Below are 72,089 nucleotides of genomic sequence, written 5' to 3' on the forward strand. Positions count from 1 at the left end.
CTCCTGCCTCAGCCTCCCAAGCCGCCAGGATTATAGGTGTGTGTCACTGCACCCGGCAGGTTCCAAACTCTTTATGACAGAGTATCTAGTACAGCAACACTCCTCAAACCCTAATATGCATAGGAATCACCTGGGATCTTTTAAAATAATTGAGGCAAAACATACATAACATAAAATTAACTATTTTAAAATGAATAGTGGCATTTAATACCTTCACAAATGTTGTACAAAATTCTTTTAGGTGTAGATGGACATAATATCTTTATTTTATTTATTTAATTTTATGTAGTACTGAGGATCAAACCCAGTGCCTCACATGTTCTAGGCAAGTGCTCTACCACTGAGCCACAACCCCAGCCCTGCAACCACCATTTTTGAGTTCCAAAAACATTTTCATCCTCTAAAGATCCTATACCTATTAAGCAGTTTCTACCCATCCTCCCTCCACTACCAGCCTCTGACTATCACTAATTAACATTCTGTTTCTATAAATTTTTCTATTCTGGACATTTCATACAAATAGATTCATGCAATATGCAACATTCTGTCTTACTGCTTTCACTTACCATAATGTTTTAAAGGAGCATCCATACTGTAGCATGTATGTTCCCCAAAGAGCCTTGGTTCCCAAGGTAATGGTATTGAGAGGTGAAAACTTTACATAGTGGGGCCCAGTGAGAGGTAATTAGGTCATTGGGGAACTATCCTCAGATCGAATTAATGCCTTTCAGGAGGGAGTATGTTGGATCTCATAGGACTGAATTAGTACTTGTGAGACTGGTTTGTTATAAGTGAGTCTGGCACTTACCCTGAATTCCTTCTTCCACATGTACACATGCTCCTTCTTTGTGAAGCCATCTGCAGTGTAATATTAGAGTCTGAGGCTTTCAACAGATGTGCCTGCCTGATCTTGGACTTCTCAGCCTCCAAAAACTAAAATATGCCTCTTCTTTATAAAGAACTCAGCCTCACGTATTTTGTTATAGCAACACAAAGTAGGCTAAGATATACCCTACTCTATATTACAATTTGTTTATTCATTTATCCATTGGTAGGCTTTTGGGCTGTTTCAATTTTTTGACTATTGAAATACTACTGCTAGTTCAAGTGTTTGAACACCCATTTTCAATTCTATTAGGTACTTAACTAGGAATGGATTTGCAGGATCATATATAGAGCAATTCTATCTTTAACATTTTGATGAGCTGTCACATTCTTTTATTCCATTAAATGTTCCCACCAGCAATGTACATCAGTTCCAATCACTCTACAACTTCAACATTTGTTTTCTAGTTTTATTTATTATATCCATACAAATGGGTATGGAGTGGTAACTCATTAAGATTACCATTTGCATTTTCCTAGTGACTAAGGATGTACCTGTTGGCCATTTGCATATCATATGATCATGATCATTTTCCAAAGATCCAGTGGGATCTTATGAGGCAGATTTTCATCAGTAGGTCTGGAGTAGGGTCTCAGATCTTACCTTTCTACCAAGTTCCCAAGCTGATGCTAATGATGCTAAGGCTCACATTACACTTTGAGCTGCAAGGGGTTATAGTGCAAGGACTAGACACTTTGTATGGAAAATTCTGGGAGCCCTGCCCATTTCTGCTTAAAAAAAAAAAAAAAAAAGCACCCTGAAGAATCCAAACTTAAATGTGCATGGAACCCTCTGCTACTCCCACTATACTGGTAGGTTAGTCTGGAGCAAACTAGTCCTAACACAGTAATGGCATGAGGGTCATAGATAATGGGGAACTATGAAATATCCTTTCCTCCAATAAACCTCTGAAACATTAGGTTTCCAATGCCTGCTTCCCAGCAACAAGTATGCCTTTGCCTGAAACTAAACCTAGTGGTATCATCCATACACAGCTCGCTCACTTCTAGTCCTGAGTTGACTTCATATCCTGGGTACCTCTTACAGTCTGGGCATCTGTGAGGCTTCCTTACCCTAGTGCTGGCCCTTTCTCCAGGATCTCCTCTAGCTCTTTAGCACCTACCGTTCCATCTGCTTCTGGTGCTTCTCCTCCCGGGCCTGTGCCTTCATCTGCTGCACTTCAATGGTGTCAGGCTTACGGCGGCGCATGTATAACTCATGGTTCCCCATGCACAGGGCCAAGATTCGCTTGTTAATCCGCAGCCGTGGAGCATAGAAGACAAAGTCCTGGTGGGAAAACAGCAATGAAAATGTTTGGAGGAACAAATGAAAATGAGTTTCTACCTTCTGAAATGCTAAATCCACAAGCACTGGAAAGACTGCTTTACATTACAGATGGGAAGACTAATTATCAGAATGGTGAAGTGATTTGCCCAGGGTCAGATGGCAGGACAAGGGTAGACCCGAGACTAGAACCCAGGTTTCTTGACTCTGAAACCAGTGCTCTTTCCACCAAACCACAATTTCTTCCAACATACATTTATAAGAGGATCCCTAAAATACATTCATCCTAATATACCCAGTTAAAGAATCAGAACTGCCTTTATCTGCTAATTAGAGATCCTACTAAGTCTCAGGAGGCCTCTTTTAGAAGCCAAACAATCCTTGCACCCAGTGGGTGCAGTATGGGTGGCTAGACTGTTCCTGTAATTTCCAGAAAGCATATCTTAGACCCAGCCTTTAAATCCTTTTTGCAACAAGATAGGCTGTAAATACATACATAGATACATAAATCTCCTAAACATTGATTGTCCTGGTTGCTGTTTGTTAAATAAGCCCTTGAGCTCAGCTGGCTTTGTTACTTACCTTTTTCTGATGAAAGTTGAGCACAGCAGCAATAAAAAAGAACACACAAGAAAATCCAGTGAGTTTAAGTTTGTTGCTACAAATACCACTGGACCAAGGTCACTCTCTGATGGGCTAACAACCACCTCCTCTGCCACTGAAACCAAACTGCTATCATCTCATAGTTTGGGGTACAGTGGAAGGAGCACAGGCTTTCAAAGTCAAATGACCTAGGTACAAATCCAAGTGCTACCATTTTCAGTTGTGTGATCCTGGGCAAATCATTTCATCTTTCTGAACCTCAATTTCATGAACTTAACTGGAATGCTACTACCTACCTGATGACATAGTTAAGGCTTTAAAGAGACAACATATTATGGAAAAGTTCAGATATCTTAGGATTGGAGAATAAGGCTGAGCTCTCATGAAATGGGTCAGGCTCAGCAAGGTCACTGGCCTTGCTGGATACAAGGTATACCAGAAGAGTAGACACTCATCTCAGTTTTCTATCCTACTCTCAATCACCAGCTTTACAGTCCTGTTAGATGCAGGAAACTGAGTGGGTGAGAAATATAATGAATGTGTAAAAGGAAGGACTGGACTCAGAATTTTCTTCTCTGGAGAGAAGTCTGAGAGGGCAAAGATAAAGTTAGTTATACCAAAAGAGCAAATTTGGAAGGTCATTTTTAGATTTGGACTTCTGCTGGCTCTTCCCTTTTTCCACAATTAAGATAAATCAAGTATATATCTACTTTCTGGGGCCCAAGGGCTTAAAAAGATGAGATACACTCTGTTTTCACCACAGATACTCAGAGCAGCAAGACAATAACTAAGAAGCAGCACTTAGGACTGCCTGTGGCTCTCCCTCACCCACAGAGTGAGACAGGTATCAGGGTGGCACCTGAAATGTGGGTAGCAGAATGACAGTAGGCACAGGGTGTCTCCTGGTCATTTCTTAGCATTGACATCCTTTGTATCTCAATCATCACTTGTGCCTCCTGTTCATGTGTGCATGTACACATGCACACATGTACATGTACACGCAACACACACACATACCTATACACACAGAGACATGCACAACAAACCAGAAAAGGAGAGATGAATATAATGATATGATTGCTTCTAGCATTATCCAGGCCTTGGTGAGTACCTGTCATGGTCAGAGGGAGGGGTTACTTACTGGGGCTTTTTTGTCAATAGGCTTGATGACAAATTTCTTATCATTGAAAGAGATATTCCTGATTTCACTCCAGGGGAAGCCAATCTTAGGAGTCAGTCTGTAGAAATGGAGATCAACAACATTAGGACAAGGGCAAGACAAGAAGTACATAGAGGCTTGTGCCTTGCCCTCACCACCCCCCAAACCTCTCCCTTTAGGAGGTAGACCCACTACAGTGCAGACAATGTCATCACATGCCAGCAGGTTAATTGCTAGCACTCAGGCTGCACAAAAGACTCAAAACCACAACCAACATATTATTCCTTGTTCCAATCTCTGAGATTTAGTTTGTTTTGATTTTTGTTGAGGCATGGACCTTGTAACAATCCTTTAACAGCATCCCTAGTTCTATTAAATAGAGACTCTTCTATCCAAGGTTATGAAAGTTGAGGAGGAGGTAAATAATGAGTTCTGAGATTCAGAAGTTATATGGAACAATAATCTATTGATCTCAATCCTCACCAAGAACAGACCAAAAGGGAAAAATATAAGCAAGTGAGATAAGGTCAAAGAATGAGTATTATAGGCCAAAGCCACTTATTATCACATGGGGCTTATATCTAATTACAAATCCTGACAAGGTAGGTTCTAAAGCAGCACTGTCCAAAAATTTATAATGATAACACATATCTACTTTTAAGTTTTCTAGTAGCCACATGAAAATGAGTAAAAAATAAATAAATGGAATTAAAATAGTCAAATTAATCCAACATACAACAAATACTACTATTATTTCAACACGCAAATCAATATTTAAGAAAATATCAAAGATATACTGCAAATTCTGTTTTTCACATTAATCATTCAAAGTCTGGTGTATAATTTATGCTTCTAGCATGTCTCAATTCAAAGTAGCCACATTTCAAGTGTTCATTGGCCACCTATGGCTAGTTGACTACCATCATAGGCAGAACAAGTCTAGTCAATACAGGATTTCAACGTCTGAGAGAGGTGGTACAACCATCTGGACTGGATTAAATCAGGTAGAAGAAGAACTTTGGTGGGACTCAAGAGGTAAGCTAGGTGTCAGAATGACCCAAATAAACTAGGAGAAGTCTAAAGTATACCTGTCATTCTGTTCATAGATGTTGAGACCCAGAGCATCTACACCCAGCCACAGCTCTGATCCTTTTTTGTTCTTAATGCTGAAGTAGTTCACACCGTACATCTCCAGATCTTGGGCAATCTTCAGATATTCCAGGACAGCATCCTCTCTGGGCGGGGTTGGGGGGGTCACAGAGGGAAGCATTTGAATCAGACCCAGTGGGACAGAAAAGCCTACTTGCTCTGTATTTCTGATAAGGATCTTTTAATCAGTAGAAGGACATGGGGTGCAAGGTAAACAAATAATGGAGAACAGAGCACATGTAACTTTTACCAAGCAAAATAAACCAACTGGAACCTAGGCCCTGACATGTTAGTTGCCATAGAATCTATTTTCTTCCTCCCATTCAATGTGACAGTCTCTTATACAAGAACATTCTTAGCAAAACTTAGATAGGGTAGTAGTGATGGCAAAATGATGAGATCTGTTCTTCAAATAGACAACCCTCCAATTCTTTGCAATATTCAGAGAGCTCATTTCCTAGTTCCTTTTTGCATAGGAGCCCGCTGTTGACCCAGAAGCTACGTGGATATCCTATGGTCCTCTCAATTACTCAGTGCTCAGAAGTATTTGGCCTTTCGACTTCTACTATTCATGAAAGCACACAAACAAAAAATGGGTTTATGATGGTTCTGGTTTTGCCTTCTATCTTTAAGTGCTAGTATCATCCCTGCTTCTTTTTCTATAGTATCTCCCTTCAAGGACCAGTGGGGCCCACAATTGCTAGGTGAGGTTTACCTAAGCATGCCTCGGTGTTCCTCATGCCACACCTGGATCCGCTCCTCCCACTGGTCCTTGTTGAGTTTGTGCTGCTCCAGGACTCTGAAATTATAATTGGTAGTGAGTAGTTTAAAGTGCAAAGTCAATGTACAGGAGAGAAGGGAAGCCCACTTAGTTCTCCAAGACATGGAGTCAGCTCATGGAGATAACACTTGAAGCAGATTCAGATTACAGTGGAAGGTATTAAATTAGACATAAGTAACTGCTTAAGAGGTAGGAGAACTTACAAGAATGGATGGACAAGAAAGACAATGAGATCACCTTCCTATGTACCTTTAACAACAAAATCCAATAACGTGCTGTGTTCTCTAAGCACAACAGGAATGTATCAGGAGTCAGTGCTGACTTGAGGGGATAAGAGTAGAGATGAGCCACAGACCCAGGCACACTCTCTCCTAGATCCTCTTGGGGTCAACAGGTTGTGTTTTAAAGAATATTTCTCAGGAATGAGAGGACAGACAGCTTTTGGCTACAGAACAGAGAACTAAGCCCAAACAGCTTTGGGAAAAAAATAAAAGGCCAAACCTCTCAGATCTACTAGATTATAAATAAGGCTTGCTTTAAACATGCCATCTCAGCTATTGGGGCAATGAGTCAGGAAATGTTTGAGGGTACAACTTCTATCCCTAATACCTTCTGATGGATTGTGCACATGCCACAGCCCCAGTGGCACTAGGGATCCCAGAATGAGGCTTAATTTTGTTTTGTTTTCTAATATATAAGCCTATGGAAATGGCCACTGGATGCAATAGAAAAATATCAGGGTTAAAAAAAAATCAAGAAATTAGAGTTTCTGGTCTGGCTCTGCCTCAAATGAGCTATGGGAGATGGGGCAAGTCAGTACAAGTATCTCTACACCTCTATTTCCTGAGCCAGGAAATAAGGATAATGCCTGCCTTATTCATTTTCTGTGTTGTCGTGATGTTAAAACAAAAATAATGAGTGTTTGAGAGCTCTCAACTTTGAAGTTTACAAAAGCAGAAAGCCCTGTACAGTGGTTATCAATATTAAAAGACTGTTTGAGCTCCCCATGTCCCTTGCTTGCGTATTTCTCTCTCTCCCCTGTGAACTTCTGAAATAAAAGGTCTAAATCAGTGAAAGGGATTGAGAAAATGAAACGGGGGAGGAAGGAAAAAAATCAATCCATCTCTGGTTCAGTTATAAGCACCTGTCTCCAGGGTAATGAAGTTCTGTAATCAGACAGAGAGGAGAAAAAAAGCTTTTTATTTTGAGAGTCAGAGAAACAACAGGGCATGACGCTATATGCAAATATCTCTCTGAGCAGCATAACATGGTCTTCAGACAGACCCTAGTGGAGAGGAATAGATCTGGCAGCCTCTTTGGAGCAGAGATTAGCTAACTGTGGGCTGCAGCCCCCTTTGGCTAGGGCAAAGGAGGCCAGGGTACCACCTCACCTCTGGGGCAGCAACTTGTCTCCAGCCAGGTAGCCAGATTTGTGAACCTCCTTATTGAAGTCACCATACTTGGACTGGACAGCATAGGAGGCCAGTAACACAGCAGTTTCAGGTGGGCAGTAAATGTCATCATTGAGAATGCCCTCCTTCACTTGCAGGAAGAACAGGCGCTGGGTGATGTCCTGGATCAATTCCTCAGATACATCCTCAGGGTAGAACTTGGCCCGGAACTTGAAGAGCAGGGGGCTTTCCTTCCGGACATCCTGTGCTGTCACCTGGGAGAAGCAAGGGGTTATAGACTCTCAAAAAGAAGGTTTTAGTGGTGGAGGGGATGGCTACAGGGTAAAGAGGAGACATTGAAAGGTCACCAGTTTGGGTAATCCAAGAGAACTAGGGGACAACCATTCTAATAATACATACTAAAAATACTTTACTTTCTTTAGAGATCCCATCCCATGTCAATTATTACTTTCTGTTGGGAATTATTTTCCTGAAATTTCTTAATACCCACTGATGTTCAGAAGTTGTCAAGCCACTGTTATCTGTCCATATATACAACTGGCCTCATATTCTAAGGGCAGATTTAAGAAAATTCTTTTAAGGTTCTTCTAATTCAGTAAACTAGCACAGTAAAGACTGGGGAACTATGATTGAGGTCTCGAAATTGGCTGGGCAAGAGCAGAAACTAGATTAACTTTTAGGGGCTGGGGATGTAACTCAGTGGAAGAACACTTGACTAGCATGTGTGAGGCTCCAGGTTTGAATCCCAAGACTGAAAATAAAAAAATGCAAGATCACCTTTAAAAGCCTGAAATTGGCTCCTAGTGGCTTTATATTTGTCCAGTAAATGTCTCAACTCTTTGGGAAAACAAGACTCAACCAGCAGAAAGTGAAGCATCCACTAGACAAAAATCAAGAAAACGAGTCATAGCACAGTATGGAGACCTCTAAGGATAAAATTGGCCAGTTTGAGGATACTGAGACGGAGGACTACTATGTTCCTGCTGAGATGACACTTAGAGCAGAAAGCATGAATGGATGAAATCATCCCACATGGAGTCCAGTTGAGGTGGAAGATCAACAATGAGGGGAGCATTATAATAGGGTCAGGCATCATTTAGCCAGTGAGAAAAAGGAAGCATGATAATACTGAGATGGTTAAGATTTTTTTTTTTTGTGGCTCTTTTTTATAATAAATCTCCTACAATCCCTGAGTTTGAAAAGAAGAAAGGAATACAAATCCCCTCCTAAAGAGCCTCTAATGGATTTGGTCCCAAATAAATCAAAATTAGAGACATAACTTCTAATGGGAAGGGAAGGACCTTCCTTGTACATGGCCATTCTTCTCACTATCAGAATTCAAAGTAGGAAAAAAATGAATTCAAAGTGGAGACAGACAAGAGCTTTGTCTTGTCCAACTCTGCCCTTATCTAATTCAGATGGTCAACAGACCACCCAGTGTCAAACATAGCCCTAGGTATCCCAGTTTTGCTAGCTAGCACATGCTATCTCCCTGAGCAAGTTCTGGTGGAGGAAGAAATTCTAAACTCTGACATAATAGTAAGTAGTTACCTTCTTATTGAGTTTCAGCCAAGTGGAGAAACCCTTAGTGTCCTGGTACTGCAGACCAAAGAACCAAACTTCCCGCAGACCAATAGTTTTCACCACCTAAAAGAGAAAACACAAAACAACCATTGGTTGAATACCTATCACTATGCCAGGCAGAGGACACAAAGGTAAAGCCAAACTGTTCTTTGCCCTCAAAGGTTTTTAAGTGCTAAAGGTCCAGAAAGAAAATATACTTGGGTAGCAGTCAAGAACTGATGTCACCATCTTTCTGCTTCTGAGCACTATCATATACCAAGAGCCTCACATCTATTACCTTCTTAAATTTTTACAATAGCCCTTTGATAAAATTACAACTAGACCCATTTTATAGGCAGTAAAATTAAAGTTCAGAGAAGTGAAATGATTTGCCCAAGGTTCAGGGAGTGAGTGCAGTCAGGATTGAAATGAGCTCTGTTTGACTTGAAAACCATTCAGATCCAGTGCTTTCTATCACCCCCCCCCTTCCCTCTACAAGGCCCTGTAGCTATCTGCTGTCAGAATGAATTAAGGGCTGAGGACAAAGACTGTTGGGCTAATTCCTGCATCTTATTCTTGGAGGTTACTCTGATATATTGTCTATCTTTTTAAAAATGTTTACCTATTTATTATAAAGGTATTACAAAAGATACAGATAAATAATCAGATGGAAGACATGCAAAAGATGAGTTATGGGAGGAATACAGAGCTTCTATGTACTCAAGCACTGCTTTCTCCAGGAACCTCCACATGTTCACCTCTCTAGGAACTTCCCAAACCCAGTCCTTTGAGTTTTTATGAAGGATTTATTATGTGGGCATAATTGATTACATCACCAACCATTGGTATCAACTCAACCCTCAGCCTCTCTCTATTGTCCTTTATCTTTAGAAACTGGGAGTAATGCCCACACCCTTAAGACTGAATCCCATTAACAATACCCAAGAAAGAATGTTTGAAAAGACAAAGCAGGGCTGTGGTATCTATACATCCCAAAGCTATGCTATCCCTGGGTACTGAGATGCTTTTTTCCAGCCCTAGTCAGAGCCCAGTCAAGATTCTCCTTACTACTTACACAGGTTGAGGGCAATAATGGGGGTGGATACCTTAGCATAGTAGCTGAGGATGCCCCCTGGTGCCCTGGGCCTCCTGGCTGAGCAGTGGGCAGGGAAGGGAAGCCTGCCAGGAAAAGACAGATGGGGTCTGTTCTCTAGTCCCTGACATTAGCATGTTAATGGTCTGGCTGTCTGCTCAATCCCAGCATGCCTACCACTGGGGATTGTGGCAATGAAGCTGAGTCACATCCTAATGAGATCAGGATGATACCAAGCAGTCTTCTTTACCATTTGGGGGGGGTGGAGATGGGGGTTGAGGGTGGGGTGAATAGGAAACCTAAGAGATATAACTAGAAATATAAGCAAAGAACAAGAAGCCAGAGTTGCTGATGTCCTCCCCCTTGAACAAATTAATATTTTTCCTCCTAATACATACACTTCCACTGTAGTCACAAAGTTTCCACTATGCATTCAAAGTCAGGTCCCACAGTCACACCCAGAGCTTACAGTCTAGACATTCAGAGGCTCTAAAGAAAAAGTGTAAGTAATTACATGCCAGGCACTGAACACAAAATGATTCTGTGAACTAGCTATTACCCCATTTTATAGATGAAAAATTAAGGCAAGGAGAAACCTGTCTAATATCATAAAGGCATAGAACACTAATATGTCTGACTCCAAAGCCTGTACCTTTTTTCTCTAGTATGCTATCTTCTAAAGCCAAGAGCTTATAGGAGCTTAGGACTCCTGGGGTTCTCACATGATTGTGTTATTTCTATTTTGGCTCAAACATCCCATCCAGATCATGATCTTTGATTACCTTTGCATCTAGATATGCTTTCTGGATTTCCCAGTAGGCCCAGTCAACAACCACATTGAGAAGAAGTCATGTCCCCAAGTCATCAACCTTTGTTGCTCATCAGGTTACACTTTCCTTTCATACTTAATGTCAGATATCAGGAAACAAGAACAAAAGTCTCATTTCTATCTCCAGTTTGCCATATGATCTTTTTTTTTTTTTTTTAAAGAGAGAGTGAGAGAGGGAGAGAGAGAGAGAGAAAGAATTTTAATATTTTTATTTTTTTAGTTATCGGCGGACACAACATCTTTGTTTGTATGTGGTGCTGAGGATCGAACCCGGGCCGCACGCACGCCAGGCGAGCGCGCTACCGCTTGAGCCACATCCCAGCCCCTGCCATATGATCTTAAAGCAGGATGTTTCCCTCGCTGAGCCTTAGCTTCCCTTCTATCCAATTTAAAGGTGTGTCTTACATCACATTTTGCTCAAGTTCTATCATTCTACTAATTAGGTTACAACATTATTTTGCAAAAACTGCTAAAAAATTAATCCCTTTTTCCACCTACTTCTTGCTGACTTGGGTAATTAGGAACATGTTTAAAAAAATTAATGGGGCCATGTGTAGTAGTGCATGCCTGTAATCCTAGCTACTCAGAAGGATCACAGGTTCAAAGCCAGTCTGGGAAACTTAGTGAAACCCTATCTCAAAATAAAATGGGCTAGTGGTATGCTTGCCTATCATGTATATGGTTCTTGGTTCAATGGTTCAATCCCCAGTACCACAAGAAAAAGAAACAAAGAAGGAAAGAGAAAGGGAGAAAAAGAGAGAGAATGAGAGAAAGACTGAAAAAATACATGAGGTGAGGGGAGGAAAGATCAAAAGGTTTCCAGGACTCGAGGGCTAGTTGAGTCCCTTACTCTAAGTCAATAGACAACAAAATGTCAGCAAGTTCTAGATGGAGAAATATGAATGCTTATGTTGAAATGTGAACTGGCTTTTTAAATTTTCTTTTTAGTTATAGATGGACATAATATCTTTCTTTCTCTCTTTCTCTCTCTGAGGATTGAACCCAGTACCTCACACAGCTACTGAGCTACAACCCCAGCTCTGAACTGGCTTTTTTTTTTTGCAAAAGATGGAGAAGATGGTTATGAACAAGGAAAAAAAGTTGGGAGGAGGTGTTACTGGAGATTGAACCCGAGGGCACTTTAACACTAAGGTACATTCCCAGTCCTTATTGATTACTTTTGTTTTGTTTTGTTTTTTGAGACGAGGCTTCACTAAATTGCTGAGGCTGTCCTCAAATGTGGGATCTTCTTGTCTCAGCCTCCTGAGTTACTGGGATTATAGGTCTGCACACCATGCCTGGCAGGAAAGAATTTTTAAAGCGTGTCTTATCCTAAATCTAACATAAGGTCCAATTAACAGTTCTACTAATTTTCCACAGGATTGTAGATAAACAGTGTGTCTGATTACAAGTGTGCATGGGGTGGGGGAGAAGCAAGTTCCAAGAAACAATCCAGTCCCAAGAGAAAGAAAGACACACTGATAATGCTAAACATAGGATGGCGCATTAAAGCTAGGATGCTAGGTCATGAAGGAATGGAGCAAACTGGCAAAAGAACTAGTAGAGCAGCTGGGGGCGAGGTGCATGTCTGTAATCCCAGCGTCTTGGGAGGCTGAGGCAGGAGGATTGAGAGTTCAAAGTCAGCCTCAGCAATGGTGAGGCGTTAAGCAACTCAGTAAGACCCTGTCTCTAAATAAAATACAAAATAGGGTTGGAAATGTGGCTCAGTGGTCGAGTGCTCCTGAGTTCAATCACTGGTTCAAAAAAAAAGAAAGAAAGAAAAGAAAAGAAAAGAAAAAGAACTAGTAGAGCAGTAACTGGCCTTTGCCAATTACCAATAGGCCAGCTGCAGAGGCTCGGAGAACCCAGGACTAAAGGTAAATAAGACAGGAACAGACTATATAGACAGTCTTGGAGGTCCTGGGAGTGAGTTCCTTACCCATTTTTGCACTACATTGTCTGTTTCACTAGTGGGATGGGTAGAGATGAGAAGAAGAGGATCATGATGACCCAAGTAGTTCTGGGATAAGGAGTAGTTACGAAAAGTTAGACAAATTGCTAAAGCAATGCCTAGAGAAATATTTCAGGATCACTGGGGGCATTTTTATCTGAGCACTGTCTGTTTCTTCATGAACATAGAAAAATCAGAAATATCAATTTTCCATTTCCTCAGGCTCTAGGGGTTGGAAATATGATTAATCTCTCTCAGTCAGTACTGAAGTTCCAAAGGAAGTGAGGATGGGGGTGGGGCGGAGGAAACATGGTCTGAAGTTAGAATTAATACTGAAAAAGAACAAAGGACAAAACAGATGACCCCAACCACAGGCCATAAGGCAATCTCCAATTAAGGTCCATGCAGTTCGGGCATTTGGTCAGGCAACTCTTGTCCCCATTTCCAATTCCCAGGACATGGAGGTAGGGCTAAGCTTTGCTCACTTCCAGCTTTGCTTCCAGCTGAGACCTCCACTCCAAAAGGGAGGGGGGACCTCATTTTCATGTGAAAGGGAAGTATCTACTCCTGGTTCCAGGAATAATCTCTGTGGATCCAGTTACTAGAGTCTTTATTATACTACTCTGAGAAATAACTCCATCCCAAGAGGGCAAAAATCTTTCTTGGTTCCCTTTTGACTCCAGAAAGACAGTTCATCTGACCTGAACCAGTATATCTTAAACCTGCCATGGGAGAAATCTTTAAGCAGCAGAAAATAAGCAAATGCACACACCCAGGGTCAGGAGTGGGGGTGATTCATAGGGTGAGAAGATAGGAGACGGGAGATGGTTGCAAGCCATCCAAAATTTCTTTGAAGCTTCAGGTTAGTCTTTGCATTTGTGCAAATTTTACATTCTACTTCTTAAATAATGATTTTTAAATTATTATAAGTAAAATGAATGCTCCCAGATATGTACTAAATCACATTTATCCCATAGCTTTATGCCCCTCCTCAAATCTGCCACTTACTCCTAGAGGGATTAGGACATCAGTTTGTAAGACACTGGCTTAAGAAACTGGAGGCTATCTAAAGAGAGAAATAGAAGAAGATCTTAGAAGATGGAAAAATANCACTAGTATGGCAATATGTAAATCAGTGGATGTGTATTTGATGTGATTCTGCAATCTGTATATGGGCTAAAAATGGGAGTTCATAACCCACTTGAAGCAAAGTGTGAAATATGATATATCAAGAACTATGTAATGTTTTGAACAACCAACAATAAAAAAAAAACTGAAAAAAAAAAAGAAACTGGAGGCTATGGATTCTATTCAGCCCCACAACACAAATCCCTAAAACAGGCTGTGGAGACTGATAGGGTTCAAGCAGCATAAACTGGAAAACTGAAGTCCAGGAAGTAGAAGAGATCTGCCTTTGAGAAAATCCTTACTAATTACCAGGAGCTTCTGGAAGTAAGAAAAGAACACCCCCTCCCCACTACCCTTAAATCTCTTGTGCATGTGGAGGCTGCATACATCTGAGGTCTGTGGGGGGACATATCAGGTCAGTTCCGGAGCCCAGTGCCTCCTTCTTTGTACCCGCCATGCATCTGAATAAACAAACCAGTGATGACGTCTCAGCCACTTCAGAAGCCCAGTGCAGGATCAGGAAGCAAGGCTAGAGCCTCAAGAGAAAAACTGTGAGAAATTATGTGCAAAACTGCGTCAATGCCCAAACACCTGAGGCCCACTGAGATCCCATTATAGACTAGGCAACAGCTGCGTCAGCCACCCACCTGAAAGCAAATCAATGCACAACTGGAAAGCTCCAAGAGAGGCTACCACAACTGCTGTTTCTGCTACTTCACACTGCCTGTGCTCTAGTGAGCTCCTGCTCTATAGCAGAGAACACACTTGGCTATGGTTTTAAGTTTTAGGAGCAGATGGTGGTGGGGTGATGGGGGGAATCACAGAGGACATAGCTGACAAAAGATACCGGGAAAAGTGGAAACGATATCTGCCCTGGTTCAAGTCTTAGCTATACCACTTCCTATAGCTATGAGACCTTAAATAAATATTTTCCCCTCTCAAAGTCTTAGTCCTCCATCTGTAAGATGAGGACATTAGTACCATATAACAGATGTTAGTGATTTGATAAATTTAAAAAAAAAAATAGAAGAAAAGAGCTGCTGTTCTCAATGCAAAGTCATCAAGTGTGGCTTTCCAGAGCCAGAAAATCTCCATGATCTCATGGCTCCCTCATCTGAACTTCTAGCAAAATTCCCAACCACTTATTTAGCTTTTAATAAGAACAACACATCTTAGAATGCCTGCTATGCACCAAGCCCTTTACTTAATTCAGGATTAAGTCATAAAAATTCTGAGATTTTAATATGATTACTATTTTACTGAGGAAAGTTAAACAAATCATCCAAGGTCACACACCTAAGCAGCAGGACGGAATCTGAACCCAGGACTGACTCCAAATGCTGTGCTGTATATATCGCCTCATGTAACCTGAGCCTCACAGATGTTTCATTTTTTTTTTTTTGTACCAGGGATTGAACACAGAGGTAGTCAACCACTGAGCCACATCCCCAGCTCTATTTTGTAGCTTATTTAGAGACAGGGTCTCACTAAGTTGCTTAGGACCTCGCTTTTGCTGAGGCTGGTTTTGAACTCACAATTGTACTGTCTCAGTGTGCCACCACGCCCAGCAGGTGTTTCATTCTTTGTGGAAAGACAAATGTATGTGCTTATCTATGCCTCCATAAGTAAATAACTCCAAGCCCTTAAGAGCACAGATGGTGTTAACTAGGTTTAGGGATTCTCCTTGAGACACAGTAAACCTTCAGTCAATATTGGATAGGTTAATGAATAGATGAATGGATGCTCTGAGATTTCACCTCTCTCTTAGAGCTCAAACACCATGAAAGAAGAGGGCAAGTAGTGACAGATTATATCTAGAGCTGGAGACTCTGGCTGGAGACTAAACAAGCAGAAAGGGTCTCAAAAATGGAACTCACAGTGGTGGCACTGCCCCCTAGTGGCATTTAGATAACCCAAGATCAAGTCCTTTGAAGAATCTTAGCCATCAGAGGTTGAGGCAAGTAAGAGAATCACTATATTGTGTATTCTTTCTCTTCCCTGGCAGTGAGCACATTCACAAGAAGAAACAGAGGTAAATGGGAGGAACTGGGCCCCACTTCCTTTTCCCACCAGGCCCTGAGCCTCCTTAAGCTATGGCTTCCCATTGTTGCCTGTTATTTATCACTGGTGCCAAGGAGGGTGCTTCCTCTCCAGTCTGCTTCCTCTCTGGTCATCAGCCAGATGACTTCTGGGTTCCAGGATGGCCCCAGAGCTTTTGTCAATTCCTCTCAAGGAATAAAGCTACTTCCTCCCAGGTCCTGGCTCTGCCACAGGGACCTCCTGAATGATGGGTCTTAAGAGTCAGGCAAAATGGACTTCCTCCCTTATACCTTAAGTTACAGGGAAGAGCTCTGGTCCTCCAACTGCCTATGAATACAGACCTCAGTGTTCCTGTTCTGGCGTCCTTTGGCCTCAAGAGGGCCAGATATTCAATTCTTGTCTGGAGTTTAAATTTTTTTCTTTATACCTTTTATTTATTTATTTATTCTTTTATATGGTACTGAGGATTGAACGTAGTATCCTGCACATGCTAGTTGAGCAGCTCTTACCACTGAGCCACAACCCCAACCTCTGGAGTTTGAATATTTTCCCCCATGTTTTTCACCTATGTGGTCCTAGATCTGCCCCTTCTGACCTCACAGAAAGTGACTGCCCCCTCCTTCCTACAACGGCCCTTCAGAGACCTGAGGACAAACAATACATCTTTTCTCTTTTTCAAGCTAAAACAGTCTCATTCACCCCAAGCTGAATAGTGCATTGGTGGGAAAGTATAGTTGTTCAGTCAGAGCTGTCTGTATTGGAAATTCCATATCACAACTTACTGACCTCATGTTATTTCACCTCTCAAAGGCAGGATCATTATGAAGAGTAGTGCATCAAGCCATGTACATTAACTAAAATACTTATTTTATATGGTGAGAACACTTCAAATCTACTCTTAGCAATTTTCAACGATAAAACATATTGTTATTAACTACAGTCACTATTTTGTACAAAAGATTATTTAAACTTATTCCTCTTATCTGACTGAAATTTTATATTCTTTGACCAACATCACCCTGACCTCTGTCTCCTAATTGTCCCAAGCCCTTGTAACCACGTCTAGTTCTATGAGATCAACTTTTTAAGATTCCATATGAGTGAGATTATGTAGTATTTATCTTTCCCTGTCTGGCCTATTCACTTAACATAATGTCCTCAAGGTTTATGCATGTTGTTGTAAATGGCAGGATTTCCTTCTTTTTATGGCTGAATAGTATTCCATTGTGTGTATATATATATATATACCCTGATAATTTCCTTATCCATTCATCAGTTGATGGACATTTAGGTTGACTCCATATCTTAGCTATTGTGCATAAGGCTGAAGTAAACATGGGAATGCAGATATCTATTTGACACAATGATTTCATTTCCTTTGGTCACATACTCAGCTCAAATTTGCCATTCCACAATGTGTACATATTTCAAAACATCAGATTATATACAAAAAAAAATACATACCATTTTTATTTGCCAATTAAAATTAATTAATTTAGAACACCTGGCCAGAGATATTCAATAAATGATACCTCACAAGACAAACACTGGTCTTCTGGATGAGAAGTCATGAACTTCCTGGTTTCCTCTCTCTTCTTTTCTCAACCATTATGAAAAACTTTCAAGGGCTCTATTTGGGAAGGAGTAGCCTTCAAAACCAGTATACCAATCTAACCAGGGCTCCCTACCATCTGAGCTTCCTTCAGAACCACACCCACAGTACCAAACCAAACCAACACTCACAAAGAATTACCATGCCTTGTGGCTTTTAGAAGTTAATAAACCTCTTTGTTCAAGAATTTTTCTGCCCAAGGCTCTAAATCATGATTTCCTCACCCTCCGCAGCCATCCCCCTCCAATGCAAACGGACAAAGCCCCCAGTGTTGAGGGCAGGGGATGGCGTCATTTGGCTTGGGAGGGGGACTGAGTAGAATCAGCGCTCTGAGAAGAAGTCTAGGTAGAGGCTGAAGGAGCCTCTGGCTCTCAGCTGGACCACAAAATGCACCCTGAATGATACCCTCCCCCCTATAGCTGTTGCACATAATGATATTGCTGTCTGAAACATAGGGCCCAACAGCCTGTGTAGTCTCTGGGCACCTAATCCCTTCAGTCTTAGAGACAGAGACCTGCCCAAGAAGAGATGTCCCCCTGCCAGCTGCCTTCCCTCAACCCCTGCATATGCCAATAGCTAATCATACTTAAATGAGGCATTTCCCTTCCTTTTACAGAAAAGGGCTGCCTGAAATCCAAATAGTGGATATTAAAATAGGAGAAAAAGAGATATAGAATACATAAATGCCAGAGATAAATTTGGGGGAGATAATCAGATTTGAGAGATCCATTACACAATGTAGAGATGGGGAAACTGAGGCCCAAAGAGGGGAAAGATTTATATAAAGTATCACAGGGAGTTATTGTGAGAGCAGCCATAGAGCTTAAAGGCTCACTTTCCATTCAGTGCCCTTTTGACTTCACCAAGCTATCCCTTTAAAAGCTCTCCAATGTAAAACCTGCATGCAAAGGGAGAATGCAAAACCTTAATATAATCAAAATGCATTCAGTCATTCCAGACTAGCACTGTAATCACTTGTGAGCTATGTGAATGTCAGCACATTACTTTAATTGTAGTAAATGCATGTGTTTAAAAATTTGTCAAACTAATTTGTATTTTTATAAATTAAATAAATGATTACCCTGTACGATTCAAAACAAAAACATAAAACAAACTCTAGAGAAGAAGCAAGTACCAGCTAAATCCAAAGTTAGATATTCTGAAGATCATCAAGCCTATCTTTCAACTGTATCTCATGAATGAGACAAGAAGCATCATAGCATTGGGAAGGGAGCTATCATTTATTACATCTTTACTACATACTGGATGCTTTACATAACACTTTCTTTTCCTATTTGTATTTTCTTATTGTCATTCTCTTCTAATTTTTCTTTTTTTTCTTTTTAGTTATAGATGGACACAATATCTTTGTTTTATTTATTTATTTTTAAATGGTGCTGAGGATTGAACCCAGTGCCTCATGCATACAAAGCAAGTGCTCATCCGCTGAGCTACAACCCCAGCCCTCTAATTTTTCTTTTTTGATCTTATGTAACTATAACTTGTTTAGGGAGTAGCAGGAGAGGTATAAATAATAATATACTATTTTGCACCTTCACAAAAATCTAGTTAAGGTAGATAAGACTTTTTTTTTTTTTTACAAAATGAGGATAACAATCCAGAGATATTTAAGAATTTTCTGAAGGTCTAACTAAGTAAATGAGAATTTTATTTCCTCATCCATAAAATAATATCAGTATTAATTCCTGCACTCAGATTGCTTTGTGATAGTCAAATGCTTGTCATAATACCTAATATACATAACCCCTGGGCAAATGTTAATTCTCATCTGTATTAGCTACAGACAACAATTTTTCCACTTGCCATGATATCAGGGACTCAGAAGACATGCCCAAAGCTGTCCTCATAATTCTAGTCATCTCTTCCTTCCTTCTTCTTATATAGTGACCTGCATGGAAAAAAGCCACCCCCCATCTCCATTCTCCCATTGTCTTTCCTTGTACCAGAAGGTTTATTCACAAGAACAGAATTAGCCCATTTGAAAATGACCCCCTTCTTTCTTACTTCCCCTAACTGACCATGGGGAATTTCTCATAGAGTAGAAGGACCCAGAGAACAAGGGGGAAAAGGAAGCAAGAAATCATAGAGAATCCACCAAGGCGATGAATAGTCCCGATTTCCTGGACAATAAGTCAAACCTCATCCCATCACAGGCCATTGGAAAATGAGATAATGGTCCATCTAATGGGGCCCCAGTCTCTGGAAATGGTAGTCCAACTTTTGCTCCTGGAAGTTTGGTCATAGATGGCACATTCCCTTGGCTCCTACAGAGTCTTCAAATACCACCAAATTCTGTAGCCCTTACCTGGTGTTATGGTTGGACATGAGGTGTCCCCCCAAAGCTCCTGAATTTCTGAAGGAATATTTAGAAATAAAATGATTGAACTGTGAGAGTTGCAATATAATTAGTCTATCTTAGTTTAAACTGACTGGGTGCTAACTCTAGGCAGGTGGGCTATGGCTAGAAGAGGTGGGTCCCTAGGGGTATGCCCTGGAAGGGTGCATCTTCCCTGCAGCCCCTGCCCCCTTGTCTCTCTCTCTGACCACACCATCAGCCAAGAAGCTTTCTTCTGCTGGGTACTTCACCCGTGATGTGCTGCCTTATTTGACCAAGAGCAATGAAGTTGGTCATCTATGGACTGATACCTCTGAAAATATGAGACCCAAATAAACTTTCCATTCCCTAAGTTTTTCTTTCTTTTTTTTTTTAAAGAAATGCTTTTTTAAATTCTTTTTTTAAACTTTATTTTATTTATTTATTTATTCATTTTTATGTAGTGCTGAGGATTGAACCCAGGGCCTTGCATGTGCGAGGCGAGCGCTCTACCACTGAGCCATAACCCCAGCCCCCCTAAGTTTTTCTTGCTATGTATTTTGATCACAGCAGTGACAAGCTAAAACATTCAGCACACCTGTCTGACAAAGGTGATTCATAGTGAAGGCACATCCCCTGAGTTAAAAATGGAAATAAATGCTTCACCAATGGAGAGTAAACAATTATCTCCATAGCATGGCCAAAAGAGATAAACTACCTTCCTACTGTATCCATCACCTCCAGTGTTTCCTATGTCACAACATTTCTTTAAAAGAAATATTGCCTAGAGTAGTGGCACATCCTGTAATCTCAGAGATTCAGGAGGCTGAGGCAGGAGGATTGTAGGTTCAAAGCCAGCCTCAGCAACTTACTGAGGACCTAAACAACTCAGCGAGACCCTATCTCTAAATAAAATATAAAAAAGGGCTGGGGATGTGGTTCAGTGGTTAAGCACCCCTGGGATTGATCCTCAGTGCAAAACAAAAACAAACAAAAAACAACACAGAAGAAATGTACATAGAATTCAATACCTCAGGGAGAATAAGCTGGTTTCCTTCTACTAAAAATAATAAAAAAAGAAGTGACAGAGACTGTGTGTTGCAGTGGCAAGAATGAGGGCTTCAAATCCCCACAAGAATGTGTTATTCAGCCAGGCATGGTGGTAAACGCTTGTAATCTTAGCAGCTTAGGAGGCTGAAGTAGGAGTATTGCAGGTTTGAGGCCAACTTTATCAACTTAGTGAGGCTGTAATCAACCTACTGAGACCTTGTCTCAAAACAAAAAATAAAAAGGGATGGCTCATTGGTTAAGTGCCCTTGGGTTTAATCCCTGGTACAAAAAAAAAAAAAGAATGTGAGGTTCAAAATTCTAGTCAGACACCAACAGTGAATAAGAAGTTATTTAACTTGTGAATCTCATCATTAAAATGAAGAAGAGAGCACTTACATATTTCATAACTTAAAGGAAGGCTCCATATGCTTTTGATTTTGGAGCATCTAGTACAGAATCATACTCTCCTCCTCTTCTCTCCTTTGTTTAGGACCAAGAATAGGATTAATTAGGGCCATGGGGGCACAGTTTTCCAAACTTAAAATTTGCCTTCCTTCTCTATTAAGTCTGGGGTCAGCATTTGTTTAGACCTATCTAGGAGGATCAAGTAGGTAAAGAAGTTCTCTGACAAAAGGCAAGGGCATGGATAGTCAGCATTGTGATGAGAGCTACTGGGAGAAGGGAAGGTGTTTAAGGAGCAATAAATCCCTCCCTTACCTGGTCAAACAGCTGCTTGCCAGTGGTGTTGGGCTGGATGGCAAACTCCAGCTCTGCATCCATGGTGGTCACACGCACACTGATCTAGAATGAGATTAAAGAAAGCAGGTTGGTCAACTCAATCTGTGCTCATCAGAGACTAGGATAAGTGTCTCTGTTGAACTACATAGGAAGGAACTAGGATGCTAAGAACCTGAGTAACTTAGATATTGGTGGGGTGAAGGGGGGCTACTAACATAAGCCACAACCCAACCCAGTACCCAACCAGGTTATTGAAGACAAAAAACACACAGACACAGAACAATGTTTACCAAAGGGCAAATGAGAATGCAAATCAGCCTACTACCAAGAGAATAAAGTGTTGACTATATTTCTTCCGGGAAGTCTTCTCCACCTCCTACAGCATTCTCGTCTCAACTCTGCTCTACTACTTGGATTATCTAAAGTACTGTGAGATAACTGTGGAGGCAAGTTAATGGTGGGATAAAGAACACTGGGTTACAAACCTGTAACTGACTCAAGTATACAACCTCAGATAATTCTCATCTCTTTCCTGTGCCTTAGTTTCCCTTATCTGTGCAAGGGCAGAATTGGGGCAGGGACAATTAGTTAAAGTAGCTGATCTCCAAGGACCATTCCAGTGGGTGACGTATGTGGTTCTATACACTGCCTTGCATTGTTAATGCTTCCTGTATTTATGTTTCATTGGCCTCCCTAGGCACAAGAGAGGAAGGGGGCCTCAGCAGAGATGGGTGTGGACAACACAGAGGTTCTACCAAAACTATGTGAAGGAAGGGACAAAAGGATAAGTCCAGAACAAAATAACAGGTAGCCACACACGATTTCATCAGCACTAGTAAACATAGCCACTGCGTTTACAAATATACTTCCTAACCTAGGTCTTAAATATTTTTTCCTTTGGCTAAGAGGTTGGTAGTGATGATAATTGTACTGATAGTAACAATACACAACAGCATTCATGTATCCAGACTTTCTACTCACTGGATACTTCATATCAGTCTACATTACCCTGTGAAGTAGAAAGTATTATCTCCACATTGGGGATAAAGAAATAAATATTTGCCTAAAGTCACATTACTAATAAGTGGGAGAGACACATTTGAATTAAGGTCAAAGAGCAAACCTCCTGATTAAAGCAATATGTAATTTTCTCTTACAAAGTGTGAAAGTCTCCCATTAAAAGAAATCAAATATGATTTTTTAATTATCAGACATTTTGCTTAAGTAAACTATATGGGGCAGCCACAAGATGGCTTATTATATACTCATATAAAATCTTTACAAAGACTATTTCATGCCCAGAGAAGATACTTTAGTTATATTATATAAGTATAAATAAGATTTCATATAATACATTTCAATAAATCAACTGCGTAATATATACACACATATACACACATACACACACACACACACACACACACACACACACACACACACACAGAGATGATTGAAATAATGTCCAAATGTTAGTCAGGGGTATTTTTTGAGTAGTGATGTGATTGGGTGCTTTCTTTTTTAAAAACACACACACACAAAATCTAATTTTCTAGGTTGGTGCCATACTACTTATACTACTGAGGGAAAGACTAAATCTAGAGCTCTATATTCTCAAAGAAGTAAATCCCCACATAGTGGGTAAGACATAAAGCTTTAATAGTCTTTCAACCTCTGAGCCTTTCCTGAGCACAAGGGTCAGGTAGCCAGGAAGAGGGGGCCAGCAACCATTTTGCTGGTTAAACAAGTCTGTTGAAGATCAGGCCCTGCTGGGGGAACAACTTTGTAAATAAATCTCACCAGAGATCCAGGGAGGAAATCTATTTCAGGATTGACAATGGGACAGGAAAGGCCCTGAAGGCAGGAACAAGTAAGTAAGTACCACGTGGGAGTAAAGCAAGGTTGGCCATCTTGACTTGGTGTTACCCTAGGCTTCCTGCCAATTCAGTGACTCCAATAGAATGGACCCTCATAAAGCAGCAGGAATAAGATCAAGTGGACTGGAGTTTCGGGGGCACCATGCTGTATCTAGCCTCATATCACCCTTGAGCTGGGTCAGGGGTGACCTCAAAACACCAATGACAGGGGGGACAGGAGAGAGTGGAATGGAGACAGTGGGCTTTCTAGTACACAGGACTTCATTCTGACCTTAAAGTTTGTATAAAACTTAGAATTACCTCTCTAGTACCCAAGACTCAGTGGGTACTCACAAAATATCGGTTATATGAATAGGTAGCAACTGAGGGGTACAACACATAGACAGACATAACAGTACACACATAGAGAGATTGAGAAAATTTACATCTCTACCTTTTCATGCCATGTATCAATCTTGCTAATGTGGTGAAGTCCATGGACCCCCTTCTTAGAATATATGTAAATGCATGAAATAAAGTAAATATAAGGAGGTCAATTATTTTAAAGATAATCAAAATTTGATAATGTATGTTTATTTATTATGTTAATTACCTAGAACTGAGTCTTATTAATAAATTATTACTATCATAATTTCAAATTCATGAGTATAAATGTTACTTTGAGAAATCTATAATGATTAAATGATGACATAAAACTATTTTACATTCCCAATGGTGAGAAAATCATAGGGACATTTACTTCTGGTGCATTTTTTTTGTTTTTTTGTTTTTGCCTACATTCTTAATTGGAAAATAAGATGAATTATAAGTTAGAGGTTAGTGAAAACAAAGACAGTAAAAACAAAGACAGTTTCTCAATATATATGTGGGATCAGTTCCAGGACCCACCACAGATATCAAGTTCTATGGATGCTTAAGTTCCTTACATAAAACAGCATAGTTTTGCATATAACCTATGCACATCCTCCTGTATACTTTAAATCCTCTCTAGTTTACATATAGCACCTAATACTATGTAAAAGATATGTCAATAGTTGTTATACATATATTACCTAGACAATAACAACAAGAAAAAAGTCTATACATGTTCAGTATTGACTCAATTTTTCCCAAATATTTTCAGTCCACAATTGGTTGATCTATGTATGAGAATCCACATATTTAGAGTGCCAACTGTATACATTTTTCCTCCATCCAATTTCAGAGATCCTTCTCATTATAAACTCTATCCATGATTCCCATGGAGGTTCAAGGATTTCAGGTTAAAGTTCTTCCTACACATTTATTTTAATTTACTCAAAAGATGGAACACAATGTTTAAGGAAAACTGTGGTTACAGTAGAGACGTAGAACAATTCCCTGCCCTCAAAGTACTTGATGAGTAACGATAAAACTAAAAATGTACAAGGGAGGCTCTAAGAAGTGTCAAACCAGAAGAACAGAAAAAACTTTTGTGGAAATAGAATCTGAGTTCAAAGTGGTATTTGTACCAGTCTCTAAAGACAAGCTGGATTTTTTCAAAAAGGGAGACTGTAGGAGTAAAGAGTACTCAAGTATCCCAGGTAGAGAAACCAATATGTGCAATGGCCTAGATGAAAGCAGGGACACAGAGGACCTGTTTAGAACCAAGTATGTAGATTTATTCCAGGATGAAGGAGGCTTTCACAATAAAGAGTGAACAAAGAAGCTGGGGAGGCAGATGGAAGGTCTTGAAGACTTTGCTAGAAAGCTACTTTGCTAAAAAGCTGGATCTTAATCCTGTCACTATAGCCAGCTAGGCTAGAGGTTCTGAAAAAAATCTGATAAAATAAAAACTGGGATTTTTAGAAGAAAGTAGGGAGGAAACTGAGGAAAGAGGTAAAACTCCAGGGAAACTTTCCACAACCTAGGAGTTCCCTTTAGTTCAAACTATTGAAAAGAATTTTCAAGGAAGTATGGCAGCATCTCTTGCAAATCTTGTCAATTGAAGGTCATGTCAATCTGACAAAGGGTGAGGCTTACTACTAGTCCTTAGGAGGTTCTCAGATATTTGTTAAGGAAATGTTTCTTAAATAAATTCATTAGGAATAAGCATGCCAGAGAGGCCTTTGTTGGCCATGCTTCCTCCCTCCTAGACAGACATCAACCTGGAACAAGGGATCTCCTAAAATCTGAAGCTGTCCATATGAAACCCAACTAAAATGAGTTTCTCCTGAATTCTGCTCAGGGTTTCTGTCACTCCTGTGGAGCTTCTCTAATGATTGAAGCCTGAGGTTTCTGATCTTCATTATGGAGACATTAAAAAAAACAACAAATACAAAGGAACTTCCATTCTTGCTACACTTAACTCAAAAGAAAATTTGAGTCATAAGGATGAGGCCATGGGTTTGTGTTCTCCTGCTTTCTCTGTGTCAGAATTGGGGTGAGAAGCCAGGCACAGTGGTACATGCCTGTAATCCCAGAAGCTCAGGAGGCTGAGGCAGGAGGATCGCAAGTTCAAACCCAGCCTCAGCAACTTAGCGAGGCCTTAAGCAAGTCAGTGAGACCCTGTCTCTAATAAAATATAAAAAAGGGCTGGGGATGTGGCTCAGTGGTTAAGTGCCCCTGGGTTCAATCCCCAGTAACCCCCCCCCCCAAAAAAAGGATGTGGGGTGGGAGAGAATAAGGGTAATAACATAACTGGGTCCTGAAGTTGAGGGGTAGTTTAGGAGTTCTGATCTCTGGGACCCAAATGTACAAGATGAGCTGTAAGCGCAGACCCACTGCCACACAGGGCCCAATGGATACTCACATTTGTGGGTACCCACTGCCCTCCTTTTAAGTCTGGTATCTGCTCTCTCACTGAGAAGAGTGTGGTCTAGTTTGGGAGGCAAAAACCGGAAAATGAAACCTCTGAATTTGTCAGAAATTTCACAGGCAGCCCCTTGGCTTGGCAGGAGTAGAGGTGCTAACCTGGGAGGAGTAGCATTTTAATATGTAGTCCCCAGCAGAGAACTCTAATACAGTTAAACTCCTGCCTAAGCTGGGATTGAGGATCTAGGCACAGTATGAGGTAAAATATTGTGTCTATGGAGAACATTAAGGGTTTAAGAAACAAAAAATGTCTGGGTGTTTATTGGGGGGGTGTCATCCTTTCACACACACTAGCCCTCCCACCTCTAGTCCAAGAACAATAAACCTATTGTTATTTATTGAACAATTGAACATAGACACTTCCCACACCAAGCTCTTCTCTGAGTACTAACAAACCCATCTTGGTGGTCCACCATCCAAGGCTTTAACTAACTGGGATCTCTCCCATGTACCTGATTGGCTGACCTGAGAAACAAAAATAATCAAATCAAATGCTAACTCTTCCTTGGCAGCAGCAGTTAAAATGCTTTGTTATATAGGCCTGGCCAGCTTCACATAAGGGACTGTATTTCACTATAGCCAGGAACACCCAGGTGATAGAGGAGTTCTGGTGATGGTTTTCCTACTGTCACTGAACTACAATGTGACTCTTTTCTGGAGAGAAGTTTGAAAGAAACAGATGGGAAAACAGAGAGAGTCAAAAAATCACAAGTAACTAGCCTAATACATGGCGCTCCTAGGCAGAAGGGATAAGCATTACTGGCCCTACTTCATAGATAAATAACCAAAGTGCACAGATGCAGGTGACAAAGAATAGAAATGAACACTTACTGTCTGCCAACTATATGCCAGCCATATCACCCACAGTATGACTTAACATCACTAAAGTCACATTTACTCAGACAGCAGTTGGTGGAGGCGGGTCTTCTGGACATTCCTGGAGCTCCTTCCACAACTCCACCCACCTCTCTAGTCATGCTGATTTCACTGCTGTCTCTAGACACTGCCTTGGCAACTATTTTGGCCTTGGCCCAAACACTCTTGGCATAGGAAGCCTGGGTACATCTGGGAAACACTACTTGGGAAGGCCCCCTTGCCTTGCTGGGGCAGAAATTGTGAGTCAGCCCAGTTTGGTCTGAGCTCAATGACCTCACCTCCCACCTGCCATCTCCCCATTCTCGCCTAGTGCCCACTCCCTCTAGGCTTTCGGTGGGGCTGATAGTGTGAAGAAGAAGGCAATTATAATTTGGGGGAAAGGAAGCAAGAGAAAGGACAAGCCCTACCAGGGCAATGCTAGAAATCCAATCTGTTTCCTGGCCAGAGTAGTCACCACTATGTCACCCAAACTCCTTCATCAGCCTGGAGGCAAATCCCTACTATTTTAGTTCCAGAACCCACAATTTCCTGCTGCCTGTGCTGTGCGCCAGGGTAGGCCAGGCTAGGGGCCTGGTCTGTCTTGCTTCTTGGGATGACAGCACTGCCTCAAGCAGCTATTTTCCATAAGGGGAAAAATAAGAGTCACTCTGAATCTTTAGCTTAGGAGCCATTCTCCTCCTTCTCTTCCTGTTCCCTCTAGTCTTCCTCCTTCCCCCTCCTCCCCCTCCTCATCCTCATCTCCTCCTCCTCCACTGACTCACTTTCTAGCAATTCAGCCTCTTCCAACCCTCAAGAATTAGTACCTGGTACAGTTATCTGCTCTGACCTCTTCATGCTCATTTCCAGATCTTTAATATATCTGGCAAAACCTGCCTGGGGTTAACCTTTTCCTGTGCCTGTTCCTTTTTCCAGTAGTTTCTAAAAAAGAAAACCTATGCAAACCGACCCACACCCATACCTTAATGGGTCAGCATTAGTTCTTTAACCACTCCAACTGCTCCAGAAGGCATGGGAGACAAGGGACTCTTTCATTTGCTTTGCCCCAGCCCTGACCTCCAAAAGTTCCCCAAGAACCATTCCAACTGAGAGACAAGAACATACTGGAGATTGAGTGTTATCTTCTAATTATCATGTGTGAGGTATTAACCCATCTTAGCCATGAGAGCATAACTACCTTATCACTATGAGAAGGGAGCTCAGGGCAGAGGACAAGGCTGAAAAAAATCAGTAATGGTGATGTCATTTTAGCAAGCTGAAGCTTCCATCAACCCAGACTTAATTACATGATCTTTTGCACCCCCCCCGCCCCGTTTTTCTGTCCATATGTAATAGGAAAGAAAAAAGATCCTTACTATCTACACCTTACTCCAGGTCTCACTATCATAAGCAGCTCACCCAAGACAAAAATAAGTCCCTAAGAGCAAACTGCCTCACCTTATCACAAATCTCCTTCCCAGGCACATGGGCTGCTGGGCCATGTCCTTACTTAGCATAGCCATTCCTCCTCTTTATACTTCTTCATGGTTTTAATCCACTCACCCTATCATTTGACTTCTCCCTTCTGAACTTCTCATCTCTGGTTTTCCAAGACAATAAACATTTCAGAATCCCAAACTCAGATCTGAAAGGGACCTCAGAGATCATGTGATTCAAAGCCCACAAAATACTGCTGGGGACACTTAGCTCCAGAGAAGGGGAGGCACTGGCTCAGGGTCACACAGCTTATAAGTATTATGCGAGCATGGATTGAAAACCTGATTCTTGACTGAATAGCCTATTTAATAAGCTATAGTGCCACCCTGGCTCTTAGAACACAGTAGACAATTCATGTGCACTACTGCAGATCTGGAAAGACTTATGTAGAAGAGGCTGGATCAGCTTACTTCTCTGAAAAATTCTAAGCTGGCACTGCTTCGAAGTCTAGCTTCCAACAGAGGACAGGCTTAACTTTCAGGCTGAGACATTCACCATCATACATTATAGGGAAGCTCAGTCTTTTATAACAACATGGAAGGAAAGAGGCAGAGAATTTCAGGAAAATGTCTTTATCAGTGCAGCCAAGAATGGATTCCTTCAATTCACATAAAATTTTTAAGGTGCTGAAATACAAAGGAAGCAGGTCCACCATTAATAAAGTCTCCAAATAGGCAAAACTACTCTGGGACCACACCCAGCTGGGCTTTACTCTCTCACGTCAGTTTCCTGCTTGACCCAGCTTCCTGCTTGCATGTTTTACAGGAAGTATTGGTAGACTGGAGACACAGACCATTTTTGGATCCCTAAAGATGACAGTTCTGCCCAGGGCACCAGAAGAGGGCTCTATTTCCCCTGCTCAGGCGCATACCCCAGCAACCTCCAGCATTACATCTCTCGAGCACACTGGAGCTGATCCAGGACCTGGCTTCGGTTCCATCAATTGCTCATGGGAATCCTACCCTGTCTTCTGTTAAAAAAGTTGAAGCCACAATCAGTCAACTATGCAGGGGAAGGAGGTAGCTTCTTAACTTAGTCAAAAAAAAATCATTTAAACCAGGCATGCCTACAATCCCAGCTACTTGGGAGGCTGAGGCAGAAGGGCCACAAGTTTGAGGTCAGCCTAGCCAAAAAGTGAGACTCTGTCTCATAATAAAAATTAAAAGCTCACAGGTAGAATCCCTGCCTGGCATGTGCAAGGATTTGGTTTAATCTCCAGTACCAGAAGAAACAGCAAAACAAAATTTTTACAAAAGCTCTGTTTTCAACCAAAGACTACGCTAAGTTTGGCTTCCTACTTACCTTGCTGGTGAGCTGGTATCCAAACATGGTACCTGGGAAACCCCCCAAATTGAAGTCCTTTTCCAAGAAATAATGGTCTCAGCTCTTTCAGAGGCAAAGTATGATATAACAGAAAGAGGCTTTGGAGTCTATTTGACCTTTCTCTTTCTAAAATTCAGTTTCTAGGACTGGTGTAGTAGAGCACTTGTCTGATATGCTTGAGATCTGGGGTTTGTTGAGGTTGAGGTTGTTGTTGGGTTTTGTTGTTATTTGAAAACAACAAAACTTGGTTTCCTAATGTATAAAGTGGGTCTAATAATGTCAATCTCACTACAGGGTCATTGAACAATTTATCTTAAAAAATAGACATGAAAGTACTTGGCACATCATGAATAGAATGTGATAATTAACTCTTCCTCTTTTAGCCATTTTGTTACAAATATCCTAGATGTCAGAGATGATTTAAAACAAAAATTCATTTGACTATAGAAGACTAGGAGCTGCCTGAGAAAACCTCCAAAGAGCCATTCTAGCATAAAGGACTCTTTTCCTTTAGGGGTAAACTCTAAAATGTAATTACATTTCAAGTTGGCTTAGACAATGTGAAACCACGAACAATAGTTAGATGCACACACATACCCCTAAGTTATTTTAAATGCTTTCTCTCTTGGGAGGGATAGGGATCTCCCCACCACCCAGAAAGAAGCAGAGTCACATGGGGAGCAAAACACAGCAGAGTACTTATGTTACCTTATGCTTTTCAAAGGCTGCTTGATCTTCTTTCATTATTCTGGACTCTGCCTGTCCATTTTCTTCAGTCATGTCCCAGAATATACACAAGCCCCCATCCCTCAACACAACCCACCAGGACTTCCAACTCCCTTGGTTGGTAACCCAGAGATCACAGACCGAGTTGCAGAATGGCTCATCAGAATTACCCAGGGCAAAATTATAAATACAGATTCCTTGGCCTCATGCATAAAGATTCTGATTTACTGGGTTAGAAACAGGGTCCAGGCATCAGAAGTTAAAAGTCTCAGATAATTCTAAGACCCAACCAAATTTGGGAGCCCATGGCATGGATTATAGCTTCCTGAACCTCTTATGGGCTATCAAAGGGAAACACAGCAAGTAAAGAACTACAGTGATTGATAAATAGCTCTCCCAAGTTAAACACAACCCACATTCACAAAAGATCAAGGATGTGGTCAGTCCTGCTACTGCTCCAAAATCCCTCTGCAGTTTGGTTTCCCTAATTGTAAAGTAAGGTAAGAATTATGCCTGCTCCTCCCTACCAAGAATCATTACTGTCCACCACTGCAGACACTATTTTACACTAAAGTAATATGTTTGTATTAGGAGGAATATGGCTTTATATTCTGAAAACCTGAGTATAAGATCCAGCTCCATGAATAAATAACAAACTATGAGCTCTCAGTTCTCCGCACTTGTAAAATGGGCATCATGATGCCAAGTTGGCAAGAGTATTGTGAAGTGCTATTACATTGTTTCCGAAACTTAACTGATCATACGTATCATTGTGTTGCTAGTCAAACAACCTAGATTCTTGGATCCTACCCCAAGCTTAATAAAATAGACCCCAGAAGAGAGGTTTGAGAATTTATATTTTGACAAGTATCCCAAGTGATTCTTACCATCTGGGAAGTTTATCTTATTTTTTATTTTTATGGTACTGGGGATTGAACCCAGGGGCACTTTGCCAGCGAGCTTTATCCTTGGTCCTTTTTTATATTTTGAGACAAGGTCTTGCTGTGTTGCTGAGGTTGATCTACGACTTGTGATACTACTGTCTCAGTCTCCCAAGTCACTGGGCTTACAGGTATGCGACACCATGCCTGGCCTCATCTTGGAAATTTAAAGTAACATCCCTTGGCACAGACAGTGGTGAGATGAGAACATAGGACCATACAAGTCTGGTCCTCAAAAATGCTTTCTGGGCCAGAGATTCCCCATGTCAGGGACCTTGAAGTTAGCCCAGAAAAGCAGGCTCTGCAGACAGGAGAAGGAGACTTCAGAATTCCAGTCAGAAAACTAAGTGTGCCAAACCTTTGGCTGTTGTCCAGAGTCTTCAATCATCCCCCCATCTAGTCAAGAACCAGACAGTGGGAGAAAAAAACTGGTGCAGATACTTCAACAGCCAAAACACATTGATCAAAATGCTCTAATTCAGGCCCCAATTAGAGCCTCTTAAGATCTGAGCTTCTTTACTTATTAATTTTTTTCTTAGACAAGAGACTTACAAGTTGCCCAGGTAGGCCTCATACTCAGGATCCTCCTGCCTGTCTCTCTCAAACACTGCATATTCACTCTTTCCTGGGAGAACTTTCAGGCAAGAAACAGACCTTAAATTATGTTCTCCCTTTCCTGGGTGACCTAGGAATTTAGAGAACAAAATGGACGTAGTAGAGGATGTTGCATTTACATACTGATATCATCAAGTTGGAGAAGAGAGGAGGGAGTCTAAGATAAGCATGACTAACAATGGTACACTGGAATCAGCTTACAGTAGAGTTGTTCAGGCACATCTCTTCCCAACTTCTTCATCAAGGACTTTGTGTTGGCAGCTTGAATCGGCCACAGTGGGAGTATTTACAACATGGGAATTGCCAGACAGTACAAATCATGTTTTTTTCAGAGAGTTAATTGTTATTACAAGCATACTAGCCAAGAAACACATGCAAAACAAGCATCCTTCAACCTGTTTTACCAATGAGGAAACTGAGTTTTATGGAAGGGAATCAAATGCCATCTTCTAGCTACATAATCTTCACCAAGAACCATGTTTGTTTGGTGAGCTAATAAAACCCTGTATCCCCCTATCAGCATTCCCAGAGTAGTAGCAGGCCCTTTTTATTAGCCAAAAGGCAGTTGACTCAAGGCCATCAGCTAAAGGTTAAAGGAGCTTGGTGCACCAACAAAAAAAGCTTGGGGTCAAAAGCCCAGAACTGAGACATGAAGAAAATAAGAGACAACCCCATCTTCACCAGAGGTGAGGGGCTGGAGTGGGGCATGGAATGCGCTGAAAGCTCCAATAGAAATCATTGCACACTCTTAAGATTTCTTAATAAATATCTGAAAATGACTTGGGGCTCTGAAGTCCCTAGGCCTCTTGAAGCCTCAGTTTCCCTACAAGTAAGGTTAGCGTTAGGGCTGGGGCTAGGGTTAGCTTTAGGGTTAGTGTTAGGGAGTAGTAATGCCTATCTCACAGGATTGTTATGAGGTTAGCATTACCCCCTTTACTTATAGGAAAACACCTGGAATGCAGTAGATACTTGATACATTTTAGTTCCTTTCTCCTATAACCTCAATGGCCAAGCCTCTGGCCCATCTATATACAATAATAATCTTTTCTCCACATGTACAGTGTTGTACAAATTATTTATTTTTTTATTTACTTAGGTACTAGGGATTGAGCCCAAGGGAGTTTTACCTTGAGCTATATCCCCAGCCCTCCTCACCTTTTAAATTTGAAATAGGGCTTTGCTAAATTCCTCAGGCTGGCCTCAAACTTGCTATCATCCTGCTTCAGCCTCCCAAATCACTGAGATTATAGGAGTGTTCCATCACACACAGCTCTACAGATTAAAAGATATGTGTACACATGCATTGGCACTGGATTCAACCCTGTATGAAAGGAAGGACACAGACAAGCACCATTTTACAGAAGGGAGAAATAGTGGCTCATTGAAGTGAAAAGCAACTTGTTCAAATGCAGAAACAAAACTAGAAACCAGGTCTCCTCAACTACAAGTACAATGGTGTTTGTCCTTCTAAATTGCTCTTATCTAAGGTTACAGAGGATCCTTCCAAAGGCTTAACTATTATCATTTACTCCATCTAAGAAATTTAGTACACGCTAGCCTCTAGCTCTGTCTTAGGATGCTACAAGAAGGGTCCTCACTGAGATGTGAGAAGAACAAAGCAGCACATGGTAGGGGTGGTCCTTTTTGTGGTGGAGACAGTCACACTATTACCTGGGAGCAACCAGCCAAGAATGGTGGCCCAGAGCTCAGGTCTGGGTCTGGTCCCAGTAACTTTGGTATACTCCCTATTCCCTCTAGGTTTGTCTATCCCCAACTGTACTTGGTAGGTCTTCCTCAGTGGTTTCCAACTTTTTTAGCAGCTTCCTGCCTCCTCACTCTCCCAAACAAAAAATTACATGAAACTTCAAAATCTGAAGTACATAAAATCAAAGATGTTCTGGTTGAACAGGGTTGCAGCTTACCAGACAGCTTAGCAAAATAGTTTACTACCCACTGGACTAGCAACTTGGGGACAGGGAGAGAATTCTAGGTCTGACCTTCTATAATTCTATGCATATTAACCTTGCCAATAATTCCTCATAGGAATTATACGGTTCTCTGGGCCCTTAGTTTCCCCATCTGTAATTATGAGAATAGTTAAACAAGTTAGCCTTTAAAGGCTCTTTCAGCATTGTTGACTCCAGAAAAAAAAAAAAAATAGAGCCCAGCTATCCCCATCATGAAGAGGGACCAGCATGAGCAAAGCCCTATCCCTATGCCCCAGAAAGCCCCCTCAGCCTTTGGTGACTCTGAAATGAACTCTTCAGGCAGTTCCTCAAGCACTGGGTGAATGGCGGCTGGGCGGTGGGCAGACAGGCAGGAAGGCGGGCGCCCCACCCTCTCTTACACAGGAAGCTAGCTACATCCTCTTTTCCCCACCCAGGCAGCACATCTCCAAAGGTCCCCGGTAGAAGCAGTGGGGGCAGGGAGAAGAAGAAGATGGGGCCTAAAAGGAAACTGAACATGCAAATCACCTCAGTGTGCTAAGGAGCCATCTGGGGGAGATAACCAACTAGGGCCCTGAGAAAGAGCAGCAAAATAGCCCCATTGTCTACTGGGGCCCAACACTCTAACAACTCCTTGCCAAAATGACCTATAGGGTGCTGAAGTCACAAGGCAAGGCCTGGTACAGCGACCAATATGAACCCACTCACTTTATGCCACTGAGCTTCTGTCAAGGAGGCAGGCACCAACTTTCATGGCTACACTGCCAGTTACTTTCCTGCGCCCGCCCCATACCCTGTGACTGGGGCCCAGCCCTCCCCACATCCTGTTCTCAGAGAACACGTGTCTGCCTGGGGAAAGATAATGTCATTACCACACTTCCCCTCCCTGGATGAGGCTTTGGTTGACTGGGGAGGGAGCTGGAGTTGTCTGCCTGAACAGGCTGAATAATTTGCAGTAAATCTCCCAGTTTCACAGATGAGAATAAGAAGGGCCTGCTACTACCCTTAGAAGGGTGACTTCCCCCCAAAATAAAATAAATAAAACATCTATCTGGATATGAAAAAAAAGAAAAAAAATGAAAAAAAGGTGACTTATCACTGGGAATAATGTCCACATTACATTGGATGATCCATGCCTACAGAGAGATGATAATGGTCAAAAACAGTTCTATTATAACCAACATTCTTGAAAAACACAAATTAGCAACTTCTCCTACATTTAGGAACTGGACGTAACAAGCCAGGGTTCTTCTTTGACTAATGAACAAGGAGATGCCAAGACAATAAAACTGATATTTTAGAAAGGATCCCAAACATCACTGTTTCACTAAACATGGGTTTTAGATGCTAGCACTGGCACTTCTGCTTAAGCAGCTTGATTTAATAGTCAAAGAGTGACTTTGGCCACTTGGAAATAGAAAATGACTTCAAACCCTTAGGAGCAGCTCTAAAAACAAAGGAGTGGTGAAGGGGTACCACAGCCCCACTCATTGTTAAATCTTTCTTCACTCCTCTATAATCAGCTCACTCCCTGGCTCCCCTTTGTCTTTCCTTTTCAGCTTGTAAATATAGCAAAGAATGTGACTGAACATTCCATCTCGGTATTCAGGGAGGGCCTCCTCACCCAACCAGGGTAAGAACTCAGAAGGCAGATACCATTCCACAGTACTGCCTAAGTGTACACCTTCAGTGTAGCATAGTCCTTGGCTGGCTTATAAAAGGGATTTTGGCTGGCTATTTCTGAGCAGGATGTCCCTAGTGTCACCCACCCTGCTAGTTCCCCACACTAATCTTGTAGCCCAATCCAACTCTTGTCCACATTAAGAAACAAGCTTTATTGAATAGACTTAAAAGAAAATACAGACTTTCAAGAAGGCTGATCTTCCGCGAGTGTCTCTGTTTATAGCCACTAGATCACAGTCTTCACTTTTGTCATGCCTGCCTTCCTGGAGGCAGAGGTATAGAGACCCCCAAATAATGCCGTCGGGTTCTGTGTATCTGTGATTGTTTTTCGAAAGTCCCTTTGATGGACAAATGTGGTGGGGGTGTGAGAAGGTAAGAGAACACATGGCATCCAGCTTATTAATTTTTGGTCCCTAAAAGGGCTTGAGATAACTTCTCTAAAAGCTGGCTTTGTTTTTTGTGTTTTTTTTTTTAAGTTGATAAAACCACATCTTGCCCTGTAAACCACAAACTCAGCTACCAATTTACTGAGAGCAGTAAAAAGTATTTAACCTATCCAGCAACAATACCAGGGTTTTAGCACTCCTCCCACCATAAACATATATTTTTGCACCCCCTAAGGCTGAGGTGAGCATTCATGAACCCACCCAGTCCCCTCCCCCCACATACACATAACAGTTCTTTGGGTAGAGCAAGAACCCTCATTCCTATCATCCCCCAACTTTTGTCTAGTTTCTTCAGAAAGTAGCAGGAAAATAGCCCCACAAGAATATAGAGATTACCCTGCAGCTTCCATAAAGTCCTAAACAACATATATTACTCTGCAATCTAAAGAAACTCCTAAAAATCTGTTTATAATTCTAGTAGGACCTGGAAAGGAAAATAAGGCTCTTACTTACCTCAGATGTTTCAAAAAAGGACCTACACCCCTGACATAAGCATATATATATTACATATACATATACACACATAGATACTGGTTCCATATACCACCCATATCAGACACCCAGTATGTATGAAATTAAAGATTATTTTAATCATGTGTATGTGTGCATGTGAGAGAGAACACACAGGAGTGTGTGAAAATATTATTTATTGGAAGGAGTCAGCATATAGATATACATGAATGGGGTATAATCAGTGACAGAGGTAATCAGAAGCAACTGTGGAAACACAAAGAAGGGCCATCTAGTCCATAATGGGTAAAGTAAAGAGACAAGGGCAAATAGGAAGTTAAGCTTCTAGAGAAAGAGCTAATGTATCCTGAAGGATAAATAAGAGTGTCACAGAAAAAAGGTTAATGGGAGAGGGGAGCTTGTGGCGTTCTGGATAGAGACAGCATATACAAGGACACAGAGCAAGAAACACAATGCAGTGCAACAGAGAAACACAATAACTGAAAACCCTCCAAAAGGCATGAAGTTAAAGATCAAGTCCTTCCCAAAAATCCATCAGAAAAGAAAAAAATTAGAGACCGCTTTGACAATTTGGTATTAGGCACCAGCTTATCAGATATGGGGCATGTGCCACAGACAGATAAAACCAGACAAGGTAGCCCAATATATAGGTAGGCAGCTGACTCTGTTCCTACAACCCCACTGAGGCCACAACTTAACTTGATGAGCACGCCCTCCCCTAGCTCCCACAGACCTCATAGGAGACCTTCCAGAACTGAGAGAGACAACTATAAAACATGCTTTTAATCCTCATATATAATCCATCCATCTACAGATAGGACTGAAGGGGCGACCAGAATAAGATTCCCCTGCACCCACACCCAAGTCTCCCCACCCCACATTCACACAAAGAGGAAGTGAAAGCTACCAGCACAGCAAGGGCCTGGGGTGGGCCCCAGCCAAGGCTGCCTGGCTTCTGCAAAGGGGCAGGGGCCCTCTGATTTCACAAACTGTTTTGCCCTCTGAGTAAGGGTTCTTCTAATCATTTTCTCTTCTGCATATCCTCCAATCTTCCCACCATAACTATCCTTTCTACCCTGAGTGTCATACACCTCTTCTCCTTTCCCCCACTACCTCATCCTGGGACTTTCAAGATGCCCCAGAAGTGGGGTTCCTCTTTAACAGAGATAGACACACCCATGCAGATTCTCAGACTGTTCTCTTCCCCTCCACCCAAGGGCAGTAGCAGAAAGCACCATGGGTAGAGTTCACTGCAAACTAGATCAGTCATGGGCATCACTAACTCTTTCAGTTTCCTATCTATTTAAAAAAAATCATGTAGAAGCAGAGCCTAACCATGGTCCTAAAACTCACTGATCTCAGGGCAAAATACGAGATTTAGAGCAGAAACCAGACCCCCAAAAGTCACAGGAAAATGTGAGGCTATTCTGCTTGGGATGGTCAGTTATTGTCACCTGAAAATTATCTAAGCCAACTTTACTGTCTACTCACAAATACGCTTCAGTCCTTAAGGAGTGGAAGCATTTTTGCATATTATTCACAATCTATTCCACTATTGTGGGTAGAGGTGCAAGGCTTTGGGAGCACTAGAGAATGGGAGAGGATAAGCAGCCTTGATGAGTGCTGCTTACCACTTTGTGCCCTGGGCATTACTGCTGGTCAGAAGCCCAGTAGTTATGTCTCCCAGGTCTAGTAGCCTGCAGCTGGGTGGGCATCTACAAATGGAAAGGCAGGCATGGCACCAAGAAGACAAGAAGACAATCCACAGCAGACCTAGAGTAAATCCTCTTATAACCCTGACCTTTGCAGGAAAGTGACCTAGTCTTGATACCACACTCCTTTCACTTAAAAGATTCCCAAAGGTACAACATAATATGAGTGACAAAACAGGCATATATCCACATAAACACACAGCAGCCAACATACTGCAAAAGGAATAAGGACTACAGATGGAACTGGGAATGTTTCCCTGGCTGGGTAAGCTTACCACTAAGGCCATACTATAGTATTACCCCAACTCCAAAGAGTCATAGTATCTTCCTACAAAAGTAGCCAAGTTTCCCTCTGTTTGGACATAGTTCCACAATAGCACAAAGGAAGCACCTTCTCAAAAAACCAGGTTTGATTCAGCAAGGCCAGGGATGGAGTGTGGGGGAAGGAACAGGAAGAGCTGGCCCCAGTTCTGGAATCTCCTGTTGAGTACAGCTTTGGACTTTTATGTTTGTGTTTTCAAATCTCCTTAATTACTATCAACAGCAGCTGCATACTTATCAGATTTGGGGCCATCTGGGATGAAAAGCAAAGTTTTACAAAAGAACAGTGAGCTGGAAGAAAGCTTTATCTATCAGGTTCTTTCTACTCCAAGGAAGATACAATTTTAATTTTAACCTCAGATAATTATGACCCCAAGAGTACCCCAGGAGATAGTAGTTTAGTTAGTAACCAACATGGAAGGGATTAAGAATTGTGACAAGCAATCCAAACAAAAATCAAAATTAAAAGGCCTTAGGGGCTGGCGTTGTGGCTCAGTGGTAGAGCGCTTGCCTAGCATGTGTGAGGCACTGGGTTCAATCCTCAGCACCACATAAAAATAAACAAATAAAATAAAGGTATTGTGTCCATCTACAACTAAAAATTAAAAAAAAAAAAATTCAAAGTCCTTCAATGTGCCTGTCTCAGGAAAGAGGTAAGTGTAAAGGAGTCATGAGAATGTAAGAAATGGGCATAAGCTGGGTGTGGTGGCAGGCACCTATAGTCCTAGCTACTTAGGAGGCCAAGGTTGGAAGATTACTTGAGCCCACAAATTCAAGTCTAGCCTATGTAACATAAAGGGACCCTAGTTCAAAATATAAAAATTAAAATAAATAAAAATAAAAAAGAAGTGTGTAGCACACCTGTAAGTCATAGTGACTTGGGAAGCTGAGGCAGGACTGCCAAATTCAAAGTAACTTAGTGAGGCCCTAAACAAATTAAGAAGACCCTGACTCAAAAACTAAAAAGTGTTGGGGATGTGGCTCAGTAGTTGAGTGCCCCTGGGTTCAATCCCTGGTGCCAAAAAGAAAAGAAATGGTATACAATAATTGATGGTAAAAGCATAGTCTACCAGGGTTTGGTACTGTTTGTGTGGGCCACATATGGTTTCTATTGCATATTCTAAACTTATTTTTATTTTTTTCTTGCTTGCTTTTTTTTTTGGGGGGGGGCATAATTTGGGATTTAATGCAGGGCCTCCTTGCACATGCTAAGCAAGTACTCTACTATTGAGTTGTGTCACTCACCCTTTGTTTTCTTTATTTTATTTTGATACAGGGTTTCACTAAATTGTCCAGGTTGGCCTCAAACTCATGATCCTCCTGCCTAGGACTCCCAATTAGCTGCTTTTTTTTCTCTCTCGAATTTTTAAAATGTAAAACCTATTCTTACTATACATACAAAAATGGGCCCTTTAGAAGCAAATCTGCCAATTCTTAGGATAGATCAAATACTGGTAGGCTGATAACTCCATTGACTATCTGCAAGGTCTCAACCCTGGACTAATAACTCTCTTCAATTCTAATTACCAAAGAAGATGGGAAACAAAGGTCTCATCTAAAAGTTAATCAAGTGTAACTAGCCCACATACTGGATAATCTCACACAGTAGCCTACTCCCTTCCCATACAAAAGCATTGGGAGAAAATAGATAACAAGCTTATACCACCAACCGTCTTTCCCAAAAGCTCATTCACATACCAGGAAGGCACTAGGCTAAACTGTTCTCCCAAATCTTAAGCCTCTGGATTAAGTCCCTGACCCTGGAGAGCAAGTGGCATGCATAGGAGAAGAAAGAAAAGCAAGGGGACTCCTCCCAGCTGTCCTATTAAGGGCTCAAGAAACAAAGGGACACATGTGGCTTGCTTTTCTTCCTATCCCCTCAAAAAAGTTGAAGAATAAAAGGAAATCAAGTTGAAGATGCCAAACTCAGTGGGAGGGAGAGGCAAAGAACAAAACTAATGCCAACCACAAAGTTACAAGGCTAAAGACCTGCATTAGTGGCCAAAACTATGCTCAGGCCATTCTTCTCTGGACTAGGTCTAGGATGCTCATTGTCTGGCACTTTTCTCACAAGGAACTAGAGAGGAAACACAACCATTCAGGAGTGCCCACCTTCTAACATCCATTTCTTGAAATTTGCACCTTGATTGTTACTTCTCTAGGAAAAGGAAAGAAAAACATGTATATGTAAAAGTGTGTACACCTGAAAAGTCAAGTACTGCCAATAACTGTGGGCTTCTGGATATAAGGGATACCACAAGCAGGCAATCCTCAGATGCAATCCTTTCTTCCCTATTAGGTTCCATATTTTTCAGTCATGAGATAAAGGTCATCTAGGGAATCTAATCTGACCCAAGGAAGGGCATAGGAGTAGAAATGCCTATTGAGCTCCTGATAAATGTGAGGACATTTTACTAGAAATTGGGAACACAGAGATTAAAACAAATCCTGAATTCAAGTGGTTCCCCAGCTAGTAGAAAAAAGACATAATTCTTGAACCTCCCAGAATAAAGTATGTACTACATCTACACTAAAATTCCCAATCACCTTTATCTTTTGGAGGTTGGAGACAGAAAAAAAACTCAATGTCTTCTTGGTGATGCGTGATTCTCCACATCAACCCATTATGTTCTATCATCCTATATATTGGACACCTATAAAACCTATGAAATTTTATAGGACACTTATGAATTGCTCAATTTAAGTTTTATAAGACAATGTGATATAATGGGTTAAATACCTTCTCATGCCCCTGGGGGGGGGGGGACAAAGCCCCCTGCCCTACCAAAGAAGGAGCTTATTCTCTAATCAGGTCAAAGATCACTTTGTGACATAGTGCCACAGCATGTACGAAAGTTTGATACAATCTGAAAGTATAGGAGCAGCAGGGGCTGGAGCCTAGGAGAAGCTACCCTATGGCTGGTCAGGTATAAAGGCCATCCCCAGCTGAAACAGGAAGCAGAGAACAAGCAATCCTCAGTTCCCAAGAACTCTGCCTTGGACACAGGACAAAGCCCCAGCTTAGCACTTATATAGAGAGCTGAAGAGTGAAGTCACCAGGTCCTTGGGCTCTTACTCACCAACTGCCTGTAATGTTCCCACTAAGTGAATGCCTTGGTGCCCACGGCATTACTCATCTCCCATTCTATCCTATCCTTCCCCCACCATCACTGGTCTTCACATGCCCAGACAGTGAAATTCGTCCTATAAAGAGAGCTACTAATTTCCTAAAAGTCTGGTTTGCTACCTTGAACCCCACTCCTTGCTTCAGCTGTTGTAGGTTGGGGGAAATTACTGCCATTTCCTCCAGGCCTTCTGACCAACCTTAGAGGATGCCCAATTAAGCTGTCGGGCCAACTTTACCTCCAGCTACCAGAGTAGAAAAACCCTAAACAAAGTCTCGGCTCAGCTCAGCTGTATCCATGTTGTATGGGCACAGGACTCTGATAAGATCCTTTCTCAGGTTTGATTTTCTTGCAGGTAAGACAGAAAAGCTCCCATTAGAGATATAATTATAAACATTTGCCCAAAGTTAGAATCCCTTACAGGAGTTGGGCATGGTGGCACACACCTGTAACCCTAGCAACTCAGGAGGCTGAGGCAGAAGAATTGCACGTTCAAAGCCAGCCTCAGCAACTTAGCAAGGCCCTAAGCAATGCAGCGACACTCTGTCTCAAAATAAAAAATAAAAAGGACTGGGAATGTAAATTAACTAATTTACATAAAGTGCCCTTGGGTTCAATCCCTAGTACAGCAACAAAAATACAAAAAAGAATCCCTTAGAGGATTTGTTAGAAAATATCGATGTCCACAGACCTAACCCAGACCAACCAGGCCTATGGGTGCTTACATACACTGGCCTAGACCAGCTGCACAGGCAAGCTGGACTTCCCCAGGCACACTCTGGCCAAAATGGATCAGAAGACAGGGAGCCTAGCTAGGTCCATGCAAAAGTTAGCCTTCTACTATAACAAGGGCAAATCTAAAAATTAATTTCCAGATTTATTCTAGGGTCACTACAATCAAGAATTCAAGTTTCTCCCTTCTTTAACACTTGTATCAAGTTCACAAATAAAATACAATGTATCATCACTAACAAACCTAACTGCACATGATTTGACATCAAACAACTATTATGACTTTTCCTTCTTCTAAAGGACAGTTCTCTCTGCCATTAAGAATTGTATTTTTCCATTTACCACCTATGGTCCATATGGCCCAACATTAAGGACCTCCCATCCTATTCAGAGTGTATGGTGACAAGGGAGCTGCTTTTTCTGCCTCTACAACCTTCGCCTGCTCTAGTGACACATTCCCATGTGATGGTGTCACATTCCTGAGGGCTTATCAACTGCTTGTGACCAAGAACTGGTAAACGATCTACTCTAGGATGTCAGTCTATAACCCATTTCTGGTGGGTTCCCTAAGAATTCTCTCTCCAGAGAACCTCTTTCCTCCTCACCCACATCAGGCCTAGACTGACTCCTGTTACCCTCATCTGCCTACCCCCTTCACCCAGTCATGCTCCTGAACATTCCCAAGACCTTTTCCACTTCAAAAGTCAGATACAGATAAACACTTCCAACCTCCTATAATTCATACAGTTGCCTATTTGGCTCAGTTTTCCCAAAGAATGAGACCATTTCAAAGATGTTTGCCAACCATCCCTCTGCCCATGGGAGGGCAGACAGGCCCCTATTATTTTTCAATAAGTCAGAACTTTAGAATAAGAATGGCCCTCAGAACCAGACATGGTGCTTGCCTGTAATCCCTGTGACTTAGGAGGCTGAGGTAGGATGATAGCAAGTTTGACACTAGCCTGGACAACTTAGCAAGAACCTGTCTCAAAAAGAAAAAATAGAAAGGGCTGTGGATGTAACACAGTAGTAGAGCACACCTGGGTTCAATCCCCAGTACCACCCAAAAAAAAAAAAAATAGCCCTCAGCCCTCAGAGATCAGTCAAAGATGTACAACACTTTATAGAAGAGATGGTAGACCAGAAAGGGACAAGATTGCCTTGGTATAGGTTGGAGGTGTAGCTCTGTGGTACAGTACATGTTTAGCATTCACGAGGCTCTAGGTTGAATCAATACACACACACATACACACACCCAGGGAAGCTAGAAGCAGAACCTAAACACAATCCTTTAAATCCAAAAAGTCCCCTTTGCACAATTCCCCCAATACCTCATCATCTCAACAAGAAACTAGATCAATGTTCATATTCCTGCCAAGGTATAAACAGGAGCCTATATTAGTTAGGTCTAAGTAGCCCCCAAACAATTTTTGCTTGCTAACAAGTAATTCTTATATGTCTACGAGCATGGCAAAGCCAAGCAAGTTATTGGCTCAACCAGGTGGAAAATGCAACTATCCTTGAAGGCAGTGGTCTGACACTAGCAAGAGGGTGACACAGGAAGCCAGCTGCAAAACAAGAGTTAGGCCAGCCCCAAGCTGGCAGAACACAAACAACATAACAGGTGGCCATCCCTACACAGCCCCAACAGCCTGAATTCTCTCTAATCATTTTTCTTGACTCATGATCTTTTATAAGGGAGGCTAAAGGGAGGTTAGCAACTACTGGAATGGGGAAAGGGCCAAACATTTAAAGGTGAACCTTCATTGCTAGCCTCAGAAATCTGGCCTAAGCATCACCAGAGCTTAAGTCCAGGTTTTATGAAAGAACATCTCCCTCCCCTTCCCATACCCCGCTCTGTACATAGTCTAAAATCAAAGTCTTCTACCTTCTGTTTAAGTCCTGTGCATGTTACTCATTATCTGAGTAATATTTTCAGAGTCACTTGACTCTTTTGAGTCTTGGTTTCCCCGTATGAGAAAATGGGGATAATTCCTAACCTGACAACAGGAGAGACTTAATGAATATCAAGTGATATAATAATAGTGGTAAATGGAGGGGAACTTTATAGCCAGGCATGGTGACACACTCCTACAATCCCAGCTACATGAGAGATTAAGACAGGAATATAGCAATTTTGAGACCAGTCTGGGCAAATTAACAATAAGATCCTGCCTCAAAATAAAAATTTTAAAAAGGGCTTTACAACTATGAAGAATATTACAAATGTAGAGAATCAGCACCACTTATATTGGGGAATTTTGTTTTTGGTCCAGACAAGGTAAAAAAAAAAAAAAAAGTTAAAAAACACTGAAAAATAATTACAGAGCAATACCAGTCAACATGTAAGAGGATTCCTTCAATTCATATCTGAATTGTCTATTTAATTAGGGAACTACTTGGAATGTAGGCAGCTATCCCCTAAACTTATAACTCCCTCCCAGCTTCCTAATCCTAATTTCTAATTCTTTTTTGGGCTGCTCAAGAGCTGGAGGTTTCAGAGGATCTTGCCCAGGAAGACCCTTTCAAGATATTCTTTGGCACTGACTATTCCTGCCAAAGGTTGAATCCCAAGGGAGTGTCGGGAAGGGAGGACTATTTAAACGCTCCCTGGAATATAGTCCACAGAGAGCACTGTCACGCAAGGTCATATCTGCCTCCAGTCTAAGAACATCTGTACCCCTCCCAATCCCTGTTTCACAAATTTGTCACCCTGACCTGAGTTCACAGCCTGAAGGGTGGATCAGTGAGGTCACAAATGACTTGTGAAGTAGAAGTCTATCATATCCATTACTTCAGAGGGCAACATTCATCATTTTCCTTGTGATTAAAATCGGTTACACATCAACTAAAAGTAATACCCACAAGCAATAGCAATCTAACCACTTTAATTTGGGAATTGTGGGGGTATGTCTACCCAATAATTATATCTTATTTGGACTATCATAAGAGTCAAGGGAGTTTGTAATCCCTGAGCTCACATGACTTAGGGCAGGCAGTCCACAGGTAGCTGGAATAAGGTTTGTTATGGATAGTTGAGAGCCAATTATATGGCAATGCTTCATTGGTCCCCAATGGTCTATAAATGAGCTATTCCACAGAAGTGAACTTTTCCTGATAACTGAGGCTTGCCCTTTTAAGGATCATAACCATTCTTAATGGTGAGCTGAAAGTCTTTCATCTACTGACACACTCTATTGCCTTTGTCAACAGAAGCTATTAAAACATGATTTAAACTACTCTAGGCATCTGAATCCTGTACGCATGATTTTCTACAGAGGTAACATTTGAGGACTTTCCAATTTTACCTTATCCAAATTTCTTACCAACTCCAAGGCTAGCACTATCATTCTCACTTCATCAACGGGAGAACAGGAGGCTCAGGGAAGTTAAGGAACTTCCTCAAGGTTGTGCAGCAAGTAAGTATAGAAACACAAAACTTCATACAAGTGTGGCCTACAGTAAGTGCCTGGAGATACATGAGATCCAAGTTTTCTTAAACGGCCAAAATAATATTTAAATATCATTCCATTTCCCTTTTTAGAGGCTGATCTCAGAGCTTTGCTCTCCCTGCCCCACAAGGATTCAAAAAGCTCCAATCACTCAGTCTGCAAGCAGCTTCCTGTTTGTCTGAAGGGGAAGGCAATAATGCCTGCAGTGGCCTGTAGGCCCAGCCCAGCCAGGGTCAACCTCTGGTGGCAGAGGCTCCAGGATTAAAGGCGGGGCAAGAAGAAGCTCTGCTCCACCCACCATGGAAGTCTGGGAACTGGGAACTAAGAAGGCAAGAGAAGGGTGGGGCCTGCCATGAGTGGGCAGAAGCGAGCCAGCATTTCTGGTAATTCTGCTTCTCCTCTCCCAGCTTGGCTCCTTCAACATGATCAATATCCTCAAGCTAACAAGGTTTCTAAGACCAGGACCAGTGGTCACTTACGCTACATTAAAAATATAGAAAATTATGCTCTATTTGTGTAATATGAATTGAATTGCATTCTGCTATCATATATAACTAATTAGAATAAATAAAATTTAAAAAATATAGCACAGGTATATAAATTTCACAAATCTCTATCTCCCTAAACTCTTCAACTGGGTGGCTCAGCTACAGATGAGCATTCTGCAAAATTCCACTTTTCTACCACCTGGACAAGATTGCTGCTGTGCATGCAGAAGGAGGGAGGGAAGATTCTAATTCAGCTTCACTGATTAATGACAGACCTTCCCACTGCTCTTCTTTGGAAAAATGTATACCCACCACCAACACACACACACACACATACACACACACACACATCAGTTTCTTTCCTTTACCTCAGACAGTTCCATGAGCCAGATGTCTGATGAGCAGGGTTCTCAGTTAGGAATTACCTGAATCAAAGGACCCCAAACTGGCAAAACCACAGAACCAGAGATGGGACCATCACTTCATTCACAGGAAAGTGTCTTACCTATCCACCAATAACTCCAACATCAATTAGACACATGTGAAATTACAGTAATATCTACAACTATGGTCTACTGAACATCGAAAGGGGAGCATGCTTTATCCCAACAGCAGGGTCCACAAATCCCATCTTGTTCAGAAAGCCTTCACTCCTAAGAAAGCAAGCTTTTACAATGCCATTATTTTCCATTCAATGAATATGGACCCTTTATTTGTACAGATGTTATGTGTTCTTCTCATTTGTTAATTTGCTTATTAAGGAGCCCAAAGAGAATTTAAAATCTGGTTTGACAAAAAAAAAGGGCCACCACATAATAAGGCAAAAAATCAAGTTGGAGAACAATAAGAATTAGTGTTACTTGTGTGTTTAAAGGTACATATGTATGAATGCATTGAAAAATACATTTACATCAATGGTTAATGGTGGTTTACTCTGGAAAGTAGAGTCAGAGATAGAAGACAAGGACTTTTTTATTTTTCAGTACTGTTTTATTTATTACAAAAATATATATTAGTTTCATAATGAAAAAAAACTAATCCAAAATTATACAATAAAGTCTATTTTTATTTAAGTCTGCCCAACAAACAATTGTCTGTTAACATTCCTTGTACAGTGTCTAGCTCAGCACTGCAAAGATAGACAGGAAAAAAAAGTGCTTTAAAAATAAGGTAACCTTCAGAATCTCTACTTTAGGGCATCCAACCTTACCTAGTAAGCCTAAACCTATACTTCCTAAATGCTGGTCATGCTCTTCCTTCCAGAGCAAGAGAAAAAAATCCTCCTATTGCCCCTCAAATAAGCCTACCTTGAGCAGAACATGTTTGAATCTGTAAGTATATGTAGCTCTGGGCCTTCAGGCAGGCTCGGTGGTAGTGGTGATGGTGGTGCCAACAGCTGGAGTGAACAGCTGCTGGGTTCCCCAACATGATGATCTCCAGGACTTCCCTGCTATCCTTCCTGATCCATGACTGGCTCTGCTCATCCCTGAGCACAGAGGCCAACCCAATTCCTAAACTTTGGAGCACAAATCACTTAGGATTAGATTATACAAGGCAGCCCTGCTGGCCATGCAAAAGGAGAGTGCACATAAAAACATTAAAAACCGGGTAATGCCTCAAATATATACTCTACGGTCAAATTCTGGGCTGTTTCAAAAAGGCAGATAGAAGTGCTTTCATGGCTGCCTGTTAGAATCCACTAAAAGCTTTGATTCAAATATTCCCCTTGGCATGAACACTACTGTATTATGTGAAGACGTGGAAAAAGGGAGTGGAAATTGGCTGTGAACAAGCTGGCAACTCACAGATAAACAGGCTCTCCAAGGTACATAAGAGGGACAACGCCTTCTCATTCCTTACCACTACTAAGCCCCATTCTGCCAGGATCCAGATAGGTTCACATTAGGTAGTTTCAAGTACACCACTGGGAATGTTTGGCTAACTGGCAAACCTAGCTAAAGGAATCTAAGACAATTCCAACTTGACAAGAGTCTATTCAACAAATATTGTATATATCTATTCAACAAATATTTGTTGAGAACCTCCTCTATGCCACTATATTAAGTAATAGGGATACACTGGGTAATGGGACAGAAACCATCTTTGTTCTTATTCTAGTGGACCAGGCTAAGGTAATGGACAGACAACTCTCCTGAGAGCTTCAGCTTCAAGACCAACTTCTGCTCTGGACTTATTACATGACTTCGAATGAGTCATTTTATCTTGCTATGTTTTAAGGTTAACCAACAGATCTTCAACAGGCTCAGGTAATTTGCTTCTTTATAAAACATAAAATCCTGGAGTAGACTAGGAGTTTGCAAACGTCTAAGACAGCAACAAGTATGTGGTGAAAACAAAAAGAATACTAGATCAAAAATCTCCACTCAAAGATCTTAAATTTAGCTTGCAGGGTTCCCCGAGAGCCAGTTGTCCCACAAAGGTGGAATTGGAAAGCCTCTGAAGAGCGTACAGGCAATGAAAGACATGAAGATCTGTCCTAACATTGCATGGCAGGCTTGGGCCCAGGAGAACTGAAAGGTACCAGTTTCACTGCAGCTTCTATAACACTTCTACGTCCATCTAAAAGGATATTAGGAAACCCTCTATTCTACTACCATTTGTTTGATGCTAAAGAGCTAAGTAAACTGGGCACAGTGGTGCACACCCATAATCCCAGCTATTCAGGAAGCTGAGGCAGGAAGATTACAAGTTCCAGGCCAGCCTGAGCAACTTAGCTACATGCTATCTCAAAATCAAAAAGTGTGGGGGATGTAGCTCAATGGTAGTGCAGTTGCCTAGCATTTGTGAGGTCCTCAGTCTGATCCTCAATAATGTAAAAGAAAAAAAAGGCTAAGAAGAAGGTGGTACCTCCCCACCTCTTTCTTTCTCCCCAGTCACTTCTCGCCATTCTTGAGCAGGACTGTGCTGGAGATAGTTGAAGCTATGCTGCTCAGATGGGCAGGGAAATGGTACCTCCTTGCATGCCTCCTAATAAAGAGAATGAGGGCTGTTGAGCCCCTATGTGGGGGGATCAGAGAAACTAGCATCTGGCATTCATGGCTCAGAGAAGGCTTGATGGGATACACACATGACAAAATTTTAAGAGACCAACTAGAACAAAATTTCTGGAATATCCTGGGCCTACCACTCATTCCTCTGGGTCTTATACCTCACAGAGCATATTCAGAAGCATGAACATTCTGAATGAATCCTCACTATATATAACCTAAAGAAGTAGGGTACTATTACCCTTTCCATTACACAAATGGGAAACTAAGATCTGGAATATTTTAAGAAGTTTGCAAAGTTGGGTGTGGCGGTGCATGCCTATACTCCTAGTTACTTGGGAGGATGAGGCAGGAGGATCACTTGGTCCAGGAATTTAAGGCCATCCTAGACAACATAGCAAGATCCTATCAAACCAAACACAAAAGAAAAATGAGAGAGAAAATAAAAGAAGTTTGCACTGGTGAGTTGAGACCAGCCAGGCTTTCTCTGTACTTATACTCAGGCCTCTCTTCCTTATAAGTACAAATTCACTCTCCCCTTCTTTGTGCTGTTTCTTCTGTGACTGGTGCCTAGCATATTCTTTTTTTTTTTTTAATTTTTTATTGTTGGTTGTTCAAAACATTACAAATTTCTTGACATATCATATTCCACACTTTGATTCAAGTGGGTTATGAACTCCCACCTTCACCCCATATACAGATTGCAGAATCACATCAGTTACACATCCATTGATTTACATATTGCCATACTAGTGTCTTTTGTGCTCCGCTGCCTTTCCCATCCTCCACCATCCCCCCTCCCCACCTCTCCCCTCCCCTCCCCTCCTCTCTCTCTACCTCCTCCACTGTATAACCCTGAGGGTCTCCTTCCATTACCATGCAATTTCCCTTCTCTCTCCCTTTCCCTCCCACCTCTCATCCCTGTTAAATGTTAATCTTCTTCTCCTGCTCTTCGTCCCTACTCTGTTCTTAGTTACTCTCCTTATATCAAAGAAGACATTTGGCATTTGTTTTTTAGGGATTGGCTAGCTTCACTTAGCATAATCTGCTCTAATGCCATCCATTTCCCTGTAAATTCTATGATTTTGTCATTTTTTAATGCAGAGTAATACTCCATTGTGTATAAATGCCACATTTTTTTTATCCATTCGTCTATTGAAGGGCATCTAGGTTGGTTCCACAGTCTTGCTATTGTGAATTGTGCTGCTATGAACATCGATGTAGCAGTGTCCCTGTAGCATGCTCTTCTTAGGTGCCTAGCATATTCTACCAGGTGCTCAACCAGTGCTGTGGGATTCCTTGCATACATTGCTGCTGCTGATTTTCTCCATGTCTATCACTGATTAAACAGTCTCAAAGGTTTAACTTTCCATAACCATCTGCATCTGGAGATGGCCTCCTCTTGAGGCAGGAGGAGTTAGAAGCTTTCAAATCTACAAGTTTGCCATAGGAGAAAGTCTGGGAGTTCAGATGGTTGCAAAACCATGATAAACATCATAACAGAAGTTCTTAACTAAGTACACTAGGCACACAGAAGTTGATGCAATTAATCTACTTAGGAGTATTAAGTAAAGCTTCCAGGGTTTGAGGATGTAGTTCAGTGGTAAAATGGGTGTGTAGCTTGTGCGAGGCCCTGTGTTTGATCCAAAGTGCCAAGGGAAAAAAAAAAAAGAGGAAAGTCTCAAGCATAGGTAGGGAAAGTGAAGAGGAAGCACCTAACATTTCAAGCTGAAAAAAAGAAGCATAGGATAAAGCAGAAAGAAATAAAAAGGCATGATGGCTTTACCACAGTTTAAAAAAAAAAAAGAGAGAGAGAGAGCGAGCGTTATAGCTTACTTGGGAAACCCTGATCCCACAAAGCTGAAACATAGTGTGAGTGTGGGAATAAGTGGGAGATGAGCCTAGAAAGGGAGGGAGAATGGGGCCAGGTATCAAAAGGCCCTCCCTACATGCCAGACTAAAAGGTTCAAATTTTCTTATGTTTGCATAACTTGCTAAAACTGAGAGTAACCTAAATGACCCCCAAAGGGAATAGTTAACTGAATCTGGCATAGTCATTGGATGAAGTTTTAAAAGCCATTAAAATATTCATTTTTTTAAAACCTAACACTTGGGCTGGGGTTGTAGCTTAGTGGTAGAGTGCTTGACTAACACTTTTGAGGCACTGGGTTCAATTCGCAGCACCATATAAAAATAAATAAATAAATAAAGGTATTGTGTCCATCTACAACTAAAAAAAAATTAAGAATAAAAATGAATAACTAGCATTTATCTAAGCTTTTAGTGATATGTTTAATAGGAGGAAAGAAGTAGGACTTTTTATGCACACTATGATTTCATCATGGAAAACTAAGGTACAAAAACACGATGTGACAAGAAATACAAATAATAATTGCTATGTTAAAGTGGTGGGTTTATGAATGATTTTCTCCCTGTATTCGCAAAACATTGTCATATGCCATGCTGGGTTTTATCAAAAGGGGAGATATGAAAATTCAAAAAACACTCTTCTTCCATTTGATTTCATATTCCTTCTCCTTCATCCTCCTGCTTGCCTACCCTAACTCATCAAGACCACTTTGATCTACCATCTGCAACTGGCATCCTTAACAATCCATATGAGGCCCCTAACAAGAAGAAGAAGTTGCCAATAAGGCAGCTGCTCACAGAAGCAAGCTCCTTCATGACCCAGAGGCCATTCCAGCTCGATGCTGGGAAACAAATTTGCTCCCAACAGCATTGTCCAGCTCTACCCAACTAAGTCTTCTCTATTAAAACTACATTTGGAATTTGTTCCTAAAGAATGGTATATAGGTGCCAATACTTCTATCTTGCCCTCCATCCAGAGGCTCAGAGCAGGTGAGGCTCAAGTTCATGGACACCTCCTACGTGGCTGAGAGACAACCTGGAGTCCCTGATTCACAAGCAAGCACTGGACAAAATGACAGTGAAAAAGAAGAGGAAGAAGTGATGTAGGAGGGGAAGATAGGGTAAAAACAGATCCAGACAAGGGTACATACAGCATCCCCAGAAACTTGCTTATGCCATATCATCCTAGCAGAAAATTCAGAATCCCCTTTCCTTTTATTTATATTTCTAACCCATATTCATAAAATGCAGGACTAGTTGAAAACCCAACACTCAGCACTAGGCATGTGGCAAAAACTCCCTGGCTAGAAATTCCTCCACCCAAACCCACATTACCTAGTTTTCCTCATCCAAGGGCAACATAGACACCAGTGACTCAGACAGAGGAAGGGGAAGGGGAGCTTAGCAATTTAAGACTCAGCCAAAAGCAATTTCATAGCCTCAAGGAGAAGGATGTTGTAGGGGTGGGGGGTAGAGGAAGTCAAATCTCATTTACACTCAGTTTTGATTTGTTTCTTGGTCTTCCCCTTCCCTGATGGAAGAATGACCAATCCAAGGGTCTTGTATTCTTCCTGGAGTCACCAATGACCAAAAATAGCCAGCAACTGTAGTCTGCAGGCTGGACTCCAAGGCCCCACCCAAGGCACTCAGTCAACAGTTGCTTCTCCAAGCCAGGCTCCCCACAGCAAGTTCAGTGGTAGCTCAGAGCAGAGCTCACTGAAATAAATGGGGCCACTTATGTATTGATAGCTGGGGTGAAAATAACACCCTTGATGCCATTCTAAAGGGGAACAATGGCAACTTCTACAATCATTACTGTTTGCTGTTACACTCTTTCCAAGAACCCTCTCTTAAAGGGTTCAGAATTTCTTAAAAATTATCAGAATGTCAGAAAAAGATAGTATCTCCATTTCACAGAGAAGGAAACTAAGGTTCATAAAAAACGATGTGTCCAAAGTCACAAAGGCAGAGACCAAAACTTAGATATGCTGATTCAGTCCACTATTCTTTCCACTATACCATTTCTACTAAAATGTATACTTTAAAGAAAGATATCAGACAAGTGCTCCAAGCTTGAAATGTCAAAGGCTCAACTCTTCTAACCTAAGCTCAGGGCTGGGATAGGGACCTTGGACTAAGCCCTCTCGGGAAATCCAAGCAAGAATGCTAGGCATACAACAGGCACATGCCAAAAACTGGACTTACCAACTTACTTACTTACTTTACCTACTCCAAAGGAATAGTTTCAGGTGTTGAGAGTCCCAGCCCCACCCAACCCCCACACTCTAAGCCTTTTCAGGCCAAACAAGACCACTCCTAGATTGTCAGAATTCTAGGTAAGAAGCTAGAGAGGGGTGACCATGCAGGGTCAAGATAACAAGAAGAGATAAGAAAGTAGGGTGGGGAAATCACAGTCATTCCAGAGCTCTCTCATCTTTCTCTCTCATTCCCCATTCCTACCCCTGTTAGGGCTCTAACCAAGGAGAAAAGATTGCAGGTAGCCTTGCATAAATTTGAAGAAGGCGTTCCCTGTACTGAAGGAGAACAGGGGACTAGTTGAGGTGAGGGGGCCATTTGAGGGGGGAGAAAAATAACCAAATAAGGCAGATTTGACTGGTAGGGAATCATCAGGAAAGGTTCCAGAAGCTGACGTCGCAGGGAGGAAGCCTTTAGTCATCGGTTTCCTCTGGCAACTGGACTAAGGCCAGGAGGCAAACTCCCAATCTTAGGAAAATGCCCAAGCTGTGGCAGCGAAAAAGACAACTAGGCTAGATTTTTCCTAGACCCACCTCAGGCCCTCCTCAAACAACTCTCCAAGTACCCAAAGCAGAGATGCGATATTCAAAAATGGCTGGTGTTCTGTTCTCACTAAGCATATGCTAGATCCACCATGGTCTAGAAACCAAGGAGAATAAGGAACCAGAGAAAAGGGGCTTTTCTCTACTACATCTACATACAATTAATATTGCTGATATGTTCATGTAGGGGAAATGAAAAATTTAAAGGCAAAGTGGTCACGTGACTTTTGTTTTCATTAAGGAAACTTCTAAGGGCTAGTCAGTCTCTCACAAGTATCTACAATGATGTTTAAAGAGGAGTTCAGCTCACTGTAAATCCTTATAGATAGCAAACTAATGATACCATATTGGTTGTTTACCTTGACACCCGCCCTCCAACTCCATACCACAGATTAGTCAATCTCAGTTAAAGATTACAAGTAAGAAAGAGCCTCTTTGTATACTTCATCAAAAACCCAGGCTGAGAGTTCTGAAAAAGGACCGGGCCAGGTGTGGGGCAGATTAGACCAAAAAAATAAGATCCAAAACTATCTAAACATAATTAACTCAAGAAAAATAAGACTTGCCGGGTGTGGTGGTGCGTGCCTATAATCCCAGCAGCTTGGGAGGCTGAGACAGGAAGATAGCAAGTTCAAAGCCAGCCTTAGCAATTTAGCAAGGGCCTGAGCAACATAGTGAGAACCTGTCTCAAAATAAAAAGTAAAAATGGGCTGAGGATGTGACTCAGTGGTTAACTGCCCCTAAGTTCAATCTCCAGTACAAGAAAGAGAGAGAGAGAGAGAAAGAAAGAAAGAAAGACAGACAGACAGACTTCATTTTTCCCAGGTATTTAGGGGAAGCCAAAACTAAAGAGGGATAAAAAAATGCTGACCAAACCTGTCTAGATAAGCCTTCTTCTCCTTCCTTGGATTATATGGTGTTTTTTGTTGTTGTTTGTTTATTTTTTTTTCTGTATTGGGGATTGAACTCCAGGGCACCCTACCCCTAAGCCAAACCTTTTAATTTATTTTTTTGACAGTGTCTTACTAAAATTACTGAGGTTGACCTCAAATTTGCAATCCTCCTGCCTCAGTCTTCCTGTTGGGATTATAGGAATGAGCCACCACACCCAGTTAATATTTGGTTTTGTATGACCAAATACTCACAATCTCAGGTCTTGATCAATGCCCTGAACACACAAAGTATCTAGCAAATTCCCACAAGGCAAAAGTGTTGCCAGGTATGGGAAGAAATGCCAGCCTTCAAAGTCACCAATCCCACTAGGTGAAATGGTACATGCCCTATAGTCTCAGCTACTTGGAAGGCTGAGGCAATAGGATCACAAACCTAAGGCCAGACTGGGAAACTTAGTGACATTCTATCTCAAATAAATTTTAAAAGACTGGGAATGTAGTTCAGAGGTAGAGTATTACACAGAGATTGTGGGGGAGTCACCAATCCCAGGAGCTCCCTGATAAAACAGTACTAAGCAGAAACAGAGCCATTTACCATACTAGTAGCCCTTACCTTATACTACAAGTCCACTGAAAGGAGCAACAACTCTGGAGTCTCTGTCATCAGCCACAGCCAAATCTGTGCTTTGAAAATCACCCAAAAGGCCTTGTCTCCAGGTTCAAGACACAAATGCCACAACTGGTTCCTGGCCAGAAAGTGCCACAGTCCTTGACCTATCACAACCACACACTGAGAATTCTTTCTCGTATCTCCCCCTTTTCCCAAATACCTGATCTCATAGCAAAACCACTGGAAGAAGTGAAAACTGTTTCTAGTCTGCTGACCTAAACAGAGTCCTCAATGAGCTCTATTCCTTGATTCTGATGGAAGCATGAAGGAAGGACCCTTTTATATACCTACTTGGACAAGAAAGATAACAGATTTGTTTTGTTTTGTTATTTTGTTTTGTTGTTTTTTGTTTTGTTTTTGGTGCCAGGGATTGAATCCAGGGGACTTAACTACTGAGCCACACACTCAGCCCTTTTTATTTATTTAAATTTTGAGATAGTGTCTCATTAAGTTGCTTAGGACCTCGCTTAGTTACTGAGGCTGGCCTCGAACTTGCAACCCTCCAGTCTCAGCCTCCCAAGCTGTTTATTATAGGCATGTGCCACTGTACTGGGTAAAAGACAACAGATTTATAAAAATTAATTCACACAATTCTGGAAAACCCACAGTCTTCCCCACAGACTTCTTTAAAAATAAAAAAACCTTTAAACAATTTGCCATATTTTATTGGTGCATTATAATTATGCATAATAGTGGGATTTTTGCAATATATTCATACTTGCACATTATATAACAATGTCATTTGGTCAATATATTTCCCCAGTATTTCCTCTTTCCCTTCCCTCTTGCCTCCCCCTTGTCCCTTTCCTCTATTCTATTGGTCTCTCTTTGATTTTTATGAGATGCTCCCAAACCTCTCTTTTCCATTTTTTCTGCTGTAGCTTCCACATGTGAAAAAATAAATGACCAAGACTTTCTGAGTTTGGTTTATTTTGCTTAACTTGATGTTCTCCATCCATTTTCCTGCAAATGACATACTTTCATTCTTCTTTACAAATGAGCCCACAGATCTTTTCAGAAGGTTTGCCATTTAAGAACAGACTATTGGCTCTAAATAATTCTTGAAAGATACCAACATCTTAGTATATGTATCCATGTACATTTCTGTAGCTCCCTTTGATAGAATCAGCACCTTAAGCCTGCCTTTATTTCAAATAAATTCACTTTCATGAGGGTGCTAATCTAGGGTCACATATTTTATATCTATGTACAAAAGCCACATCACTTTTCCAACCAGAATATCCATTGCCCCAAGTATATACATCCTTTAAGGCCTTGTTAATATCCTAGTAAACCCTTCCTTATAAAAATCTATAGACAATCCTAGGCATACATTTGTCTCAAGCCGTTTATAATTGGGTTAACCCTAAATCCCCATTTAAGTAGATTTTTAATAGTTTTTTAGTTGTCAATGGAGTTTTTTATTTTTATATGTGGTGCTGAGAATCAAACCCAGTGCCTCACACATGCTAGGCAAGCACTCTACCACTGAGCTACAATCCAGGCCCTTAAGTAGATATTTGAATGCAGCAACTACATCCTCTATTCATTTGTTTATATCATCTACAGTGAAAGCTCATAGAAGTCACTCAATAAATGATAGGAATACAGCTTCCTGTGCCAGGCACAGTGGCTAATGCCTATAATCCCAGCAACCAGGAGATTGAGGCAAGAGGATTGCCAAATTCAAGGTTAGCCTCAGCAACTTAGTGAAGCCCTAAGCAATTTAGTGACACTGTCTCAAAATGAAAAATAAAAAGGGATAGGCATGTGGCTCAGTGGTTTCAAGTGGCTCAGTGGTTTCAAGTGGCTCTTAAACCAAATTCCCCCATATAAAAAAGAAATAAGAAAGAAGAGAATGCAGCTTCCTGCTTTCCTTCTTATTCATCCTATCTAGCAGAGGGTTGGACATAATAAATAATAAATCATGGGGCTGTGGTTGTAGCTTAATGGTAGAGCACTTGCCTAGCATGTCTAAGGCACTGGGTTCGATCCACAGCACCACATATAAATAAATTAAAATATTGTATCCACCTACAACTAAAAAAAATTAAATATATTAATAATAAATCATTTATTCACTTTACCAATAATCATATCAACATTATATGGTATATAACAGTTATACCAATAATAATAATAATACTTATAATTAATATTTGTATAGCATTATTAGATGCTAGGCACAGTCATAAGCACTTCATAATGAGTTACCTCATTTAATTCTCACAACAACCCTATGATACAAGAATCATTATTATCTTCACTTTTGAGGAAAATGAACCACAGTAATCAGTAATTTAGCCAGACACAGTGTTCTATACCTACAGTTCAGTTACTCTGGAGGCTCAGGGAAGAGGATTAATCACTTGAGCCCAGGAGTTTGAGATGAGCATGGATAAACACAGTGAGATCCCATCTCAAAAAAAAAAGAAAGAAAGAACAGAACTTTAGAAAAATGGAAAGAGAAATGATGGGAAGGAAAGGAAAAAGATATTAAGTAACTTGCCCAAGGCTACACAGCTAGTTATTCACACTTTGGGGATTTGAGTCCAAGCAGTCTGGTTCTACAGTCTGTTCTTTTCAATACTATTGTGTGCTCCCATTCTATGAAAGCCTGGAAAGTCCATTTTTTGCACTGACTTCGCCTACAAGCACCTAGAAGTTAGTGGGGAGAGTTGAGGCCAGGAGTCTCCAGTCTGTATCCAAAAGGGTTTCTATGGCAGCAAATATTGTCACCAAACTGGAAAGGAAAGTACCATAATGTTCTCTTAACTCAAGGGACAGGTCAAGTGTAGAACACTGAGTCAGAATTCAAAGAAGTCAGAGCTCTAAACTAAAAAGGGCAAAGAGAAAGAGGGGAATTTGGGTTAGGGGCAGGCAGGAAGAGAAGAAAGTCATTCTAAGGTCCCAGAAGAACTGAGTCACCCACTCACTGGAACCTGTCACAGCAGAAGGTATTTAGGGGAACTCCATTGCAGCCATCTTGTTAATGTAATCACCATGGAGCCAATTCTCTGGAAGTTTATGCCCCCTGGGTGAAAAGACTTTTCTTCCCAAAGCAGTGGGAAGATCTTCAGTGGGAGATCACTAACTTGGGATTTAAGAAAGTCAAGTTCTCCTTTCCAATTTATGGAACCCTTAACAAGCTACCTGAGCCCTCTGGCCATCAAGCCAGAGAATATATAACTCTACTCCCTAAAGATTCTTAGGACAGCATGATCTGGTCTCTAGCAAGAAAACACAGCAGGTTTCCCTTTTTTCAGCCTACACATCTGCTTCCACTATCCTTTACAGCCAAAGCAAAATACCTTCCTAGGAAATGCTACAAAGAGTACCTAAAATCAGAGCCTGAATAATCTCTGTATAAAGAAGACCCTGAGGTCAGCTCCAAACACTCAGGGCTTGTTCTTTCCCTGACCATCATGGTCAAGTCAACTCCAGCATAGAGGGAGAAAATAGAACTCCCTGGAGTGAGCACCTTTTAGAAAGCAGGTATTTAAAGTTCCTCCCCTATACTGGCAGCTGGGCAGGTTGGATTTAGTCCTGGCCTATTACTAATTCATTCAAATCGCTTCCCTTTTTTGTGCCTTGTGTCCTCACTGAAAACATACAGGCTAAACTGGAAGGTTTAAGGCCAACTTAAGTGTCCTGTGGTGAAATACCTCTGGATGGTGAGAAACCCTAACCAATCAGAACAGTCACTTAAAGGAAAGCTTAAGGCTGGGAAGCTCTGGGTTATTTTAAGTGCATTTGAAAAGCTGCCTCCACACAGCTAGTCCCCAGCTTTGCTTATGTCTTCCAGCTTCTCAGTGTCTACCAATGTATCTAACTATCACTCTCACCTGGTTAGAAAGAAATTTGAAACTTGACCTAGTATCTTCATGGCCTTTCAGCAGAACTGTAGGGGGTCTACCCTACCCTCAGGCAGGCCCTGGGAAATGTTTGAAGAAAGGCAGGGAAACCTATAAAGCTTATACTTTCTCTCCATTTCTTTCTTTCCTTAGTAAAGCACAGTTTTTTCCCCTCCAAGGACTTGGGAAGAAAGAGGCAAGAGTGCTCACCCGGGTCTTGTCAGATCTACTAATGAAACAAATCAACTCCCAAATTAGAAAATCTCCATTCTGAACTTGCTCTGGAAGTAACAGCACTCCAGAAGTTTAGGGAAACAAGATACATTTTAGCAAACTGTTCAATGTTGTATCCCCTAGCACTGCCTGGTACATAGAAGTTACTCAAATTTTTAGGAAAGATTGTCTGAAGAAATGAAGATAGGAACAGACGCCCCAAGGAGTACCATCAAGGGCTGGGGATGTGGCTCAAGTGGTAGAGTGCTCACCTAGCATGTGTGAGGCACTGGGTTCGATTCTCAGCACCACATAAAAATAAAATAAAGACATTGTATCCACCTAAAACTAAAAGATAAATATTTTAAAAAAGGAGTACCATCAAGGCTCTCAAGAACATCATTACTAGATGGGTCCCTTGAGTTTTTACCTAGTACTGGAGACACTGAGAGACTGAAGAAAGAACTTAAGAAAGGGCCCACTTCATTTGGATCACTTTACAGAGGACAAGAATAAGGATCTTGGGGCTGGGGTTGTGGCTCAGCAGTAGAGCGCCGGCCTAGTACATGCAAGGCCATGGGTTCAATCCTCAGCACCACATAAAAATAAATATAAAGGTATTGTGTCCAACTACAACTAAAAATAACATTTAAAAAAAAGAATAAGGATCTTCTTACATAAAAAAGGAATAAAATTTTTCAATATAGTTTTACTTTCCATTTCCCAGCACACACCTTTCAAATTCACATAATCCTGAGATAACCCTCCAAAGTGGCAGTTCCTATACCACACATTGGAACCTGGAATTAAAAAGGTTTTCAGCTCTGCCAAGCATGAAATGGGAGGAGGGATGAAGAGCAAAGCCAGTCAGTCATGAAAACACCAGCCCCATCACTTGACCAACAGACTCCCCAAAGAAGACTACCTTTGTACTCTGGTGTGTGTGTGTGTGTGTGTGTGTGTGTGTGTGTGTGTTTCCTTTCAGGGCAAAAGAATGAGGTAGGGTAGCAGAAAGAAAAGATTGAGTTAAGAAAGAGGCACATGATAAATCCAGTTCTATCTTAGAAAAATCAGAGACTGACACAGGTTTATGAAGATCAGAGCAATTCTGTCCATGAAAGGCCCAACCCTGATACTGTTGGTAGCCAAATCTTCTCCCCTCCAGGGACACTGAGTCTAGAAATTCCAGTAGGAATGTGACTCCCAGGAATACACAAAGGGACCTAAGAGAAGCTGTTGCCAAGCAACACTATTAGAACTGAGTTCAGAATAATCATAGCTGTCATCTCATCTCATCCAAAGAGAATTAGGTTTAGAGGCAGAGGGATAGACCAGATGACCTCTAAACATTTCTTCTAGCTCTACCATTCAGTAAAGCAGTTGCATGAGAAGAGGAGGTAAGAGAGAAGAAAGAACACCACCCTCAACATCTAGTAAAAAATGGAAAGTTAGCAGATTTATGGTCAATACCACTGACAGAGCAACATTCCTTCCTCAAGCCTAACATGGGAACATAGATTAGTTGGTGTCCTTGAGTATCCCACAAAGGCCCTCTTGCCCAACCAGCCCTTCTGTACCCAGAATGCTCTTCAAAGACAAGCCTTAAAAAATCCCAAAGATGGGTCATTATAATCCATGCTTTCAAGAAGTGTGCAGTGAACTAAAACATGAAAAAAATGAGAGGTAGAAGCCTCTCTCGTACAACCTCCATTCCTAATCACTTGCTCCACCTTGAAGTCCATAGGTAGGTCTGGTTCAAGGGTTGAAAGACTTAGATTCTGCCTCCTATTTACAAAGTATCACTTTAGTGCCACTTGAATGGCTCAAGTAATGTTAGGAATGGAAGGAAAATAAACAGTCTACATAGCCCCTGTTAAAGTTTAGCTGAATATAGACTGAGAAGCTCTCAAATACTTCAAGGAGCTATGCTCTATGTCTGCTCACATGGATGATGCCATCAAACGACCACTTCATCACCATTCCCCTGACCTGTTGCTCTACGGCTAAAAACCCAGCAAATCAAAGAGATGTTACCAAGATTGACCCTCTAAAAACTAGACTCAAGTCCTAGCACTGCCACTGACATACTGTATCATCTAAATTAGTCCTTCCCCATCATAAGTTTCAAGTTCCCCATCTGTACAATGGGAAAGATTGGACTTGATACTTGTAGAAAGCCTTTTAAATATTGACATTTAATAAATCATAAGGAGAGAGCCAAAAAACTCAAGAACATTTTGAAAATTCAAAATAATTTCTTTCTATGGAATCCAAGATAACTGCCAAATCTTTCTGATTTGGGGAAAAAATGTTAAATGAGGTAGGGAGATGGAAAAACCTTTTTACTCATAATTTTCTTATCACCAGAAATCACAGCTGACAGTTAATAAGCGTCTCCATTTTGGCTACTACGGCAGACTCAGGAAACTGGCAACCAGAAGCAGAGTCCAAGAATGGCAAGAAGGGGGCTGTGCATGTTTTAACACATTTAAGGGAGGCTGGCTTAACTAGGAGAAACAATTGGCTCTAAAAGTGAAACTGGCCCTGGAGAGACCAGAGACATGGTTCATATGAATGAATGGGTTTGATTTTTTCCACTACCTTTATCTATCTGTCATACTCCAGAAATAGCCTAAAGCACACCAGTGGAGAAGGAGTGGTAAGAAAAGGGAATTTTCCCCTCTTCATTAAAGTTACTGGCTGGTATACAGTGAACTAGGGTGTGCCCCTGGATGGCTCAGCCTTGGGATGAGGAATAAGAAAAGTAACAAGAGGCACCTTGTGACATGCCCAAATCTTACCAAGAGACCACACAAATGCCAGCATAGGTCACTTTTCCCAAATTACATATTTCCTTTCATCTGGTGACAAAGAAGTCCTGAGAACAGTGTACAATTTGCTTTCTGCAAGAAAGTGAACTCAAACTTCAAGAACCAATGAATGGGCCATAGTAGTGGGTCAACGGAATGAGCATTAGTGAGCCTGAACACCAATTGCGGCTCAGTACCATGCGCCCTTAGGTAGGGTACTTTCTTACAGGCCTAAATATTCTTATTAATATTTTTTGAAAAAGAGGATTACACTAGATAGTCTCCAAAGTCCCTTTTTCTATGGTCTTAACAGGCATGACATAGTTGTTCCCCCCCAAAATTGCCATTTCTTGAGTTTAACAGAATGAGGGTCTCTCTCTTTCTCAATATGCATAAAAATACTTCAGTACTCAGGTACTTTTAGCACCCCAGGCATGACTCCAAACATTCCTCTGTCTCCATATTTAGGGAAAGGATCAGCACTCCTTTTTCCTATTTTGACTGAGTTGGGCTAGTTATTGCAACTTTGAGCTGACTTCCAGACCCATCAAATTGTGTTTAAAGTTAGATGTCTCAGAATTGAGGATGAGATATACCACTAAAGAAGAGAGGCCACAGAATGGAGTCTAAATCAAACTGGACAAAGCCATACCTTAAGAAGAGGCAAGAACCAACAGAGTCAGATAGACAGAAAAGAGGCTTCTTGGAGGATATTTGTAGTCCTCTGTGTTGGCAGACAGTGGGTTTTCTCTCATCCTTTTGCACTCTCTTACTTTGTAGGGGGAGGGGTTTGGTTAGAAAGTGTGGGAAAGTCCCATGTCATAAAACCACAGGCAATTCAAAAGAGATGGTGAAAATATATATTTGTTGAAAACTTGGTGTTTCTGAAGGACAGTGTTCTGGAAAGGCAACAATGACTTGGCAGTGAGATTGGAATACAGCAATGTGGCAACAAAACCTCAGCATGCACCCAAAGAACTGGGTTCCCTAGTCTTCTCCTCTCATCCCATGGGCTCACAACCTTTCTCAAGGTTACTAGTCACTATCTCCAATCTACAAGGCTCAAGCAATCCCAGCATATATATATGGGAACACTGTACCTTGTAGGTAAGTCCAATAAGCTGCTTGACTCAAGCCAAGGTGGTCACTGAGCCTTCCTGAACAAGGGAAGGGCCCCAGCAGCCATTTGGCATGACTTGCACAAAAGCAAGCAGAGCTCATTAGTCAGGCACACCCCTCCCCCGCCCCTCCCTCCTGGGCATCCGGCCCCCCTAGGCCCCACTCCCAAGAGGCTTCTGCTCTTCTCATAATAGCCAGTGGGGTGGAGACTAGATCCCAAAAATCAACCACCATTCTAGAAAGGTGTGGCCCCATAGGAGAGAACCTACTACACCTCAAAGAGCAGTCAGGAGGGGATAGAGAGGCGTTAACTAATGGGAAGGCCAGGGATTTGGCAGGTAAAAGGGAGGAAGAAACTGGTCCTCTCTCCCAGTAGACTGAGTAGGCCTCTCCTGAGACTGGTGCCTAGTCAAGTGTTAGCACTCCTGGTAAAAGGGGGTTATATGGATGATGAGTCCCTCTACATCTCTTTCCTCACTTCCTAGTGGGAAACAGCAGGAGCCGCCCTGGGTGGCTGTTTGAAAGGTGGGGCGGGGGTGGTGCAGGATCCGCCCTGAGCAGCTCCCTCTCTACTCCCAGCTTCTCTCTATTCTCATAGCCCCTCTAGAAAAGTGGCAGCCTTGCCCTAAAAAGGCGCCAATTCCTGGGCCCTAGGAAGTGTACTCCTCACAACTTAAGTCCTCTGTCCCGAGTCCAGGGCCCTTTGGGGGAAGAGGGTACCCCGAGCCGCCAACGAAACCTTCCCCACTGTCGCATCCCGGATGCAGGGAACTGGAACCTGAGAAAAGGGGCCGGCCCCGCCCTGACCGCACTTCTAGCCTGGACATCCCCTCACTCACTAGGGCGCTCCAGACCAGGACCAGGTCTCCTCCCCACCTCGGGCCATGGCGGAGGGAGAGTGTGGCGCTCCCAGGCAGGCCGGCCAAGCCCCATNNNNAGCCTGGCCACGTGGGGGGCCAGGCTGGGCTTGGGCAGCCTAAATGGGGCTCTCACCCCTGACCAGGCCCATTCCTCTCCCACCTCCCTCCCAGTCCCCAGCCTCACACGTCCCGGCCATCCTGCCCCGCCCCCGCTCAGAGCCAGAGCGGGACCCTGGGCCGCACCCTAGCAGATGCTTAGGCAGCCCCTGACTGCAACTTTTCACTGATGAGGAACTCACTATCTATCACAGCCTGTTCCTCAATGCAATCCTGCCTCTTAGAAAGTTCCTCCTGGGCGCGTCTGAACTCTTTTTCTGTGTGACCTCCATCGTTGCGTTTCAGCTCTGTTCCCTGGAGCCACAACTATCCTCCTACAATCTAACAGCTCCTCAGAGGTCTGAAGATCCTGTATCCCCCAGGAAACGTCTCTTGACTAAATGCCTTATTTCCGCCAAACTTCATCCATTCTCTTCTGTAGGACTCATATTTTCTCTACATCTTTGTTAGGTCTTCATTTTCACAAGAACCTTTTCCCCCACATCTGTATTCTACTCACTTTTGTTCTATATCCCAGCGGCCACTCTTCTCAAATCAGCGTCCTCTTTCTTCAGCCCCCTCCCCAACACATTCCCTTTTTGATGAAGCTATAATTCCCTCAGGTGAGATGTACCTCTCTATTCCAGTCCCTTAGGGTGTGTCTATGAACTCCCTTTGTACTTCTTGTCAAGGTCACAGAGTCCCAAGACAGCAGTGTTGTAGCCTGCAGTTAACCTGGTTAAGTCTGAGTTTTAGTTTGAAAGTAACTGGCCATAGTCCTTTATTCTCCTCTCCACTGGCAATCGTGCAGAGGCATGGTTTGAGTATCTTTTGTGAAGTAGGGCACCACATACCTTAGTGTGGGACAGTGGAAAGACATTTGAGAGGGGTGGTCAGGACACCTTGCTTCTACTTGTAGCTCTGCCTCTACTTGTACCTCTGTATGGTCATGGTTAAGTATGTACTCCTCTCTGGTCTTGAGTTTCCCATTCTGTAAGAAGGATTGAACCCCTGGGCTTCCAAGGTCCTTTCATTATAAAAGGATGGGAAAGGATGTAGAGTGCTTAGGACAATAGAGCAAGGTAGTAGGGCTACATAAAGGCTTGCATTTACATTCAGAAACCAACAATTTTATTCCCTCTTCCTTGATTTTCCCAACTTAACAGTGTGCATGAATCTATTTGCCTCAGTTTCTCTCACTACTGCCAAGATTCATTAATGGATTCTAGGATAAACAAAGTTCCCCACTAAGACCATCTCCTTAAGCTGAACATTTGTTCTGAAGAGGAGCAGCACTTATCAGAAAATCTCAGCAACTGGGTTAGCAATGGCACTCCTTGGTACTGCCATGGCCCCTTTTTCCCCAGGAGCTCAAGGAACTCACGGATTCCTTCATTTGTGTTCATCTAGAGCCCACAGAGCTCAGCACTAGGCTAAATGCCTAAAGGCAAAGGAGAAGTTGATTGGAGAGTCCAACTTTCTAGAAACTGGAAACTCCCTATGTGTTATTCCCACCTTCCATGCCAATTCCCACCTCTGTGTGCATGTACACACACACACACTGGAGAGTTAGGTACAGTGTCAGCAGCTAAATGGGAAAGGGGGTACAGGAGTCCAATTGTAGGTGTGGTGTCAAAGGGTGCAGGAGCTAGCAAAGTAAGTGGAAAAAGGGATTTGAGGGACAGAGTGGGGTTGGATCTCAGGGAAAGAGAAGGATGGAAAATAGAGAGCACGGATTATCAGATTCTGTTTAGTTCAGTCCTCAATCTGAGTCATGAGAACTGAAGATCAGAAAGGAAAGGATTTACCCAAGGCCTAACTACTGGTGTGAAGAATGAGATAATAGAGGAGAAAAAGAGTTAAAATCAAAAAGTTACTGCAACCAGGTATACTGGCACACACCTGTAATCCCAATGACTAGAGTGGCTGAGGCAGGAGGATTGCAATTTCAAAGCCAGCCTCAGCAATTTAGCAAGACTCTGTATCAAAATAATAATAATAATAATAATAATAATAATAACAACAACAACAACAACAACAGGGAATGTAGCTCAGTGGTAAAGTGAGAATGTATTCAATTCCTAGTGCAAAAATAAAGCTCTTACAATAGTACAAGCAAGAAAGGTAGAACCAGGTAAGTAGGTGCCCCCTCCCTACTACACCAGAACAAAGTCAGTTATGGTGATTATGATTGAACAACCGGACAGTGCTCAGAGGTTAGATTTGAAAAGCTTTAACTAAAAATAAAATAATAAACTAACTTGAATAATAAGAAAGATAAAATTATGATTCTGTCTTCTTAAAGGATCATACAGATATTCTTTAAATTTTGGGATTCGAACTGATCATAATTAAAAAAAAAATAGAAACCCTCTGGCTAGAAAGCACTCATCCCAGTTGTCTCCATGTTTCCAAAGCAAAGCAGATGCAGCTACAGTACTCTTATTCAAGATGGCCAATGAAATATACCTTTGTTTCCTACTTCTTTGTATACTACCCTATGCCTATATGTAACTTTTGGTCTCTCCTCCCACTATGATCTTATGTGACTTGAAAGTTAGACCAATATTTCTGGGACCAGATTAGTTCCCCAAATTAAGTTTATATATGATGAAGTTTATGCCCTTGATTGTAAAAAGAAATACATGGCTACCCTAAGAGAAGTAAGAGGTATTTGGTGTTTTAGATTATCTGAATTTGGAAAGTTGAAGAACAAGCAAGCCTTTTTCAAACAGTAAAGCTAAGTTGGGGTGAGGGGGAGCAGAGGATGAAGCAGGGACATTTTGTAGCTGAAGACCAACAAATCTGAGGCTATCATAATCAGAGTGCAGGAGATACAAAAGAAGATGATTTGACCTGGGCTCTAGGTTGCAGGACTTGGGGTCCAATTGAGAAGGCTCAGGATTCTTTGCAGTCTGAGATCGTTCCAGAGCTGCAGAGAGTCTTGGTATCAAAGTCAAGGGAATGGCAATAAGAACTTCATAAGGTTGATTTATGTGGAAGCCTATGCCAAGCTCAAGAAAGAAATGAAATTGGACTTGTAATCACCTGCCCATATATCATTCCCACCCTAGATCTAAGATCACTGCAGTAAAGAAGCTTCTGCATTCTAAATGGTATTCTTCTCTCAGAGGACACAGTGCAGTGCAGGTCAGACAATACCCACAAAGGATTTGGGTGGGAAGCAGTCCTGAATCCTGGGATACTTTGATGACAAAATCCTCCACCCAATACATTGGATTGGTAGCATAATTGAAAGTTCCCCACGAATAAGAATTTTTTGGGAGCTGCTTATCATTTTCATCATTGTTGGGAAGTTCTTCTTTATGTTTAAATTATGTCCCTTGATCTTTATTCATCACATTTGTTGATCATCATGGAAGGAATGAACTAAGCATCTGAGGCTGTTCTTCATAGAAAAGAAATGTGTTAGAGAAAGAGGACAGACATCAGCTTGATATCGGGTATTTTTTAAATTTTTATTGGTTCTTGGTAGTTATACTTGACAGTAGAATCAATTTTGACATAACTATAAAAGCATGGAAAATATCTTGTTCTAATTCAGTCCCAAGTACCTTCCCTTCCCCTTCCTTCCCCACATTCCCTCCTCCCTCCCCTCTAATGATCTTTCTGCAATTTACCCATAGTTATTTTTTAAAATAATTTCTTGTGGATGTACACAATGGTGCGATTCACTGTGGCACATTCATATGTATGTACATAAGAAAGTTATGTCAGATTCATTCCACTGTCTTTCCTTTTTCCTGTCCCCCTCCCTTCTCTTCACTCCCCTGTCTCCTCCACTGAAATTCATTTTTTAATCTCTCCCTTATTGTGGATTAACTTCCACATACTGGAGAAAAAAATTCAACCTTTGTTTTTGGGGGGGATTGACTGATTTCACTTAGCATGATAGTCTCCAGATCCACCCATTTACTGGCAAATGTCATAAAGTCATTCTTCTTGATGTAGGTCTTAATGTCTGACATCTTGCTCTCTTTCTTCCCCTAGGTCAGTAGCCCAATTTGTGTCTCTTAAACAAAAGAATAGACTTTAAGAGTAGACTTAAGGCCAGGCATGCTTGTAATCCCAGTACCTCAGGAGGCTGAGAGAGGAGGATCATGAATTTAAAGCCAGCCTCAGCAACTTATAGAGGCCTCATGCAATTCAGTAAGAACTTGTCTCTAAATAAAATATTGTTAAAACTGCTGGGAACATGGTTCAGTGGATGAGTGCCCTGGATTAAATCCCTAGTTTATATATATATGAATAGACTTAAGAATACACTTAAAGAACAAGATCTCCTTGTGGTACAATGTGACTTAAAGCATAGACTGATGCAGTAGGGAAATCTTGTTTTTAACCACTTGTTTTTACTCACTTCTAGGAAACACAAAACAAAGTTTGGGTGAGAGGAAAGAAGATAATATTAATGAGGAACTTACCATGTGCTGAGCAGTGGGGAGATCATTTCAATATCTAACCTCATCTATCCCTCACAAAAATCTTTAGTGATAACAATGAGGACATCAAGGCTCCGAGGAGTGAAGTGACTTATCCAAAAGTCACATGGTTTGTACAGTGGACAGTGGGACAGGGATCTGGGCCCAGGTCCTGTCAGTTTGAAGTCTACCTTCTTTCCATCAGCTGGAACCTGTGACTGTCTCAGTCCTGAGCTGTGACCAGGCATACACAAGGGAGGAAATGTCTTTTGAGATTGTATCACCCTGCACCTGAGTGGTCCGACTGGATAGCTGGAGATGATGGGTGGGTAATAACAAACAGTGGTGATAAGGCTTCTTGCCAATATCGAGTGCCTGAGAATATTTATTATTAATCACACTAATGGACCACAGTGAGAGGGCAGAGAGTTACTCTAGCTTTTCCTCTAATAAAGCTGGAAGCTTTTCAAGAGCTTCCCACAGCCAGCCAATATCAATTCAGTTTGAACCAAGGTCCTCATGGAGTACAAAACTGGCCCGCAGAGATACTCTCTCAGTCAAGTCCCTAGCTCCCAGCCCAGTGGCCGGGCATATGTGACCAATCCTTGGGTGCTGAGAGAACAGTCAGTCCACTGGACACGTGGTCCCTCCATGAACCATGCAGTTCACACTCCATACACCTGGAAGGACACTCCCCATCCCTCCACCCTGCCCACCTGTCCAGTAGGGCCTGGGTGCCTGGTAGGTGCTAGCTTCTATGCAAGGCTCCATGAGGAAGGCTTGCCCTCTTCCTCCCCAGCGACTGTATCTGTTGGTGGTTTTGTTGTTAGCACCGTCTGTTGTGTGCACAATGTCATCATCTTTAATTCCCCTCTGCCTGACCCTTGCCATCGGTCACCAAGCCCTGCTCTCTGTCTGTCTGTCCTTCCCAGCTTCTCCCTCTCATCTCCCCTGCCAACGCCCTAGGCCAGCCCTCACAGATTCTGGCCTGAGCTGTCCAAACAGCCTCCTCCCTGGTTGCCCTGCCTCAATGCTGCCCTACCCCAGCCCCCACCATGGGGACCATGGTGATCTTCAGACAGGCAGCCTTCACCTGTGCTCAGTTGGCAGGCGACCTAGTCCCCAACACACACACTTCCCTTCCCAGCTCTCTCTTCCTGGTGTAGATCCTCAACACAGGCCTTGCCCTCTAGCCAGGATACTCTCACCATATGCAGCAATGGTCTTCCTGGGTCTCAGTTCCAGCATGAAGTCCTCCCTCAGTTGCTCCTCCCTCCTGTGCTCTCTGCCTGCCCCCAATTCTGTAGCACCCTCAGTAGGTCCATAGTGCTCTCTTGTTAACTACTGCTCTTCTTTCCTTCATTCTACTGCTACAGCAATGACATGTGTCATATATATCATTGTGTTCCATTCAGGTCTATCCTTGGGAGGTCAGGCCAGATTTCTCAGCAAGACCAGAGAAGAGGAAGGATCTGCTCTTATCATTTCCAGCCCTATGGGCTTATCAACTTGTATTATGTCCAGATTCTCTAAGAACTGGAGTTCCCCCTCACATTACCTCAGTTTCTCCTGCTAGGAGACAAGACCAATGGAACTGAGCTTCCTATCTCATATTTCCTCTGGCCCAAATCACAACCAGAACAACACACACACACACACACACACACACACACACACACACTATTCCAGCTTTGTTCCAGTTTACCTTAGAGGAACATTGTACTAGGCACAAAAAAAGCATTTACAAGGACATTCACTATAGTGCTATAATAATTAAAGGAAACAACCTAATTGACCATTACTTGGGAACTGACTAAATGCATTATGGTAGGGCTGAATATGTAGCTTAGTGTTAGAGTATTTGCCTAGCATTTGTGAGGTTCTGGGTTTGAGCAACAGGATGCAGTTCAGCCTTTTGAAAACATGAGCTACAATGAAAATAAGATTTTTGGTCCACTGTTAAGTCACAGAACAGTATGAATAGGATAGTCCCATTTATGATTTAAAATACCCAGGTTTTTACTTGTTTATAAGTTCCTAGAAAAGGAAAGCCAGGCACAGTGGCGCACACCTGTAATTCCAGCATCTTAGGAGGCTGAGGCAGGAGGATCACAAGTTCAAGGACAGCCTCAGCAACTTAGTGAGGCCCTAAGCAACTTAATGAGACCCTGTCTCAAAATAAAAAAATAAAAGAGCTTGGGATGTAGCTCAGTGGTACAGTGTTCCTGGGTTCAATCCCCAGTACAAGAAAAAAAAAAAAGAACAACAACAGAAAAGGAGAAAGTTGATAATAATAGTTATCTCTGCAGATGGAACCTCAAGAAGGAAGAGACTAAAAGGAGTATTTTTACTTCTTAATGTATGCGTTTTGTATATTTTGATTTTTCCAATGAACATAAATTACTTTTGTAATAATGTAAAACAGTAAAAATGAAAGAAAAAGAGGAAAAGGTAGAAGAAGAGGAAAAGAAATAGGAGGAGGGAGAAAGGAAAAATAAGAATAATCCAGGAAAGAATGTATATTAATTGGGCAACAAAATCAAGGTCCAAAAAGTTTATGGCAAGCACAAATAATAGTAAAGTTTAAAAGTGGAACAAATGTAAAGATTGTGCTTGAGTCCGATCAGTCAACCTCATGAAGAAAAGATAGGAAAGATGTGGTCTAGCAGCAGTATGGATAAAAACATCTCTGAGGTTTTACTTGATAGTGAATTCTATAGATGTTAAAAATGGGTTATGGCTGCTAAGAGAGTTGATTCAAACTTAGGAGTTATTTGTATAAAGAAGAAAGGGGGCCATTCTGCCTTC

The 72,089-nt window shown here is 41.7% G+C and overlaps 1 protein-coding gene across 1 annotated transcript; it reads right to left on the minus strand.

The window, feature by feature from the left end:
• Positions 1-1,826: 1,826 nt before the first annotated feature.
• Positions 1,827-30,771, minus strand: Msn (moesin). Its single transcript, XM_015501657.2, has 9 exons — positions 30,700-30,771; positions 23,921-23,989; positions 21,593-21,676; positions 8,826-8,921; positions 7,254-7,528; positions 5,797-5,880; positions 5,021-5,167; positions 3,915-4,011; positions 1,827-2,173 (listed from the first exon to the last, which is right to left on the minus strand). The coding sequence occupies exons 1-9, from the start codon at positions 30,769-30,771 to the stop codon at positions 2,006-2,008; spliced, it is 1,092 nt and encodes a 363-aa protein (XP_015357143.2). The 3' UTR covers positions 1,827-2,005.
• Positions 30,772-72,089: the final 41,318 nt, after the last annotated feature.

This window comes from Marmota marmota, unplaced genomic scaffold (genome assembly GCF_001458135.2).
Source record: "Marmota marmota marmota unplaced genomic scaffold, marMar, whole genome shotgun sequence".
NCBI classification, from domain to species: domain Eukaryota; kingdom Metazoa; phylum Chordata; class Mammalia; order Rodentia; family Sciuridae; genus Marmota; species Marmota marmota.

Bases quoted from the DNA above. Each gene is read 5' to 3' on its own strand.
- Msn (XM_015501657.2), bottom strand. From the start codon at position 30,771: ATGACTGAAGAAAATGGACAGGCAGAGTCCAGAATAATGAAAGAAGAT. The intron at 8,922-21,592 runs GTAAGGGAGGGA...TTTCTCTTTTAG, and splicing joins GCAAGCAGCTGTTTGACCAG to GTGGTGAAAACTATTGGTCT. The intron at 5,168-5,796 runs GTAAACCTCACC...AACCCCGCCCAG, and splicing joins GAACACCGAGGCATGCTTAG to AGAGGATGCTGTCCTGGAAT.